The sequence below is a fragment of the Mytilus edulis genome, chromosome 7, assembly GCF_963676685.1.
Source record: "Mytilus edulis chromosome 7, xbMytEdul2.2, whole genome shotgun sequence".
Lineage (NCBI taxonomy): Eukaryota > Metazoa > Mollusca > Bivalvia > Mytilida > Mytilidae > Mytilus > Mytilus edulis.
This window is the reverse complement of record NC_092350.1, coordinates 26778742-26850830: the sequence shown is the minus strand read 5'-3', so window position 1 is coordinate 26850830 and position 72089 is coordinate 26778742. Positions and strand designations below refer to the sequence as shown.

At 32.0% G+C, this 72089-nt stretch overlaps 4 protein-coding genes across 10 annotated transcripts; 2 read left to right on the top strand and 2 right to left on the bottom strand.

The window, feature by feature from the left end:
- Positions 1-6405: 6405 nt before the first annotated feature.
- On the top strand, positions 6406-9367 carry LOC139481153 (toll-like receptor 4). Its single transcript, XM_071264289.1, has one exon. The coding sequence runs from the start codon at positions 6564-6566 to the stop codon at positions 9123-9125; it is 2562 nt and encodes an 853-aa protein (XP_071120390.1). The 5' UTR covers positions 6406-6563; the 3' UTR covers positions 9126-9367.
- A 7875-nt stretch (positions 9368-17242) lies between these two features.
- On the top strand, positions 17243-20035 carry LOC139481155 (toll-like receptor 4). Its single transcript, XM_071264299.1, has one exon. It carries the CDS (start codon positions 17362-17364, stop codon positions 19936-19938), a length of 2577 nt encoding a protein of 858 aa, XP_071120400.1. The 5' UTR covers positions 17243-17361; the 3' UTR covers positions 19939-20035.
- On the bottom strand, positions 17297-35436 carry LOC139481157 (aldehyde dehydrogenase family 3 member B2-like). Its single transcript, XM_071264304.1, has 15 exons — positions 35172-35436; positions 34350-34495; positions 33864-34007; positions 33183-33275; positions 32286-32421; positions 31606-31691; positions 30727-30890; positions 29737-29863; positions 28592-28695; positions 26693-26825; positions 25906-25976; positions 24194-24309; positions 22980-23109; positions 21686-21824; positions 17297-20521 (listed from the first exon to the last, which is right to left on the bottom strand). Exons 2-15 carry the CDS (start codon positions 34365-34367, stop codon positions 20498-20500), a joined length of 1485 nt encoding a protein of 494 aa, XP_071120405.1. The 5' UTR covers positions 34368-34495; positions 35172-35436; the 3' UTR covers positions 17297-20497.
- Positions 35437-37881: 2445 nt separating this feature from the next.
- LOC139481156 (aldehyde dehydrogenase family 3 member B1-like) lies at positions 37882-69959 on the bottom strand. Of its 7 annotated transcripts, none has more exons than XR_011654569.1 (15): positions 69806-69959; positions 64425-64568; positions 63106-63201; positions 62183-62318; positions 60104-60189; positions 58888-59051; positions 58465-58591; positions 57222-57325; positions 56276-56408; positions 50184-50254; positions 49409-49524; positions 44801-44930; positions 43688-43790; positions 39103-39182; positions 37882-39072 (listed from the first exon to the last, which is right to left on the bottom strand). XR_011654569.1 is itself a non-coding variant. In XM_071264301.1 (15 exons), exons 1-14 carry the CDS (start codon positions 69821-69823, stop codon positions 39141-39143), a joined length of 1503 nt encoding a protein of 500 aa, XP_071120402.1. In that variant the 5' UTR covers positions 69824-69959; the 3' UTR covers positions 37882-39072; positions 39103-39140. The 7 variants fall into 7 exon arrangements, 4 of the variants coding, with proteins under 4 accessions (XP_071120402.1, XP_071120401.1, XP_071120404.1 ...); XR_011654568.1 differs by lacking the exon at positions 62183-62318 and adding an exon at positions 62011-62146; XM_071264301.1 differs by lacking the exon at positions 43688-43790 and adding an exon at positions 43507-43642.
- Positions 69960-72089: the final 2130 nt, after the last annotated feature.

Here is a 72089-nt window from a genome sequence, read left to right as displayed (position 1 = left end):
CAATAATGTTTCCATGTACGGTTAATAAAGTAAAACTCTTCTATTCATTGATAAAAGATTGTAGAATAAAATGATTGAATACGTGTAGAGTGTGAACATCGAGCTTGTTTTCAGTAGCTGCAAGCCTTCTTTAAAGAATACATTTGTACAATCACTACTTCAGACCCGGCAAGAATGAACGCACAAATAATTAGATCATATTTTAAACAAATTATTGTCTCCGAATAGCTGTTACTTGGTCAATAAGTAAGATATTTAGTAATTTTGGTTTCAAATGAAAGCTTCGTACATGACATTTCTAAATAACCCTTGTTGAAATTCTAATTACTGTGTCCTTTTGGTCTATTGTGGAGAGTTGTCTAAGTGACAATCATACCACATCTCCTTTTTTTATATTTTGAATAAGAGAGAAAAGAGGGACGAAAGATACCAAAGGGACAGTCAAACTCATAAATCTAAAAAAAAAAAAACTGACAACGCCATGGCTAAAAATGAAAAAGACAAACAGAAAAACAATAGTACACATGACACAACATAGAAAACTAAAGAATAAACAACACGAACCCCACCAAAAACTAGGGGTGATCTCAGGTGCTCCGGAAGGGTAAGCAGATCCTGCTCCACATGCGGCACCCGTCGTGTTGCTTATGTGATTACAAATCCGGTAAATAGTCTAATTCGGTAGGTCAAAATATATGAAACTATAAAAGGAGGGCACATTTACTTGTTTTGTACCACCAAACTTCCGGGTACTAGGGTGCTCTTAAATTCAATTGAAGACATGTTGATTTTATTAGGACAAGTTATAATAAGATATATATATATAAAGTACTGACATGAATGACCCAACTGAAGACAAAATATCCATGTATGCTAAACTGTACAGAATTTAACATTGAAACGAAAAGAGTTTTGCAATAGTGGTTTTATTCATTGAAAGGTATGCTTATGTATTTGAGTGCCAATTGGTCGTATTTGTTTTTAGTAATCTTGTTACACTAGTTTATTATGTAACAATTTTGTTGGTTTCATTTTACGATATAACGTGGTATTTCAACCTTCTTTTTGTCATACAGCATGCATACACTTAATAGATATAGGAAGATGTGGTGTGAGTGCCAATGAGACAAACCTCTATCTAAATAACAATTTATAAAAAGGAAACCATTTAAGGTCAATGTACGGCCTTCAACACGGAGCCTTGGCTCACACCGAACAACAAGCTATAAAGGGCCCAAAATTACTAGTGTAAAACCATGCAAACGGGAAAACCAACGGTCTAATCTATATAAAATTTAAAAAAACGAGAAACGAGAAACACGTATAAATTACATAAACAAACGACAAATACTGTACATCAGATTCCTGACTTAGGACAGGTGCAAACATTTGCAGCGGGATTAAACGTTTTAATGGATCCAAACCTTCTCCCTTTTTCTGAAACAATAGCATAACATCACAACATAGAAACACACACTTTACTTAAGACTTGAACATGAAGTTTAAGTTTTTGCATTAATCCAGACTGCAAACATGAAGTCACATAGTGATTTTTTGTGGATTTTTTATTTGCAATGTGTGCTTGTTTTATTTATTGTATCACTTACCTTCCAGGGTATATATATTTTTATTCTTGAATATGTTATTTTCTTGTAACATACATCATATGCTTGTAATTGTTGATAATTTTATTTATCCTTAGCAAGAACTGAGTTTCTATAAGGATAGGCCTACACTGTTTGTTTGTCAGTCCATTCAAATAAAAGTTCGTGAACCTTTTTTAAGTCAGAAATGTTTCCTTTTTTGCTGAAATTGTAAAAATATAGATTTTTGGTTACATTCATTCTTTTTCGTTTTCATGATTTACTGGTCAATGTGTATAAATCAAGTATTGTGTTTACTATTCAACTTGTACCATTATATAATTGTAAAGTAAAAAATATTGCGTTTTGTGACTTCCTATACCTTTGGAGATCGACCTCACTTTAGGCCAAATGTCTGTCAGTTTTGTGGATTTGAAAGACAAACTAACTTTCGACTTAGGTCAAAATGATTGATAGAATTTGCTGTTTTTCAATTGAAGGATATTGATTATGCTTTATGCTTTATAAATTTCCTGTTTACAAAACTTTGAATTTTTCAAAAACTGGGGATGTCCTTGTCCCAAGCATAGATAACCTTAGCCGTATTAGGCACCACTTTTTGAATTTTTTTATCCTCAACTCTCTTCAACTTTGTACTCGATTGACTTTATAACTATGTTGATATGTGCGTCACTGATGAGTCTTTTGTAGACGAAACGCGCGTCTAGCGGACTAAATTATAATCCTGGTTCCTTTGATAACTATTTAGAGTTTCACGGATATTTTTAATTCCAGCTGGGATACAAGATTAAAAAAATCATAACACTAAGTGGAATTTCATATTACAGCAGATTATCATTTATAATATACAATAGAAACAATTTAGTCTGCGTCATATTTTGACTTACATCTAGAAATTGACAATGCGGATCGGTAAAACACTTTACGACAAAAGAGATGATTTCAGTTTTCCATTTATGAACTTTTCATTTCTATGTATCAACATTCCAGCAGCACCTGCAAACGGAGTATATATTTCAATTGATACGATATTACCGAGCTTGTATTTTCTATCATGATTTCCTTAATAGAGGGTTGCTGCACAAAGGGAAGCTATTAAACCAAGAGATCTAAATGGTGAAGTTGAAATCATCCCTTCGTAAATTTTACGGATGCCATCACGAGATGGTTGACCGTTATGGAATATCCGTATCACATATGATATTGGATATATTTATCATGTAGTAACTATAATCCCGTTCCCTATCAATCAATGTAACCTAAAGACTATTTACCGGATTTGTAATAACATGATCGACACGACGGGTGCAATATGTGGAACTAGAATTGCTTACCCTTCCGGAGCACCGGATATAATTGCCAGTTTTTTGTTGGGTTCGTGTTGCTTAGTCTTTAATTTTCTATGTTGTGTACTATTTTTTTGTCTGTTTTTTTCTTTTTTAGCCATGGCGTTCTTAGTTAATTTTCGATCTATCAGTTTGAATGTCCATCTGGTATCATCCGCCCCTCTTTTATTTACAAAATACTAAAAATGTACTTCACACAATGATACTATATCCGCGTGAGTTACTTGTACCACTTGCAAAATGTGTCTTTCATTTCATTCTGTACGCTATAGACCGCAGTTTAAACACGCATAAGAGCTATAGTTCAAGAGATTTTAAGAATTAAAAAAAACAAACAAACATTTTTGTTTATATTCACGTTTAGTATATTGCAATACCTATACATGCATTATATATCTCACAGTTCGTATGCGCTACTAGGGTTTTCTAAGACAATTTCCCTGATAGCGAGTTGTTGCTTAATTTTTTTTATAAAATTTGAATTTGACGGACAATTGTAAACTTTTGATAGGTTTCTTTTCGTTTCTTGCAATGAAGCAGGGTTTTTTTTTCTAGTTTTGAATGGGTTTTTTTTTTAAATTCTTCGCCTTTCGTTTAAATCATTGTAGACAAAGACATGAACAGTAAAAAAATCCTTATTTAATAAAAAAAATAATTTAAATTTGATGTGTACAAAATCCTAAAAAAAAAATTGACCAATACATTTGTTTGACTGTTTGATACAACCGATTTTGCACTTTATTTTTAGTGAATACACATATCAGTAACATGTCATCCAACCATACGTATCCAGGAAACGGTATGAGATAGTACATTATCCCCCAACGTTATCGAATATATCAATGAAGAGCTAACACGACAGTGCTGTTTCGCCGATAGGAAATATATCTTATCTGGTTACTCCCACTACCCACCCCCCAACCCGGAAAAAAAAGAAAAAGTTAAAAAAAATCATTCTACTTTAGACAAAGATTTTGGTAAAAATTGAAGAAGCTTGGATATCCAAATGAAGCTATGTTTACATTTTCCTTAGAACTTGGATGAATTTGGCTATTTGTAAGTCCTTTTTGGGTTCATATATAGCCCTTTAACTGTTTTGGCTGTTATATATCATTGGCTTACGAACACACGGCTTTGAGTGAGATTTATTGAGTGTTGTTTACATTTTGTTCATTACAATTATCTAAAACAATGATTTTCCCATTCTGAATAAAAGTGTAACATATGATTTTAATATTCCATGTAGCTATCATAACATATATACTGCCTGCGTTATTATATACGTTTCTGTGACGACAAGTAAACTAATAGCTTATCTTTTTTAAACAGATATACTTTAAAGCTGATTCGTTACTTTATTTGTGAATAAACAATTTCAGTATATAAAATCAATAGTAGAAAGCACAGAAACTATTATTTCAATTAGCCACTTGGAACACTAACATGTTCATAGGAAAGTGTTCTGATGACTTCAAATAATGACAGTTAATTCCTGCTATTCGACCATTAAAAAAAAATAATAATTACTATTATTTATGAGCTCGATGTTCGTGAGGTTGAATTATGGAGTGCCTTGATTGGAAGAACCATGTAAACATCCTCTTATTTAAAGGTCGTATGTTTTTGTTTAGTTAAAAAAAATATTTATATGTTGATATACAGAGAATAGATTGTACCAGTGCGTTTTTTGGTTAATTTAAAAGTATATTATACTGAACAAAATGTTCACATATCAATTAAAAAAAATGTGGTATGAATGATTATGATACAACTCTCCAACCAGGTCACAATGAATACCATGTTAATGATTATAGGTCAAAGTGCGGCATTATACACGGTGCCTCGGCTCACACCGAAAAGCGAAATATAAAGGGTCAAAAATGACTAGTGTCAAACACTTAAAACAACAAAAACCAACAGTCTAGTCTAAATAAGTTTATAGTTTATAGTTTACAGTATTAAAGAAAACTCAGCCGCAGAAGACTGGGTAACAGGAGCAACAAGAACAAAAACACATATGAATCACACCAACAAACGACAACCACTCAACAGCAGGATCCGGACTAAGGACAGGTGCACAAAATGCACCGGGTTTTAACGCTTAAACAGGCGCCAACCTTTACCCTAACCTCATACAGCAGTTAAACATTACCCCATAAAAAGACACAATATAAACATGATAAAATATTATTTTAAATGGCTTAACTCGATCAAAAAGACATTAAAACACAAACAAGTAAACATACACTGAACCAATCAGTTTTGATCTATGACACAATAGAAAAACAAAATTAAAACGTAGGTCCCTATATGATATATACATGCATGTAGACGTAATACATGTACATCAACCGTTTGTTTTCTAAATTTTAAACCTATCCAACAGTTTATCTTTTATAAAATATTCTACTAACATACACACACACACACACACATACAAATACAAACATATAGATACAAATATGTTTTGATAAACATTCTCATTTTATATGCAAATGTATGGTTACGCCTCAATCAAGTCAAGTTAAACAACTTTGAACAGATTTACGAAGACTTTGAAATTTCTTAGAGTGTTCAAAAGTAAAATAACAAAAAAATACCGAATTCAAGTCTGTAATCACATGGCTAAATCAAAATTTCAAGCACATTAAATGAATGGATAACGACGATGGATAACAAGTCTATTCCTGACTTGGTGCATAATGAGAGTTTAATGATAAAGACAAGTGAGCATTTTTCTCTATGACAATTTACTGAGGCATGGGGCCTCGTTATATTAGTTTTCTATGTATTTGAACAACTGTATCATTTGCATGTCACGCTGAAGTTGCGAGTTCGAATCTCACACGTAGCAGCTTTGTTCGACTCTTTTTTTAGTTTACTAGGTTTGTACTTTTTTAGCGGAGGTCTATGGTGGTCCTTAGGTCTCTCTAGGCACTTCGTCTTCCTACATCCACAAAGCTGACTGCCACGAAATATCTCAATAGTGCTGAAAGAGGCGTTAAACACCAATCAATCAATCAATCTAATAATAAAACAAATGACTGCTTCAAAAAATTTGATAAATGCCAAATATCATTTATCTGATTTCTTTAATGACTTTAGATTATGAATACATTTGTAAAATTATACTACTTTGCATTCAATTTATGTAGTGCTTAATTAATTAAGCTGCACAATATTATGCAACGAAATTTCCTGTACAACAAATTGACTTACAACAACATTTTCTTTTTTGTAGGAAGTAAAGAAGGAATGTGCATTTATAAAACGCAGTAAAAGCAGGAACAAATTATTATTAAAAATTTATATATGCAGTCATAAGGTTTTTGATATTTTTCTTTACGTTATTGATTGATGTTAAATCAATGACAAGGAAATAACGAAGTAAAAGTAAAAGTATTGTATCACAATCTTAATATCACGTGTAGTCATAACTCATATTCCATATTTTCAAAGAGTTGACATTTGAATACATATTTGTTTAAGAGGGAAGCATTTGAATTGGAGATTGAAGTAAAGTTCTGGTATTTCTATGTGATATTCCCGTCACTTAATCTTCACGAAAATCAACGTTGAGAAATCTAGTTAATACGATTTATATTGAATAGCCATGATACGGTTGTTATATTTACTATTTCTTACATTCGGAACACATTGTAGTTCAGTTTCAACAATTGCAATGTATACATTATTTAAACCTTGCGAGTTCTATCAGAGATGTCAGTGTGAAAGAGACCAGGGATCATCTCTTTACCTTGCAGATTGTTCAGGACTCAATATGACACAAATACTGAAGTTTCCGAATACAATTGTGAAACTTACACTGCGAATGAATAGTTTGGAGATGATTAACGATGGTATCTTTTTTGATAACAGACTTTTGCGATCGTTGGATCTTTCTTTCAATAGAATAAACACACTTTCGCCATCATCTTTTATCGGGTTAGAACAGTTAAAAGAACTCGACCTCCAATATAACAACCTGAGTGAGATTAGTTTTACACATCAATGGAGCGTCAAGTTACAAAACTTGGTCTCTCTAAATTTGAAAGGAAATTTTTATGAAGAATATCAACCAGACATACCATTTTTGGTTCGATTGGAAAATTTGAAAATGGATTTTGTGTTCAACAAAACAGCAATACTGAGTAAACAGTTTAAAAATCTCAAACACCTGAAGCTTCTGGATTTTTCTGGATTAACAGGACATTGTTCAGTGCCATTTTTAACACCACATACATTCCAAAATGTACCACACGTTCGAAATATCAGTTTAGCTAAGTGCAAATTAAGATCCTTGCAGAGAGGAGCTTTTAATATAATGAAAAATATTACCTTCCTTGATTTATCAGAAAATAAATGCCTAAAATTTCAAGTGTTAGAAAACGTAACAGCCGACCTTCAGTTTTCCGCAATCAAAATTTTAAAAGTCAACAAAATCCATAAAGTTTTCGACATGAATACATATTTGCAGACCACCCATATAATGCATTTGCATAACACATCAATCCAAGAGCTTCATATGGACAGTAACCGTCTTCAGCAAGTAGAACGTGGTGCTATGAAGTTTCTCCCCAGGACATTGATCTATTTATCAGTAAAAGACAACATGTTTTCCCTAGGACATTACATGTTCGACTTACATTGGTTGTCATTAGAAACTGTAGATGCATCCGGTATGTTTTCATTTCACACGGAAGATCAACACGCTGAAAAATGCAATTTAGATCTTGTGTGTACTTGGCACACTGATGAAAGCTATAATGTTTTTAATGATTCGAAATCTAAACAAATGTTTTTTGAACAGGATCAATTTGGTTTTATGCCCATACCCATACCTTGGAATCTTAAGACATTAATTTTAAGGTCTAGTGGATCAAAATATAACATACCGGAAATAAACTTATCAAGTAATAAGTTAGAAAGGGTTGACCTGAGTGACAATATTTTGACACGTTGGATTGGCCCCTTAAGAAATTTAAAGAATTTGAGATACCTAGATCTATCTTCAAATATGTGCTCGAACGTGTCAACATTTTTCTTCGGTCCAGACTTCAACATGTTGAAAGAGCTGTTATTAAGAAATAATCTACTAGGACTGGCTTTACCATCTGATAGTCATGGAAACACATTCCAACACTTGCTTAATTTAATGACACTTGATTTATCTCAAAACAGAATATCAAAAATACCTAAACTGATTTTTAAGTCTCAAAGAAAAATGGAATTTCTGGACCTTAGTGACAATTTTATCGAAAATATTGACTTTCAATTATCACATTTGATAAAGCTGTCATACTTAGATTTAAGAAATAACTTTATAACATTTCTCGATAGCCATACTATTGTCGAGATTAATTCTCTAGTTGACAAGGGGAACAACCTGTTTATATATATGTTTGAGAACAAACTGGTATGCACATGCAATTCCAAAAGTTTTATAGATTGGATGGGAAGTACAAGTGTACATATTGTTGATAAAAATCATTACTTCTGTCAATTATCAACAGGAAAACGTGTTCTCATGGAAAATGTTCCCGAACTCTACAAAAAATTGGAAAAAGATTGTACATCTTATGAAGTTCTTACTTATGGCCTAGTTGTAACAATTCTACTTTTTATAATAGTAATGATCATGGGTATTTGCTACCGATTTCGATGGAAGCTAAGGTATTTGTATTATATGGTGAAAATAAGATCTCGAAGTAAAATACCACAAATCGACAAAGATACAAATGAATATATGTATGACGCCTTCGTGTCTTATGCAGACGAAGATCAATCATTTGTTCACACACAGTTACTTCAAACACTGGAAAAAGACAATGATATTCGCCTATGCTTACATAAGAGAAACTTTTTACCCGGAAATGATATAGCAACTAACATTACTTCCGCTATTCACAATAGTCGAAAAACTGTTGTCATTATGACTTACCATTACCTGAAATCGTACTGGTGTATGTTTGAGTTTAATATGGCGAGAATGGAGAGTATTTACGAACGCAATAACGAAAATGTACTTTTCCTTGTGGTCTTTGAGCAAATATCTGCTTGTGATTTTCCTTTGCAAATCTTAGAGGTTGTTCAATCCCAATCGTACATAGAATTCCCAAACGACGAGCAAGGGGATGTAGTATTTTGGCAACAGCTTGTTACGGCATTAGAATAACATTGTACCGAAACATTTCAAAATATTGTAAAAAAGTGAAAAAGCGAAAGATCCTCCACCTTCTTTCGGAGAGAAACAGGTACAGAAATTATCTCACATCTAAATTCCACGCATAGACTAACGCGAACAGAGTAGAAAATGTATTTTACATTTTTTAGTGACAGCAATATTTAATTAACATTTGAACAGTTTGTTGATACTGAAAATATTTTGTAAATGATAAATAAAAACCAATCATTTGATTTGATTTGTTGTAGTTGCAAATTGTGACCGTTGGGATTAACCCTAATAGTTTTGGTTGCCAATCTTAAGACCCTTGTTAATGCAAAAAAAAACACTTGTATATATGCTCCTATTAGTTTATTTATAAGCTTCCACAGTTCTTCAGACATAGTTTTTGAAAATACTTTATTATATTTCTTGTACATGTTTAATCACTACCAACAAAAAACAATAGCGTCGTTCGGTATCAAAAGAGGGATTTGTGAAACCTGGGGCCGGTAACAAGAAGCATTATTATGTCTTACGAACGCCTAAAGGGCGTCTTTAGATTTAATTTTGTTATAATAAAACATCCATGTAAACACGCATCCCACATTGCATGATAGGACCCGACACTACAAATTTCGTGTTTCGGCAGTTAAGTTTGGGATGGTCATTTTAAGATGCATTATTATAATATAATAAAATATGAAAAGTATTCATGCTTATATTGATATATTTATATTTTAATTCTTCTTCAATATATCTAGTTATCATGACAGATCTGCCATCATCAGGGGTCCAACTGTCAATTTTATGTTAAAGTCTTTAACTTTGATGTACTAAGCATATCTGCAATAGTTGCGTATAACAAACATAAAAGTATCGGAGATATGCTTAGTAGATCAAAGCTAATAAGTGAAGACAAGGGGAACAACCTGTCTATATATATGTTTGAGAACAAACTGGTATGCAAATGAATATATGTATGACGCCTTCGTGTCTTATGCAGACGAAGATCAATCATTTGTTCACACACAGTTACTTCAAACACTGGAAAAAGAAAATGATATTCGCCTATGTTTATATAAGAGAAACTTTTTACCCGGAAATGATATAGGAACTAACATTACTTCCGCTATTCACAATAGTCGAAAAACTGTTGTCATTATGACTTACCATTACCTGAAATCGTACTAGTGTATGTTTGAGTTTAATATGGCGAGAATGGAGAGTATTTACGAACGCAATAACCATGATAACGAAAATGTACTTTTTCTTGTGGTCTTTGAGCAAATATCTGCTTGTGATTTTCCTTTGCAAATCTTAGAGGTTGTTCAATCCCAATCGTACATAGCACTTCCAAACGACGAGCAAGGGGATGTAGTATTTTGGCAACAGCTTGTTATGGCATAAGAATAACATTGTACCGAAACATTTCAAAATAATGTAAAAAAGTGAAAAAGCGTACGATCCTCCACCTTCTTTCGGAGAGAAACAGGTACAGAAAATTATCTCACATCTAAATTCCACGCATAGACTAACGCGAACAGAGTAGAAAAAGTATTTTACATTTTTTAGTGACAGCAATATTTAATTAACATTTGAACAGTTTGTTGATACTGAAAATATTTTGTAAATGATAAATAAAAACCAATCATTTGATTTGATTTGTTGTAGTTGTGAATTGTGACCGTTGGGATTAACCCTAATAGTTTTGGTTGCCAATCTTAAGACCATTGTTAATGCAAAAAAAAAAACACTTTTATATATTCTCCTATTAGTTTATTTATAAGCTTCCACAGTTCTTCAGACATAGTTCTTAAAAATACTTTATTATATTTCTTGTACAGGTTTAATCACTACCAACAAAAAACAATAGCGTCGTTCGGTATCAAAAGAGGGATTTGTGAAACCTGGGTCCGGTAACAAGAAGCATTATTATGTCTTACGAACGCCTAAAGGGCGTCTTAAGATTTAATTTTGTTATGATAAAACACCCATGCAAACACGCATCCCATATTGCATGATAGGACCCGACACTACTAATTTCGTGTTTCGGCAGTTAAGCTTGGGATGGTCATTTTAAGATGCATTATTATAATATAATAAAATATGAAAAGTATTCATGCTTATATTGATATATTTATATTTTGATTCTTCTTCAATATATCTAGTTATTATGACAGATCTGCCATCATCAGGGGTACAACTGTCAATTTTATGTTAAAGTCTTTAACTTTGATCTTCTAAGCATATCTGCAATAGTTGCGTATAACAAACATAAAAGTATCGGAGATATGCTTAGCAGATCAAAGTTAATACAGAGGACATGGTTTGTAGTAAAATATCAGTAGAATCCTAATTTTATGAAATAGAACCAATTCCTTTTCAATTTTACATGACAACCATGGATTGTTCGTGCCGTAAATTCAAGCAAGGTAATTAAATAATTAAGGAAGTATACGGTTAATTTATAGGAAAAACTTATTTTTCTAATACTACCCCATAAATAAAAAACACAGAAAAGCATAGCTCACTGACCGATAAAATTTACGTCCTGTTGATAATTATGGAGAAAGATCAATAAGGAAACGGATATTTGAACGCGTCTTCTCTTTTAAAACATTTAATCTTGTGAAACTTATTAATATCTATATCAATAGTCTCCATACATGTACTTTAAATCTACAAAAGCGTCATTTGTATGTTTCAACAATCAATACTTTTTATACTACTTTTGAAAAAATAAAACCACGAAAAATTGTTTTATATCTAAAGTCAATCAGTTTATATTTTTGATATTTTCTGATGTTTCGTATTAAAAAGGAAAATCACAAAAATACTGAACTCCGAGGAAAATTTAAAAAGGAAAATCCCTAATCAAATGGCAATATCAAAAGCTCAAAAACATTAAACGAATGGAGGACAACTCTCATATTCCTGACTTGTTACAGGCATTTTCTTATGTAGAAAATTGTGGAATAAACCTGGTTTTATAGCTAGCTTAACCACTCCCTTGTATAACAGTCGCATCAAATTTCATTAGTGTGACTACGATGTGTGAACAAAACAAACAGACAGAAAGATGAAAATGTCAAAAATAGGGATACAGAGTCAATATTGTGTTATAATCTTGTTTACTATAAAAACAAATTAATATGTAACAAAGAATCACAAAAGGGCATATAGACAAATCACATTAGCAAAATACTATTTGTAAAAGTTTGACGCCTTATTGTTCATACGTGGCACCAATTTCAAATGTGTAAAAATATTTATCAGACAATTTATGTCTTATAAAAATCTCTAGTATGTGTGTTGGTAGACTTGGTATGCTCATTGATTTTCAAATCCAAGTGACCAACACAGTAGCCTTATCATATATTATGTTTTGCTTTAAACCAATTGTTGAAAAATGTTAACAAACCATTAGGATTGACAAAAGAAGCTCCTTTTCGATTTCGTCGATTTCCAATTTTGTGATTCTAGAGTTATGACACTTAAGTCATTAAAATTTCAAATTCTTAAACACCTTCTACTACTAGTACTCTCTTTATTCTTTTTAAGCAATGGTGTTGTCATTCATGAGTTGGATGACCGTTTGGTATATTTCGCCTCTCTTTTGCTGTGATACTTTTCCCTGAGATTTAATCACAGGTCTAGAATATATCAATATTTAGCTCCCTTTCATTATTCATGGTCTTTACTTTTGCCATTCTTGATAGTCGAGCAAATGTATGCATAAAAAAGCGAAATATCACCCAATAACTCTAAGATGCTTGTACTGATTTCTTCAAATCTTTAAATGTCACAGAAAAGAGGAGAATGATACAAATATACAGACAAACTCGGATGTTGAAAACAGTCGGACAACGCAAAGGCACAAAACTAAAATAGATCAAATAGTCCAGCAGATAGGTGCAATATATGAAGGAATTGTGCACTTCGTGTTAAAAGCACCAAATTTTACTCAAACATACTTCTATCTATACTCTTCAATTTTAGATATGGAGGCAAGCTGGAAATATAGTTAACTTCCGGTAAAATCCAAAATGGCGGATGCATGTTTAAATTTCAACTTTTCTTAATTCCCTTTCAATTTTTTCAGTTTAAACTAAAAGAACTAATGTTTTACTTGATCTGAATCGTATTAGATGGGTTACAGTGTTGCTGAAGCAGCAATTTGGATGAGTTTGGTTAACTTCCGGTCAAAATTTCATGTCAAAATTCAAGAAAAATGTTGACTTTTAATTTGCAAAAAGTGAGAAGAATGGTGTAATAGAATCAGGTATTTATTTCTTTGGAGATCATAAAAATGCAATTGATATGGTGAACACTACTGTTTCATTATATATTTGAATGAAGATAGACATACACTTCGATAAATCAAGAGTCTAAATAACAATTGAAAGATGAGCTCTTACAGATTTAAACTTATTGAGGCGTCAGATAATCGAAGACCAGGTAGTTCGTCCCAAAATGTTGAAGAGGTTGACTGGACTTTAGTTCATTAATATGCTTTGGAATTTAGTGTGACATCCATTTACTCTGAATTAGTACACCATTTGTATAGGGACCAGCTGGTGACCACATCCGGTTGCAGGAATTTCTCGCTGCATAGAACACTTATTGGTGGCATTCGGCTAGTGTCTGCTCTTTGGTCAGTTTGTTGTCTCTTTGATATATTCCCTATTGCTATTCTCAATGTTAAATGTATAATTTGTCAAAATATGACAGACGAATAGCTGCAATGCCCTACCGTGACCCTCAAAGTGTATCAATATTGGTGCCGGATATGTTACTATGGCTGGAAATCTCGTTAAATACAAAGAACTTCCATGTTTACCGTCTACGACCCATCTGTATACACAATATGATGGCAGGGGTCTTCCACGTACTACGTACAAAAACAATGCCTCATGGCATAAGACCTGCCATCTAAACACAGAACTAAAGAGAACTAAAATAAGATATCAAAAGGATACAGATGATATGTAAAAAAAAGACAATCGGAGCTGGAAACCCACCCGCACAGTCAATGTGTACAAATGATTCAGTACACAACTTTATTAGAGAAGCTCAGTGCTGGGGACCTCATTGTACAAGAAACGATATATTATGTCCAATGTCTTGCTTATCTTTATTGACAGGCATCATAAGTCTCTAGTGAAGATGAGACTTAATAAGGAAGAGACGCACGAATAAGCCATGGAATCGCATTAGCTGACATCATCAGCTACAATGAAGATTCCATAACCAAAGAATATTTAGCACCAGTATTCAAGATGTCAGGTTTTTTCTAGGCGAATAAGGAATCTAGATGTTGACATTGAAGACAGAATTCATAATTCAAGATGAAAGAATAGACTTCTTACATTTTAAAATTATGGGTTGTTTGCCTGTGAGAGAGCTTTCACGTGTTTGACTTGGATGGAGATTTGTCTCAATAGCACTCACACAACTTCTTATATCTAATGCTAGCTTATTTACCTGATATTCAGGAATAAAAACAAGGGAGAGAGAATTAACTTGTTTTCAAAGATAATATAGAACCCTCGTTTCAGAAAACAGGTGATGAAGCCTTTGACTGAAACTAAATGCAGATTTATAAAGCAGTAACAATAATTCGCAGCGAAATGTTTATTGTTACATTTTGGTTTTCTAGTGAACTGTGAGGAAAATTATGTTCCAAAATCTCTTGTAGCTCTTGTTAGTATGTTGTTGTATGGACAATATATAACAACCGACTCTCATAAGCAGGAAACACTAATAATTGCTTGGATATTTATATTTAACAGCTACAAACGAATCCTTAACGTTAACTCTCCAAAGATCCGTCATCATGCATCTAAAGAAACATATGCACTTAGAAATAATGGTTCACTGTCTGACAGAACACATGAAATAAACATGTTGTTAAGTCGGATATCAGCTTGACAAGAAATGGCGAGACTTGCTAAAGAGTTTGAGAAGAGGGGCGAAAGATACCAGAGGGACAGTCATATATCGATTTCTTGATGAAGAGAACACAACTGACCATGAGCAGAAAATAAGAGCTCAAATGTCGTTTATCCATGATGTAGGTTCTGTGGTAGAAGAGATAGGAAATCAATTTCTTGAAGACAGCAACGAACTGCTTGTTCTGTATACCAATTAAAGATATAGCTCCCTCAGCAGTTGTTTATACTATTCGTCGTTCGTTGAATAGAAAAGGGACTTTCCGATTTGATTTTCCTCTGAGTTCAGTATTTTTGTGATTTTACTTTTTAGAACTATTGACAAGATGTAACTATTATAGACAATATAAAGATTGACAGTTCAAGGAGACGTTGTCAAAGGCAAACATGCTAACCACGAAACTGATAGAGCTTCTCACGTGTAGATCAAAACAAAACAGAGCTCATTCATTTTCTGTTAAATAAACAGATGGATGAACACATTTTCGAGATGAGAATCATTGCTACAGTTGTTACAGATGTATTAGTACTTGTTTCATGTGACAACGCAGCTGATATTTATGGGTTGCTTTGGCAATGGAAACCACTTCGTATACATTTCAATTCATGAGCTTGCTAACTTTTTAGAACAAGAAAAACATATGCATTGCCTGTTTTCCATGCATTCACTGTATTCGACACTGTGGCATAGATCGCTGGTTAAGGTGAGAGAAAAAAACAGGGGATACATGAATGGTATTGAATGGTGTCACAAGAGTATACACCGTTATGAGAGACCAGGGTTGCGTCCAATATCGTAGCAGCTACGTAGTGATACGTAGATGTTTGTCTACTGAACGAGTAGCTAGTCTAGCTGCTATCTTTATCTATGTTGCAGCTAGGCTAGCTACACGTTCAATAGTCATACATCTACGTAGCCCTTTGTAGCCGCTACGATATTGGACGCAACCCAGGTGAGTACTCTGAATGTCGACACCACTATTACGCAATTAATCGAATGATTCGTTATGCTGATATTTGATCGAACAATATCATAGGTCAATGATATTTAACCTTTTTTGGACAACATTGCTTTTTTTATCAAACATATGTATTTTGTCTCTAAATTATGTTTACTTGTGATATTTTTTACCGGAAGTGACAAATTTCTGAATACAATACCCCGAGGGTTTCAAAGAAATGATACATTATTTCAAACCATGAATACACAATAATATTATAGTCTACACAGCAAACTTTGGCTACCAGCTGTGAGATTTGAATAACCATTAATCAGTTATCAAATGCATTTCCGCCATTTTGATGATAAAACCGGAAGTGGATAAAATCAAGCTTGCCTCTATATCTAATTTTGTTTAGAATGGTCCAAACTATGTTTCTACCAAATTTTATGCTTTTAAAACATAGTGCACAATTGTTCACCTATATGTTGGGTAACCATTTATCAGTTATCAAATGCATGTCCGCCATTTTGATGATAAAACCGGAAGTGGATCAAATCAACCTTGCCTCCATATCTAATTTTGTTTAGAATGGTCCAAACTATGTTTCTACCAAATTTTATGCTTTTAACACAAAGTGCACAATTATTCACCTATCTGCTGGACTATTTTTCGATTTTGTCGTTTAAGCGATTACTGATTTTTTTTACAGTTTTTTTTACACCGCAGTGTTAACTAACATCTGATATTGAACTAAATATTAGTTGTGTGACAACTTCAACACACAGAGGAAGATTGTTATATTATATAATGTAAGGATAAAAAGTATCAACTTTGAACTTACAAAACAAACTTCGTTCAAATACGCTGATTTATCTATTAAAATAATAAGTTCTATTATAGAAGATAACAATAAAGGAGAAGACATATATCTTTTATTCCATAATTAAATACACTTGCATGTTTGCATTTACTCTAACTTTTAAAAAGATGACACATATGAAAAGCAAGGGAAAGCTGTACATGAAATATATACTTAGTTTTGAATGTTAGGGGACAATGCTTCATATATTTGAGATATCTATCTTCTTTAGTTTAACAAATGACAAGGAAGTTTATAAGTAAATGTTTAAGTATTGTGTTCTTACACAAAGCGTCTTTTGAAATTGTATCATAAACTTAGAAAACTTAAATAGCGACAACGTTGAATATACGCATGTTAAAGAATAAAACATTTGGGAGGTGCAGTTTTTATTTATGAAATCCAATTGTTGTTATTACCGGTTTTTCATCTACGTTCAGATGTTCAGAATGTTAAGAAGAAAAAGTAACGTCATAATTAAATAATTGAGCATGATGCAGTCGTTTTATATACTTGTTCTATCATTCGGAATACCTTGTTTGTCAACTACAACAATTAAGATTCAAAATGGCTTTACACCATGCGAGTTCTATCATGACTGTCAGTGTACAGAAGACAAGAAATCATCGCTTTATATTGCAGATTGTTCAGGGCTAAACATGACACACATACGAAGGTTTCCGGATATAATTGTGAAACTAACACTGCGAATGAATAGTTTAAACGAGGTTAAAGACGGTATATTTCTAGAAAACAGACTTCTGAGAACGTTGGATCTTTCTTTCAATAGGATAAATACACTTTCGCCATCATCCTTCATCGGATTGGAACAGTTGACAGAACTCGACCTCCAACAAAATAGTCTCAGTAGGAAAAGTTTAACATACAATGTATTTGCCATTTTTCAAAGATTGGTTTATTTGAATTTAAAAGGGAACTTGTATCAACAATTTCAACCTAATATATCCTCCTTAGTGCGTTTGAAAACGTTGAAAATGGATTTTGCATATAAAGAGACAACTATTCTAGGTAAACAGCTCAGTAATCTGAAACGGTTAATGCGTCTAGATTTATCCGGGTTTACAGGAAATTGTTCAATTATTCATTTGACACCACAGACATTTCAGTATTTACCACAAATTCGACATTTAAATTTATCTATGTGCAAAATAAAATCAGTGCAGAAAGGTACTTTTGATAAAATGAAAAATATTATCTCCCTTGATTTATCAGGAAATGCATGTTTAAAATTTCAAGTCTTAGAAAATGTAACGATCGATCTTCAGTTTTCCGCAATTAAAATTCTAAAATTAAACAAAATTCATAAGGTTTTTGATATGAACACATATTTACAAACATCTCATATCAGACATCTGAACAACACGGCTATCGAAGAATTTCATTTGGACAGCAACCGTCTGCAGCAAATAGAATCTGGTGCTCTGAAATATTTCCCCAAAACATTAAAATATGTATCAACAAGAGATAACATGTTTTCTATAGGACCGTACCTGTATGACCTGATGTCCATGTCAATAGAACTTTTTGACATTTCAGATATGTTTAAAGCTCACAAGGAAGATCGTCACCCCGAAACATGCAACATGAACTTTGTATGTACCTGGCATAGAGAGGCTCAATATAATGAAAATCAGAATATACAGATGAAAGAACTATTGTTTAAAAGCGGACAACATTACCATGATGACAATGCTGTTACCATCATACCTATACCATATAGACTAAAAACATTGCGTTTTAGATCTAGTGACTCCAAATATCAAATAGCGGCAGTAACTTTATCCAATAATAAACTAGAACGTATTGATGTGAGTAACAATATCTTATCACAATTGATTGGTCCTTTAAAAAATACTAAGAATTTGAAATACTTAAACCTATCCTCAAATGTGTGCTCCAACATTTCGACATTCTTCTTTAGTTCCGACTTTAACAAATTAGAGGAACTATTGTTGGGAAATAATTTGTTAGGTCTTGTGTTACCGTCCGACACCTTCGGACAAATATTCCAAAATTTGCTCAATTTAAAAAAACTTGATTTATCTGAAAACAGGATTTCCATTTTGCCTAATCAGATTTTCAAATCGCAGAGAAAGCTTGAAATTTTAGATCTTAGTTCTAATTTTTTAGAAAAAATCGATTTCAAATTGTCTCATTTGTCACATCTATCATACCTAAATTTAAGAAATAACCTTCTTACGTTTATCGATAGTCATACGATTCTTGGGATAAATCATATAGTTGATATGAGTAAAAATCTTTCTATAAACCTGTTAGAAAACAGACTGGTTTGCACATGTAACTCTGAGAGTTTTATAAAATGGATTGGTGGTACAAGTGTGCAACTTGTTAATAAAAATCATACCTTTTGTCAGTTATCAACTGGAAAACGTATCCTTATGGTAAACATCCCAGAAATTTACAAACGTTTAGAAAAAGATTGTACATCATATGAAGTTCTAATTTCTGTACTAGTTGTTACAATTCTTCTATTTTTCATTGTTCTTATCTTGGGTTTTAGCTACCGATTTCGATGGAAGCTAAGATACTTTTACTATATGGTGAAAATTAGATCTCGAAGTAAGATACCACAAATCGACGAAGATGAAAATGAATACATGTATGACGCTTTCGTGTCTTATGCAGATGAAGATCGATTATTTATTCATACACAGTTACTTCAAACTTTGGAAAAAGAAAATGGTATCCGTCTATGCTTACATAAAAGAAACTTTTTACCCGGAAATGACATAGCTACTAACATTACTTCCGCTATTCACAATAGTCGTAAAACTATTGTCATCATGACTTACCATTATCTAAAGTCTTACTGGTGTATGTTCGAGTTTAATATGGCGAGAATGGAGAGTATTTACGAACGCAATAACGAAAATGTACTTTTCCTTGTGGTCTTTGAACACATATCTGCTCGTGATTTTCCTTTGCATATTTTAGAAGTCGTTCAATCCCAATCGTACATAGAATTCCCAAACGAAGAGCAAGGGGATGTTGTATTTTGGCTGCAGCTTGTTACTGCACTGAAATAATTTTTGAAAATAAGTGTTTAAGAATCAATAAATGATTATGTCTTAGGTGAACCTCTGATTTAATGAACATAATTGAATAAAATATGTATGAAAACAAGTATTTGTGTCGACAGCTGCTTTATTGTTTATGTTTATGAAATTTGAAAGACAACCAAATATGCATATATTTGGGTATAAATAAAACATCAGATACATTCACACTCACATAGCTCTTTAAATTTACTTGTTAGTAAAAGCTCACCTCACATCTATGCATAAAAAAGCTCAAACTTAGTTTGAATAAAGAAAATCGCAGTATTTTAAGGTATCTAAATGCATGTTCGGCGTAATGCATTTTCATATCCCAACTATTTATATTGTACTCAAAACTGCTATATTAATTACTGGTATATACGAATATATCTAATAGACAGGTAAAAAAGCCATGAGCCTGTAGGTCGACAAATGGCGGACCCTGTGGTATGGGCTTTACTCATTGTTGAATGCCGTACGGTGACTTAAATCTTTTTGTTGTAGTGTGCACTTGAATGTTCATGTCAATTTTAGCAGGTTCCATGGTCTATTCGATGTACAAGGCAAACATCTACAATAGAAGAAAAATAGAAGAAGTAAGACATTTGTAGAATTTTTTTTTGGAAAAAATGATTTTTTCCTTTTTGTAAATACATATAAGAAGATGTGGTATGAATTTTTTATGTGTACAGGTAAATCATGTTTCTTCTGGTCGTACAGCGCTTCATGTGCATAGGTCTCATTTACTTTTGCCTTTCAGATTTTCGGGTATGAGCGTTCGTGATTAAGGTAAATCGGACGCAACGAGTTCATAGTGTTATTTACATTTACAGTATTTACCTAAAACATTTGCTATTTAAACATTTATCATTAAACAAACTTATTTTATGTTTATGCACACCTTTCGTTAGGAATACATGTATGGAAGCGTAGAGGACCTGATTATGTCTGTAAATATTTTAAGCACTGCAAATGATAAAACATACAAGAACAAACTCTGTAAATACCACTTCTAGCAAGAATATTAAGTATGTAGCAGAGTGTGATGTTGTCATTTAATCGTGCTGTCTTTTTTTGCAAAAAATAACATTTCCTTTTTTGTAAATAGATATAAGAAGATGTGGTATGAATTGTTTATGTGTACAGGTAAATCATGTCTCTTTTGATCGTACAGCGCTCCATGTGGTAATTTCTAGTATGTAGCAGAGTGTGATGTTGTCATTTAATCGTGCTGTAATAATATGGTCCCTTTTTGTTTCAGTTTCATGTACTTGTTAAACTTCAAGCGAGTTCAAAGTGTTTTAAATATATCATAATTCGCAAAGTTTTTTATCTCCATGTTGATACAATATTTCTGGGTCTGTGTTTCCTATCTTGATTTCGTTGATAAAGTATTGCTTACAAGAAAGATATTGAACCAAGGCTAGGTTAAGTTGTTATCACCCATCCAAATATATACGGACGGCTACATGATATGGTTGACCGTTATCAACTATCTGTTACACAGATTACTACTGATATTTTCTACTTCAGGCAACAATGCCGCCCTTCTGGCCTTAATTGTAACATAACTGAATGAGACTTATCACCAGTATTTCACTTGTAATTAGTAACACGACGAGTGTCACTGCTGCGACTGGAAATGCTTATTCTTTCGAAGGACCTGTGTTTACTACATGTGTTCCACAATGAAACTAAAATAAACCTAACTTTTTCAATAACTCGTCATTCATACCTGAAGAAGAAATGCCGCTACAATCATTCCTATGACAAGAACAGAGAAAGGCGACTTAAATGGTGAATGATTCAGTTTCTTCTGTGTTACCCTCTGAATAATCTGTATCTTCTTTTGTGTGTATGGAGGGTACCGTATGCTAAATGAATAAAAAAAAAGCATACATGTTTTGCCTGTGACATTTGCTGTAAAAAAATGAAAACAACACGTTAAATAATTCCCTGCGTCCGACGCGCTTTTCTGGATTTATCTTCATCAGGAACGCTCAAAGCTAATCATTTGAAATCCGAGGGATGTATAAGTTCCGAAACAGTTAAATACTATAATGTGGATTCATTATCAATCGTTGAATACATATTTTCGTGGTTTTCGAGGGAACAGGTGAACCACGAATTTAAATGTTCAACGAAGTACGAATTTTCTATCAGGTCTTATGCAGACTTTGACAAAACCACTAAATTACGTATCCAATAAAAGGCAATTTTTCATCAATCCGCGAAAATTGGTACCCATGAAAATAAACGAATCCACAGTATGACAAAGTTTTGCCTGAAGGTAACATGGGAAACATGGAGACGTTAATCTGAATACTGTAAAGAAAACGTTAACAGCTTTTATATATTACATTCTATGTATGTTTTCGACACATGAGTTCGCATGTGTCTTATGTACTTTTCACCTCTTATTTAATATTTTATGTCTTCATTAATGACAGTTGTCTTATGACTAGGTCACACATTCACGGATTTGACGTCGGATTAGATACGGTCCTGCATTATTCGTGGCAACCTGTGTTAGTCCGTAAATTTACGTATTGTAGCCGTAGTCATAGTAGTAGTAATTGTATATCCTTGACAATTTTTGAACATGTGCAAAATTTGACCACGGATAAAACAAAATCATAGTAAACCTTATTTTACCGTATAAGAACGTACAAATCCGTTTCAGTCCCTATCAGAATGGTATTTACCCGTACTTATTAGTAGGGTCGGAGAACTACGTACTAGAACGGTTACACCATGTTATTGTTGAGGATACAATACGATTTGTAACAAGTTTGTCACGGAACAGCACGATTACAAGTAAGGGTTTCATACATTGTATTGTACTTCTGATATATAACTCCTATATTTTCAATCAATATCTCATTTATAACAGTAACATATTTCGGGTAATGATAGCCACGTTGAACAAGGTTTTTTCTATGAAAATTACAGTCAGCATTTAAAAAGAATATACTTGAAACTGTGATTCATGAATAAGTACAAATGTACATTGACCTGATCAAACTTACCTCTGTAATCCTTCCAATATAAGTTCTCTCTCTAAGCAAGCTCTGTTATGACAAAAAGTGTCAAAGGTCAACTTGCCATGATAAGCTCCCACACCACTGTTCCCAACACCTCCAAATGGCAAGGTCATTACTAAAACATACAGTATACACCGTTCATTTAATATATTTGAAAATTTAATATATTTGAAAATAATCAAGTAAAAAAATTCCAGGTCAATTTATATTGTGTACTCTTACTTGTCTGTTTGTCTTTTTATTTTATTAGCCATGGCGTTGTCAGTTTATTTTCTATCTATGAGTTTGACTGTCCCTTTGGTACCTTTCGCCCCTCATAGATATATATCAAATGTGACAAACCGAAATGAAGTACATGTTGTTTTCAGGGGATAGTATATAGTCCAATTGTAAGTATAAAAAGATATGTTTAAAGCAATGTTCACGATTTTGGATATAGTGTGATTCTATAATTGGTTTCAAATATAGCATCGTGTATTTACTAGTTTCACGTCGACCCACTATTCTTGAGCACAATGATTAAAGATCTTAGATATTTTCAGTTACTGTAAGATAAATTGCATACATTAATTGAAAATCGTGATGAATAAAGGCAACAGTAGTATACCGCTGTTCAAAATTCATAAATCGATAGAGAAAAACAAATCCGGGTTACAAACTAAAACTGAGGGAAACGCATCAAATATAAGAGAACTACGACACAACAGAAACATAACATTAAAATGTAACACACAAGAAACGAACTATAATATAACAATGGCCATTTTCGAGACTTGGTACAGGTCATTTTAAGAATAAAATGGTGGGTTGAACCTGGTTTTGTGGCATGCCAAACCTTCCGATTTAATGGCAATGTTAATTATAACATTAAAATGAAAACATTACATGACAGGACTACAATACAAATAAATAGTGGAAAATATAGGACAGAGAAACATACGAAGAATAGCCAACAAAAGGTACCAGGTTAAAATTTGATGAATTTTTTCCCCTAGAAAATACCTTATATACTTTCTATACCTCGATTTTTGAGTTACAACAACACAATTAGATATATTCCAACGGGTACGGTAGGTTTGACATACCAAATTGATTAAAAACGATTCAGTGCACGACAGTGAGACGAATTTTATTTGAAAGATTTGGAAATAGATCCAATCGATATCTAAACGCACAAAAAAAATATTCAACATACTAACCTCCAGCATGTAGCATTGTATCATTAATTACTAGACCTCCACTACTCGTAGAATTTCTAAACTTGTCTTTCACTTTTTTATCATTTGAAAAGATATACATAGCCAGAGGTTTTTCCCTGTGAAAATATGCTCAGATATTCAAATCTAAAATAACAAGAAAATACCAAACTCCGAGGAAAATTCAAAACGGAAAGTTCCTTATAAAATTGCAAAATCAAAAGCTCCAATACATCAAACGAATGGAAAACAATAGTCATATTCCTGACCTAATACAGAAATTTCCTTATGTAGAACATAGGGAATTAAACCTGGTTTTATAGCTTACTTAACCTCTCACAAATAATATTGGATATTTTGAGTACTTGATATTGAAATCACTTCTAATTTCTCAAATTTATTCAAATCAAAAATATTTGGTATCTCATTTAACAGTGTATCTTCACTCAATCTTGACACTTTGTCTTGTCAATTGTTACTTTGTAGATCTGCTTTTCATTGAATAGTTACCACTGACATTTTTTTATACCACACTTGTATTAATTATTGAAGTCGTTCTGATATCCAGTTATTTACGGAAATAATCCACTGGTCGTTGCTACTCGAAAATATTGGGCAGCAAGATCAAAGGAAAAATATACGAATTACCGATAAAAAACGTTATCAGTACCTTATAATGATACACTTTGTGATGATTGAACTGATAAATTTGTTGTTTTGGCTGTTTATTGTTGTGTCCTCCTTTTTCGGACAAGGTGCTATCTTTTAAATGGAACTAACGGTAAATGATAACCCACTTTGTATCTTTTTTCTTTCTTTTATCCTTTTTTCTTTTGTTAGTCACATTTCATGTCTCTTCTATATTATCTGTCTTTAATATTACAATCAAGCCATATATTTCAATACTTATCAATGATTTTAAAAGTCTTAATCCAACAGAACAAAAAAGGAACCAACAAATTTATAAACCATGCAATTCAAACAAAGTCGTTGTTGGAAAACTAAATTGGATTTGATGACCAATTTCAATGATACATTTATAGGAACATATTTTTTGTTAATTTAACAACGCTGTAAATTAAGTACTTCATAACACACACTTGAATTATAGATTTATTTACGAATTAACGTCTAATATTGGCGTCATAAAAACTAAAGTGGTGAGCTAATGTTTATTGTCGATTGTTAACATATAGATAGAAGTCGAAAGGGAAGGTAATTCGATTTTGACAATTAACTCTTTTGCCAAACCTATGTTATTGTGCTATCGGTAAAAATGGTTTCCCACATTTCATCAATTAATGAATGTCGCCTCGTTACTGGTACAGTAAGCGTTTAACCCGCTCAAAAAATGAACAAAAACCCCCCAAAAAATTGTGTCGTCATTTTGATTTTTCACATTCTATTTACTATTATAAACACTGATCTTCCATTTGTAGAAATACCTCGCTTTCCGATGAAAGCTATAATTTTCTTAAAACACCTTTTGTGATTATATGCTTGCTTTGAATTATCTATTCTTTTAATACAAGAATTTTGTCAATGTTTTGATTATAATTCTGACTTTCGATTCCGAATTATCCTGTCATTGCAGACGTTTATTTCCTCTTCTATGCTATAAATATTTATGTTTTTACTGTGTGAATGTATGTTTTCTGAAGAGACTTCTAAATCACAATATATAATACCAAAAGAATGGAAATCAATCAACTAACCCATTTACAATATATTCGATAGCTTCATCCTCGTTGTTCACTTGTATTATTGGGAGGACAGGTCCAAACATCTGTTTTAAAAACATATTTAGTTGCATTTAAACTTGTGTATATTGTTTTTGAATAAGACAAGAGGAAGATGCAACAGAAATATTCACAGTAAATATATAGACCTTTTTATTGGCTTTAGGATTTCTGTAATGTTCGGTAATTTCATATCAGTACGATACGATACATAGTTTTGATTCCTAAATATATTAGAAATCAATGTTTATATTGAATTATAACAACATTATTTGTCAAAGACAATAACAATTACATTGTAAAACCAAGGAGTAAACCAAGACTCACAAAACCAAAGGACATTTACACCAACAGTTATAAATAATAAATAAGAAACAACGCGAACTCCACTAAAAACCGGGAGTGAAAGTCGTGTTATTTCTTTGTACATTTCGGTAATGATGGTAGGTTATTATGACTGAGGAAGAATATTAGATATTATTTCTGACACACTTTTGTCATAATGGCCAATCAACTCATGATGGCGATCGTAAAATTTCTTGAATGATGACCTTACTTTGATTGATTCATAGCTCTGTCTTAGCAACTTTTGAGAAAGCAGTATTCCTCGTTCAACATGTCCATCTGATGGTGCAACATTGGTGCGTTAATATCATTCATATAGTTAGTTCGAAAGCGTGTAAAAAAAAGTTTCTTATTTCTATTTCGAATTGCTTGTTTCATTTCTGACATGCAGAATCATCAGACATTTAACTCATATCACCTCTTCCAGCATAGCAGGATCTGTAAACTTGACATCTTTTAAAACTGTTGGTGACACGTAATTGTCCTTTTCATTTGTTATCCCACCAATGGCTATGTTGTCTTTACTGCTGTCAATAATCTGTTTCACTCGTCTGAAATGTAAACATTCGAACTGATATAAACAAAATATGTATGTTAATGAAAACAATTCTAGTGTTGCTTTTTATAATTTGGTACAAGAAACTGTCGGAATGTTTTGTAATTTACAACAAAATATAGTATACTTTATTTGAAATTTCCGCTTGGTGAAACCAGACCTATATTGAGCTTGATTTTGCAAATATACTTACTAAAGAAAAAAGGGTGACAAAATATGAGACTACGTGCTTAGTTTGATGTCATATTATATTAAGCTTATTAATCTGCGTGCATATTCATAAAGGAATAGTGCCTGTATAAAGTAGTCATTAGTACAAACATGTAAATGATTCGTATGATTTTTTTATACCAAATTCTAAACTAAAAGGTAAAATCACAAAAATACTGAACTTAGAGGAAAATCAATTCGGAAAGTCCATAATCACATGGCAAAAGCAAATAACAAAACGCATCAAAAACGAATAGACAAGAACTGTCATATTCCTGACTTGGTACAGGCATTTTCAAATGTGGAAAATGGTGGATCAAACCTGGTTTTATAGCGCTAACCCTCTCACTTTGATGACAGTCTCATCAACTTCCGTTATATTTACATTGCTGCGTTAACTAAACAGACACAATAAATAAAATAGTCAAAATATGGGTAAATCAGTCATCATTTTTAAATTTTAAATGGAAAAATTTAACAGAACACAAAAACATCTATCTACAAACACATTCATTGATTTGTGTGTCTGACGTCAGAAAAAAATTTACGTCACATAGATTTGTCGTTCAATGTGCATACAAACAATTTTAAAATTTACATAGGCAATGTTAGCATACAGGGTTAAAAAATCAAAAGTGTGTTAGAATAAAATTCAAAAATAGACCGAGAATTAAAATAGTCCAAAACTTATATATAGAATTTATAAGAATCCACAAATAGTTAATTTCACTACGCGATTGAATGATTTTGACGTTTGTGGTTCAACGTATTTAGTAATTCATAATAGAAATATATCATTAAGACAAAAAATAGAACAATATCATACTGACGGGATCTTTTAAAGTACAGTCACGTTATGAGAACCAAAGAAATACAAAAATTCGCATATACAAAACACACCACCAACAAATGAAAGACAATACAAACACATTGACGAGATGTATAAGTACCGAGCCACGTCAAACGGATATCACATAAAACCATTCAACAGTAAAAGTAAAAGTAAAATTAATAATAAAACAAAGACAAATGAAAGAACTATAAAACACGTTGTTAAGATGAAAAACAACATCAGTACGCAGAATCTATGCATCAAGACCATCGTGTATTATTTGTGAAGTTGATACGGAATATTTATCAACAAGGTCTTGGTACCTTCCGATGAACTTCTTTAAAAAAAAGGACGAGACGTTCTTTGACATACCCCTAGTTCATCAACTTTCTACTCAGACACTGATGACGTTTTACAAAGTCTGAGTAGGAGCTGCAAGCTCTTGAATATCGAATAAGTTGGGAAATATATATCCCATATGCAGGTGAAGTTGGTAAATTTATAATTTCAAAATGAAAATCGTCTCGTTTGTCATAGATTCTGGTACTGAGATGACTGTGTAAATCAAATTCGAGATATAAGTCTAAAATATGTGCAATTATATATTGAAAATGATTTCCCTTTTGTTTGCTGTTTTATTAATTCATAATTACTAGTAACGTGGTAAATTTCATGTTAAAAAGATAATGTCCTTAAAATTGCATAAAAATCATAATTACTGGAAATGTCTTTCATTCCCTAATCTGCCATAACTGTCTGAGCTTGACGGGTCATCTTGGTAAAACTCATTTATTGTTACCTTCATTGCTTCTATCAACTTATCCTGTAAGTGTAAAGAAAGAAGGATGTAAATAAAGAGCACTTTACTGTTGTATACCATCTGTTTTACTCTTTAATGTTTCTATTTTCACAGAAGTCTATCGAACAGGATAGAGCTGTACAAATTTGAAAGCATATTTCTAAAGTAATTATTCATTTATTGTTTCATATAATTTAGTCATAAACCTTAACCAGAACTGAATTTGTCATGTTAAAGGTCGTTAATATAATATAAAACAAGTGAAACTGCGAGCTACTGCTCACTGATGATACCCCCGCCGCAAGTGGATAATATTAGTAGTGTAAAAATATGCAAGTGTTCGGTAAACAGGAAGTTGTCGAGAGATGAATCTGAAAACGCATCACACGGTATAGCTGACTTATATAAATCCTGAAACCAAATTTCAGAAATCCTTGTATTGTAGTTCCCGAGAAAAATGTGACGAAAATGTTCAACTTGGCTATCATGTGTAAAATCATACAAGTATTCGGTAAACAGGAAGTTGTCAAGTGCTCAATCTGAAACGCATCACACGGTATAGCTGACTTAGATAAACCCTGAAACTAAACTTAAGAAATCTTTGTATTGTAGTTCCTGAGACAAAATGCGACGAAAAATATTCATGGGACGGACGGACTGACGGAAGGACAGACAGAGGTAAAACAGTATACCCCCCTTTTTTTAAAGCGGGGATATAAAAAAGTATGCATATGATTTGGTCATTAATTATTTCGAAAATAAAAATTGAGGCATTTGTTTAAAGAATGCAATGCTCGTTAAAAATATATAAAAAAAAATCCGAGTATCAACAAGTCTGAGTGCTCCACAATAACTTTAAGTAACAATTACGATTATACAGATTTATGATAGACCTTCACTTGGTGTCGACAAGCATATTCATAAAAAAAAAACTTTTGTCTATTTTCAGATGTCAATTACCAACCACCATCCGTAAAATTATAAATAATCAGTTCCAGTCCAAGTAAAGTTAAGTTTGAAATAGCATGTAACTTGCATATTGTACCTATAAACAACACTTCTTACCTGAATGTCTTTCGTACACATGACATAATCAGGTGCTATACATGTCTGCCCTGCGTTTATAGTCTTTCCCCATAAAATCCTGTTAGCTACAGCTCTAAGGTCACAGTTTTTGTCCACATATACTGGACTTTAAAACAAGGAAAATAGTGTTATTAAACATACTGTATAAAGTATTATATATTGTAGTGGAAAACCAATTTATGTCTAAAAGTTAAAGATAGTTAAACAAGTAAATTTCAGTGCCGCCATACTGCCTTTATATACAATATACATGTATCTATTATTTCATTGTGTGTTTTAAATGTATTTAATGATTTTTGTTCTCTTGTCTCCTTCGTGTATGATTATCCTTATAATTCAGATGCTCATTATGTTCCTTTTGTGTATTTTTTCACGATTGTCAGATGTTTCAAAAACGAGTTTCAGACATTACTGTGTACCTTATTCTAAATATCATATCAATTATAAACACATTTCATTCGTTTCTGTACAAAAGCATAATCTTACTACTGTAAGTTAATGCATCATAGAATTATTTGGAAGACTTTTATAAGAATTTTATTAAACAAGTAAGACAAAAACAACATTTTTGGTTGAACTTTTATGTTGGATTAACTATGCGTTGTTATCTGTTGGTGCTTATTAATTGTACCTGGATTAAGGTCTGTTCTATTATGATAGAGAGTTAACTATTTCTAGAGCTTCGGTCAGTTTAAGTATACGATTTTACTTGTATCCATATACTATGCATTCATCAGCATTCAGACATATTGGGACATATTAACGTATCAGGGACTTTTCAATCTGCTTTCTTGAATTTTTTCATAATAAAGTTTATTTAACATTTTTAATATGTAACATAAGTGTCCTTAAGATTTGATTTTATCGAATGTTGTTAGAATTATGAAATCAACAGTATATTTGGAATTTTTGTAATTTTCAAACAATGTATTGAAGTAAAAAACCATTATAAGCTAGGAAGAAAAATACTTTTTGCCTCCAAGTTCTAATGTGACTGGAGTAAGGTATTGACTTGCAGCTGTCATGACCATCTTTCCTATAGACGTATTTCCTGTATAGAAGATGTAATCATATCTTTCCTTCAGTAAATCTGTTGTTTCTCCAGTACCTCCATTAACAACTTTTACACAATCCTGTGAAATTGATTAAAAAAGGAGAAGGTATTATAAAACCACAACACCTTTTCCAATCCACTATTATTAATGTATAATCACAAGACGGGACTCATTGAGGAACTTTTCAGGAGTTACAGATCGATTGTTAAAGTCATCCCCTGTTTTTTCGAAGGCATGTAATGTTTTGTTGAATGTTGATTGTCTATTCATCCTGTTTACCATTGCTATGACGATGGCTGTTTTTGTCGGCTTATGTTTGTTTATTGCTTTCCTTGTATCAGTTGATTGTCAAGTTGACATGGGGGTATTGGGGAGTCCAATTATATCGTTCAAACCCACATTACGTTTATGTGCAAGTACTAGTAAATGTCAGAAACCTAAAACATTGTTTATGAATATACATATGGCTCTGCAATGACATTTGAATTTGATACAATTACATTTACATTAAGGTTTCTTATTTTTCTGTACCTGTGCGTTTCGACAATAAAATTCAGTGAAGCTCGAGGTCAAAAAGGAGTAAAAGGTAGAAAAGTGAAAAATGAAAAAGTTTGATGCATGTGTGTGAAATGATGAATAAAGGTTTATTCGTATTTTCTGCGAATTTATTGAATTTTCAAAAAGGAGAAGTTATTAACTATTGTATAGGTTCACATGCAACAATTACTATTTTGCGGGTCGCACTTTCCACCAGTGAAATAATTCAATGCATTCTAATAAACGGTCAACTTACATTGTCCAAGTATTTTGGAACTATATGTTCTAACAGTTTTGATGTACTCCAAGAAATTCTAGAGGTCTTCAGCAAAACACAATTTCCTTGAACAATGAAGAATTAGAATTAAAAGAATATATCACAACAACCAGAAAGCACAAGACAAAATACTCACTACTTTTATTTTAAAGACAAACGTCATCTCCATTGTTATAGTATTTACTGACTTCTTACATGCAATGATAACTCATTGAAATGAATATTTTGTCTCAATTTACCATTCTGAATTATGTCTCACGTTTTCTTGTTAAATTTGTTAAATTATCCATAAATATTCAAATATAACTCGACATGTTTTACTGAAGTATATTAGTAAAACGTAATCTTCTTCTTGTTTCATTTTAGTAAAATCTGTATATTTACCACATTAATATTTTCAATCTTCAAAGCATAGTAAGAACATACTTACATTAGAAGCTAAAAGCTACAAATTGATTCATTTTGTTAACTAGCTTAATCGATCATAATATGTCTGCCATAGCTGTGAGGCATGCATACCGTCTAAATATGCTTTAATTGATTCGCATTTCTAAGAAAGAACTGCAACAGATGAAACGTGTCTGATTGAAGTGATTTCAATTTAATATTTTAGAAGTGAGAACATTATTAGATATTAATGAATGAATTGATTACCATACCTGCAGCAAAGGCACCAAACATTGGCATAAGTGTAAGCATAATTGGAAAATTCCAGGTTCCTATAATCAAAACTACGCCATATGGTTGTTTTTGTATGAGAGCTTTGTCCATTAAATTAACCAGTGGTTTCCGTACCTTTAGAATTAAAAATGTAAAATTAATATGTAATCTAATTGGTTGTACAATTAATCATAGACCTAATATTTACTACTCAACACGGATTCATTATGCGTTTGGAAACTTAAAGTTATATTAACTGACCTAAACGGGTATACTCTTGGCGTTGTATAACAGCTTTTAGTAGTATTTTTTTTATCATAATCTCGACTATAATTGTTCTGGGGATTAAATAACACTGTGCAAACGATAGCCAGATTAAAACAAGGAGAATATGTAGCTGAAGCTTACATTGATAATTCTGATATAATATTAGACTGGTATCTTTAATAATCAATTTTAAATTGTAACATTACATGCCCGCCGAATCTGCATGGATAAGAAGATTAATATAAATGTATTACATTACAATACTAATTTTATTCCCCCAAGGGTATCATCAGCCCTGTAGTCAGCACTTCTGTGTTGACATACATTATCATTGATAAGGTTATAATAATAAATCAACTGTTTACAAAACTTGGAACTATTGAAATGCAAAGGCTTTCCTACATCAGGATTAGATTACCTTTGTGGTTTGTGAAAACTTTTAGGAATGTTTGGTTCTCAATGCTTTTCAACTTCGTCTTTTATTTGGACTTTTTCACTTTTTTTATTCGAGCGTCACTGATGAGTCTTTTCCAGAATAAACACGTGCGTCTGCAGGCGCAAATATAAAATTTCAATCCTGGTATGTATAATGAGTTTATTTGCATAGTAAATGCATGCAATAATGATACCTTTTGTGGTTTCATCCATTCTTTTAAATTGTTCATCGTGTCAATCAAGTCATTTCTACACTGATCAATTTCAAAAAAGGCTTCGAAAGGAGGCTGCAAAATAAATCGGAATATCATTTCACACAAAGTATAATTCTGAAAACTAATTCGATTTAGAACGAATCGGTGATAGAATACTTGTTAATTTCGTCCAGAAAAAAGTGTATCAAAAATGTCCAAAATTTTACGACAAAAAGTATATCACAGGATATTAAACTACCACTAAAACTTTTTAGCCAAATACAAAGGATCAAAATTGTATTTGATATTTATTGTTACGTTTTCGGTTATTATTCATAGTGATGTACTACACGTAGTGCTCGTATGCATACACATTAATAACAGTTAATCTATTTCAATTACTATATAGTTTCTTATCATATTATGTATTGTTGTTGTACATCGAATGTCCAATATTTGCCCTTTATTTTATATGTAAGAAGTGTTGCCATCAGTTTAGCCACTGTTTAATAAAATTATGCTAAATTAAAAACAAAAAATTGATAAAATCCATTATGTCCAGTTGCATTGTAGGGAATATATGGATAAGTTGAGTTTTTGAACGATTTCTGCACCACTATTATTGAGATACCTATACCTATATTGTCTTTATGGCTTATCTAAAAATATATATTATCGTACCTTGTGCAAATCTTGTTTCAAAGATTTCATTATTTCTTCTTTGTTTTCGTCTAACAATTTTAGGACACCCCCTAACTGTTGTCTTCTCCATTCATATGATACAGTTTTACCCGTTCTGAAGGCATCTTTTAATCCCTTTACAATCTACAATTTATTGATATCATTATCAGGTTTAATGACCTGTTCTTTGTTCCATATATATTTTTTAGAATAATTTTAGTACAAATTATAGTAATGGTGCCAATTGTTCTGCACAATATGTAGATTTCGTACATCTGACTGGTATGACGTTCAAGTAAGAAGTAGTAAATTAAATGCATTTAGAAGAAGAAGCAAAGTTAAACAGATAAAAAACTTAAACTGCCATATACTAATTAATGAAAGTCTCCGTGTAAAAAATAAAAGGTGTCCGTGTAACACCCGTTAATGAACTGTACTTCTAATGTTCTGATGTTATTCTTTAAATGTAAATTAAATGTATATTACCTCTGTGCAATTAGCCATTGGTTAGATATCAAAGAAGTATCTACAGGAATCCAAGCAACAGCAAACCAAACTTGACTATTGCTGTAACTTGGTATATTTGGTTGATACTAGCCCTTTCTAAACATGTGTCTTACTTTAGCATCTATCTTATAAAAAGCAAATAGATTTTTTATGTGTGTCTCGAATTATTGCGACCACACATATAAAACATTGTAAAAATAAAAGCGTTGTAAGTGATTAGAAACAGAAGGCAGAAATACTTTGTGGTGTCTTGATCAAGACTTTAAATCTTAAATAAGTCAGTCGAAGTAATTATTATCGAAATAAAGTGACAAAGTTGTAAATAGATGAAATGACATTTTCCGTCCAATATCGCGGTTGATTTAAACCCTTTCCCATGAACTCGATCATACCAGCATATAGTTAGCAATAACACTTCTACTTTGTTAATGCATATGTATTTAATACGTTCTTATATATGCAAGCGCAAAACTGCGGGATGCTTACTGGTGAATAATTCCACATAAGGTTATACCAGTCTTATTTTTACTGGTAAATCATGAAATATGTGTGTAATCAATGTAAAAATGTTGGATTATTACAAACCCCACTATTGAAAATGAAATTCTACACATTTTTTCATAATTTCATATGGTAACGTTTTATAAAACATCAATTTCATAAAGCAGTGAGTATTCGTTTCCAAATTAGTCTTTGTTTACTCTTTGCTCATACATACACATAAAACTATACAATTTTCCAGATTAATATAAATGTCATGTATATAATATAAAATACACTAACAAATGCATTTTAACTTACTCAAATGATTCTGTTCAAAATGTGATGGTCTTGTTCGTTGGAAAAAAATTGTCCAATGGAACTTATATTCTTCTTCCTCGTTTACCCGTGTTCAACAGTATGCTTCATATAAAACGGTAGTGTATAATCCATAAAAATGAAATTTGAATGATCAACAATTTGCTTGTAGTCTAAATAGAAAAATATGGTCCGTTGGTCTTTGACTATTGAAACGATAAGAACTTGTAGAATACATATGCTTACATCACAACCGCTTCAAATGATGAATTGAATTTTTTATCAAGAGACCACAAACATTTCATGCATGCTTTAGACTCACTGAACATCACTAAAATCTCAATGATATGGATCTGAAAAAGTTTTACAGCTAAGATTTCTCAAAATTTCTCGATTACAGATGACAAATATCATTTGATACCAGCATTCCGGTTTTGTGTGTCGACATTCCAAACTCGTATTTAGATAAGCAATTTGCAATCAATTTTAACATTTTTGAAACAACAGGTTTTTAAGAGCATGCATATGGTGGCTACTGTACATCCTGACAGTCGCTATTTCTGTAGTTTCTGCCTTACTGTCAAAGTTTAAAAGATAAACAGTAAAACTTAAATAAGTAAAAGTCTTCTTTTAAGGTCAATAACCTAGCTCCAAATGATTTCCGTATTGTTTTATATCTGTATTTATATATTTACTTTCTTTCTATCAAAGTGTCTGCAACAAAACAATACAAAACTAAAAATCGTCTTCTAGAAGCAGTTACTCCTGCTAGTTTTACTGATGAGTTTTATCACTTAAAAAACCAAGGAATTGTTTATTATTAAATAAATTCCATGGAAAACCTTTTCTGCATCCACTATAGTTTCGATCTTTCAAATGTACAAAAATAAATGTATTATTTTTCAAGAGAAAAAACTCTTATCGTGTGTCAATTGATGATATATTTGTCAATCAGTTTATTTATGGAACTTTTTTAGTGAAAGGTTTAGCTTCTCAATTCATCGTTTAATGACAATTACTCGTGTATTTTGTGACATTTTGTAGAGTAGAATATGCTTACTTTTCCGGAACACATGCACCAACCCCAGTTTTTGGTGGGGTTCGTGTTGCTTACTCTTTAGTTTTCTATGTTGTGCCTTGTGTTTTATAATTTGTTTGTTTGTCTTTTTTTTGTTATCCTTGGCGTTGTCAGGTTATCGATCTGAGTTTGAATGTTCCTCTGGTATCTTTCGCCCCTCTTTGACAATTTCGTCCTGCTCAATGTTTTGGAAGATTTTATTGTATAAGTAATTGTTACTGTATAAAATTCTCTTGGACTACCAAAGTTTCATGATAATAACCACACACTGGGAAACTTGATTCAACGGACATTTAAGGGACTATAATTCAAAACTAGTTGTATGACTTTTCTGTAACTTCTTTCTTATTATGTCTGTTTGTTTTGTTCACACATTGTTGTCAATATAATAGAATTTTATACAACTGTCATACCACTGAGAGGTTCAGCTAGCTATAAAACCATGCAGTTTTAATCCACCATTCTCTACAGAAAATGCCCCATGTACCACGTCAGAAATATAACAGTTGTTATCCATTCGTTTGATGTGGTTTGGATTTTGATTTTTCCATTTGATAAGGGACTCTCTGCTTTGAATTTTCCTTTGAGTTCGGTATTTTTTGTTATTTTACTTATTGAGTTTAAGTTGACAGACAACAGACACAAAGTCATAAGAAAAGCTCACCTGCTCTTATGCCAGGTGAATTAAAAAACGGAGATGTAGTATGTTAGCTGTTGGGATTAACTATCAATCAAATGGTGTACATGTAACAATTGTATACCACTGTACAACCTTCAACAATTAATCTATGATTAATTAATTACATCCCCACAAAAGTTATAAATGGATGAAACAGAGACATGGTATTATGTATCATTAAAAGATGCATACCACCCATAACAAAATACAGGGAGAGTAATAAAACAGCAAATCTAATTTTTTTTAAATTTTCCTTTCAATGATATGCAGAAAGGTTTATAGTGTGTGTGTGTGTGTGCTTTTATAATTAAAATTGGAACCTTTTTGGCCCTAAATATAGTATGTTCACCTTAAATAAAGATTATTCAGAGTTCAACCGTATATCAGGTTAATCAAAACACTTATAGATGGCTTTTGCTGCCTTTTCCAATTAGCAGACAGCATTTCAGAGTAAATGTAAAGACTGGGAAGTACACCTTGACCTATGCAAAGATCTGACTTCTAAACTGAGTTAAACTGTGCATTCTGCTGTGTGTTTGTATATTCCACATTGGTTAGAGGTATAGCATGAGGATTGAGATCTCATAAATCATATTAAGCCCAGCCATATTGTTGTGCTGACAAAAGTTAGCTAAGTTTAACCTTTGTAAGTCTTGTGTTGGTTTTTTTTCATGTTGAGTGTGGCCTCCATTTCATTGAACTAGTATACATTATTGTTTAGAGGCAAGCTGAAGCTGCCTCTGGGGGTAGGAAATTTTCTCTCTGTGTTGAAGACCCATTGGTGGCCTTGGGCTGTTTTCTGCTCTTTCATCGGGTTGTGTCTCTTTGACACATTCCCCTTTTCCAATCACTTTTCTATTACCAATTAATCCAATTAACATGGGAAGTAAATATCTCTTAGATATTGATATGAACTAGAAATGCAATATTTGAAGGAATTGAATAAAATAAAGAAATTTTAGTGCAAAATATTTCTTTATTACTTAAACATTCTCATATAAAAAATTATACAAAAAATGTCATGTACATGTATCAAAACTCTCATTCTTAATGATATAATTACAATTGCATGATGTACTTCAGAATTATTTGTCTGATTGTCTGATTATCAGTCAGTTTAAAATAAGAAGCGGTTTATATATGTCTGTTCAGTTTGAGTTCTTAATCAATGAAGACTTTCCATTCATTGTCAATATGAGGAACAGCAATTAACACTTGTTATTTTTATACTAGCAATTACTTCACAGAATAACATAAAAACTTAGTCATATATTCACCAAAAAATATCACTTATTCTCAATTAATATATATTAGTCTACAGATAAAAATAAAATACCATATATAATAAAACAACAAGAAAAATTGATTCAACCTTTTAGTAAATAAGTTCTTACTGTTTTGGGAATGTAGGAATGTACATAAAAGTACACAATCTAAACATCTAAAGTATGATTTTTCTTAGCTGTAGAGACATACCTTGTATACAAAACAATTTGCAGTCAGTTTATTTTGTAATGAATTATTTCAATGATAACATAAAAAGAGTATACTTGCAACAGTGAAAGTATTAACAAAAAACAGCAATACTATGACTTGTTACTGACGACTTGTCCTTAACCTTATAAAAATTTTATATGCTTTTTTACCATGTAAAATCATAATCAATAATACTTTTGAATAATTAATAAAGTGTAAAATAAAATATCAACTTATTAAATATTAATACTTATGGCACTACTTTAGTTTTAAAGCTATTTAAGACAACCAACAATTTACTTTGTACTATTAAGATAGACTAATATTCTCAATACAAAAGGTCATGGAAAAAATAAAATATGTCTGTTTCTCCTTTCACAGTACCTGAATTTCAATAGAAGTTAAGTATGATTTTTTCTGGATACCAGATAAACTCATACTCTTACTCGAAGAATTTATTTTAATGTCACTGCATGCGTCTGTAAAAGTGGAAACAATCACTTTTACATAATTGAATTTTAACTTAACTTATCATTATTTACAACCATACCTAGAACAAAAATTGTAATAACGATATACACTTACTTATAAGTCTAACAATTATTTTCATAATAACATTTTGATGACTGACTTTCATAAAGATATATGCTTTACTTCAATCAAACAAATATATGTCCCTGTAAATATCACATGACAAATATGTCCCTGTAAATATCACATGACACTTATTTGTCTTTTGTTATTCATTGAAGAATGGCAATTTATTGTGAAGTCCAAATACCTGAAAATAAAACAAGTTTATAGAGAGATCATTTGAAAACTAAAACTTCTTCATATACATTTCAATAAATGTGCAATGTAACTAATTCAACAAAGTCATAGAAAATTAATTTGATAAACTTTTCTGACCATTAAAAAAAGAGCTTAAATATGAAATATCTTTTAATCTTGTTATAGAAATTTAGCTTTTCATCCTGAAACCAGATCTAGACATGCAAAAAACTTCACAATCAAATGCTGTAAATGGAAACTAAATTAATGAAATACAATGTGAAATAGTAAATCCTTCTGTTAAAAATATAGTTGTGAGAACTATCTTAGCTTGTCTTATTTTTGGAATAAATCTAAATTCAAAATAAAATTTCACAAATAACATAAACCCTGTACTAATGTTGGTATTGAATGTAACAATGTGTTATCTTTATTCAAAAAATTACCATGCTCTGAAAATTTTTATTCCAAGCATACTGGATTGAAATATCCCAGCTAATCATAAAATTTGATTGGTTCCTTGACATGGGATATATGAGCCCATATCCCCTGGGAAGAAAGGAATAAACTAATACTTATATAATATATTGTTATTTCCACTTCACCAAAGATATGATATAAGGGGATATAAAACACTAACATGGAATATAAGCCCAGTTCCCAGGTAAAGACCAAGAAAATCACATATAAATAAATGGGTTTTTCTACCGAGATTAAAGCTTAAGTCAAACCAAGTCTACAACCTTATGTTTAACTTACTAAGACTTAAGGTAAGGTTTGCATAAAACCTGGATTTTTTTCTCAGTGGTATTATATCAATATGATACATCATTTTGTTCAGGAAGGACTACCCAATCATTTAAAGAAAAAAAATCGAAAATCGCCCGTCCCGTTTTTTCTGGTGAAAAGCTCAAAATTCCGATTTTTTACGATTTTTAGGAAAAATTCTATCTAAAATCTTCTGAAATAATAATGTATGCGAGTGACTATTAAAAAATAAAACTAAATAAAACATGCCTAAATAATTGTGGTCCATTCATTAATAATAAATTTTAATTAAAGATATCATTGAAAAATTCTTAAAAACAAGAATTTTGTATTTTTGGGTTTAAAAAATCCCGTTGCCATGGCAACAAAAAGCCAAAAATATCCCTTTTCCGGGTCCACCGTTTTTGTAAAAAACTGCGATCTTAAGGAATTAACTATTTTCATTATAATGAGGTAATAAAATTGGTATGTCCCCGAACTCGTTTTTACGGAAATGGCCGTTATATGTGTATATCTTGTTATTTCTGTAAAACACAATCACAAATTTTTTTTGTTGCTCTGCAAAGAACAAAGTGATCTTTAATAACATCTTTTTAAAAAGAATCATTTTGTCTTGTAACACTTTGGGGTTGACCATAATCAATGAGAGAAAACAGTGATTAACTTAGAAATGACATCAAAAGAAGGATAAACAACTTATTTCAAATAGTTTGGGGGTGGGGGATACAAGTTGCTGCAAGTTTTGTTAATTTGACATCGATTTTATATATATCCATATCGGTTAATCAATGTTCCCAAATTAAGTTACGAGGAGTCAGTGAACTAACTTTGTGAATTAAGTTATTTTTTTTATCCTACATTAAACTTTTGATGTGGTCTCTTACTTTTTATACCCACAACTATCAGTCGAAAGGGGAGGTGTCATACTTGTGCATTACTTCATGTACAAGACTCTGATTTTGAAGGAAACACTTAATATATACTTTCCGTACTTCCGTTAGTTTTCTCGTTTGAATTGTTTTACATTGTCTTATCGGGGCTATTTATAGCTACTGTGCGGTATGAGCTTTGCTCATTGTTGAAGGCCGTACGGTTACCTATAGTTGTTTATGTCTCATTGACAATCATACCACATCTTCTTTGTTATATTCAAACAGTAGTATTTTAAATCTTAGAAAAGCATTGCCATTAAAGTAATGAAAATTGCTTCATTGCACAATGTTTGGTAAATTGTTTGTTTGCAGCAATTGGATGAAACGTTAGAGCTTGGAATAAATGGATAATGTGTCCATGGGACACTGATGATGCCCCCTCTTACATAAACATGAAACATAAAGCATTCCGTATAAATTTTATACCATTTGGTAAAAGCAAACTAAAGTTGGAGAACAGAAACGAAAAACTCAGAAAACAACCTCATGAAGTAACTCCGAGCGTCGTCACTACTTTATTATGATCTCTTATATACGGAGAAAGACTAAAAAACTAACAATTTCCCGAATTTTATAGTGAGTCCGTGCATGTGTAGACACATATTACTATCCTTGTTTTAGATAAATTGATTCAAAGTTGACTGATATGCATAGAAGTTTTTTTTATTAGAGTTTGTAAAATGTCCAGTGGCAAATACTTCAGGCATGTTCAGGACGACACAATACAATAGTTGTGTCTTAATGCATCCATAAAAAAATATTATTAGAACACTCTGTCAGTTGTAAAAGTCATTGATAAAAATAAAATACATTTCGAATGATGTAAACGTGTGGGTTGTGTGCGTATTTGAGGAAAAGACCAAGTTCAACATTCTGTCATTCGTAAAAATTATGCAATAAAAATATCTGAAAATTTATATATTAATCCTCTATAAGTAAAACACATGGCGCATTATGTAAATTTATTAACTAAATTGACTAAAAGTGTCATAAAAATGTGCCATTTTTCATTCAAGCCTGCGTTTCTATAATTTGTATTCATGCTATATAAAAATCGGAAACGGTGTGCATCAGACTTACAAATTCAATAAAAAGACAGCTTAACAGTCAGTGAAAAAGTTATCGGGGTTCTTGAAGCAGAATAAACAACACTTCTATCTTGTGAAAGGACAAGACGGGGACAAGCCATAAAAACACAATATATTAAACCGATTTCTATTGAAATCATCTTTCCATACATTAGGGTTTTTTTTGGTTTTATGACGGGAGACAAGAGAAAGGGGATGGGAGAATGGAGAAGGGTATCCCTTGTCCGACCATTCATAAATCTAGAACTGTAAAGGTGACGACATCAAAATTCAAATCTATTCTGTGGTTTTTGTGGCAAAAAGCATTGTGCATAAGTTTTATATATCAGTTGGTTGAGGAAGACTTAAGTTAGAGTATGGAAACCAATTTTGTAAAAACGGACGTAAACTATGATACATGTACGTACATTCGGATCAACGTACAAACAGACAAGGATATAACTTAATGACCCTTTGCTACGGCGGGGGCATAAAAATGTACATTTATGAAATAAAATAAAACTCCGCGAAACTTCATGAATTGTTTTTGCACAAAGACCGTTATGGCTGAACGTGACGTCATATAAATGAAAACTAACAAACTGACGGTCATAACGTTACTTGTATGATTCAAATTTTGATAAAATTTCATCAAAACGACAATTTTGAGGTAGGTGTTGTTTTATTTTCGATAATATTGTAGTTATAAAACATTGGTTAATCAAAGCAATTCAAAATGGCGGGTCCCTCCTTTTTTCAATTATTTGAATTCGAGTTATCTCCCTGTGTACGCAAACCTTACCTTAAGATGTGGTTACACCTAGGTTTCACTCTAATGTTAAAATAGCTCTGATAATTAATAATGTTTGCAACTTATTTTTGACTTTTCCCTTTTTTTCTGGATTTTTTCTAGGGAATGCATTAAAAAGTTTTGCCAATCCATCTATGTATTGTGCATGCCTTAAAGCTATACATAGCACAAAAACTTTGGACAAAATTTTCATTTTTAAATGCATTACATATTTTGAACAGTTTTACTCTTCCCATACGCTTGATTATGCATCAAAAATGTCTTCAAGAAATCATTTTACAGACCTACCTTTATGTTTTGTAATTTTGAGATAATCAATATTGTACAATTTTTTCCCTTGAAAATGATATAAGTGGTTTACCAAATAAGTAGACACCTAAGAGTCTGGTATTGTTAGTTTTGTTTGTAGGTTTGGCCTTGGATTGGAAGTTATCTTATAGCAATTTGGTGCATTTTTTCTAATAGGGCTAATTTTGCCTAATATAAAACGCATCTACCGTGAATAAAGCTATAGCTAAAATTTCATAAAATAACTTATTTTGAATTTCAGCATCAAACATCCTTAATATTTTAAATTGTAACAATTAAGGATAGAGAGGAATTTGCAAGCATCAATATCATATATTAAACTTCAACATATATTCCAATTTTCCCCAAGCTTCTGCTTTACATTGAAGCATATCATGACACAAGCTATATTTATTAACCCTGCCCACATCTAAATAAGGCTCATGCAATTAAATCTCTTTTTTTTACCTTGATTACATAGGCAGCAATTGTTCCAATCACAAAGAATGGCACATAGGACATAAGTGATCTTCCCTTCAGCTTCTTTGTTGTAGCCCATCTAATGTTTCCCATTTTCCTCTGTGTATATGGAGGGTATCGAATACTAAATAAAGGACAATACAACAGCTCTAAATGATGCAATATTTACCTAGAAGCCCAGAAAGGAAAAGAATCCTCCTTTCTTGGGATTTTTCTTTGACAGCCAGCCAATGACATTAAGGTTTTTATCTGTGTAAGGTGGGTATCTAATACTGAAAGCAAATCAACAATACAGGCTAGCTCAAAGTTCAGATAGTGCTGTGTGAATGTGATTTAGAAATATTGTGTGTGTGCATACCAAATCAGTCCTCTACATTTAAATTTTTATATAATTTAATACATTTCTTTTATGAAACAGTTTCAAAAATGCATTTTCTACATAAGGAAATGTCTGGACAAAGTCAGGAATATGACAGTTGTAATTCAATTGTTTGGTGTGCTTGAGATTTTGATTTTTCCATTTAATAAGGGACTTTCTGTTTTAGATTTTCCTTGTAGTTCAGTATTTTGTTATTTTAAATTTTCTAAATGTTCTCTCTCCCAAGGATTGCTATCTATGCAATGTATAACACATCACATTCTGATTTTTAAATAATTTGGACAATATGGGGGTAAAATAATATACTGTGTCCTTGTCCAAAACACTGAATAGGTTATAGTTCATTTAAGGTCAACTTTGTTATTCTCTGCTGTATGGTAATCTATATTTAAGTTGTTTTCCCATCAAAGTATGTAAGAATGCCACTGAAGTTGTTTGAAAGCTAGTTCACATAGCACTTTTAAGAAACTCTGTATCGTTTTAGAAGTTTGTTAGAGTCTGTTTTCTGAATATATTAAATATTATCTTCTGTAACACCAGAAGAATCCATTCCCTTAATAATTTTGCTGTCTCAACGCAGGTGAAAGCTTTGTGATCAAGAACTTATCTGATTTGTCAGAAAACATCTAACATATTAGGCTATTAAAAAATCCAATGATAATTTTAGACAACAACTCTCATTGCTATGAAGTGGTAACTTATCACAAATTCCCATGAAAAGGTAAAGCTTACAGAAATGATAACAAATCACATAAAACTTTTCAGAAAATAAAGCTACCTAATACACACAATTTATAAAAAAAAAAACATATTTTTTTCATAAATGTAACAGTTTTAAATTTTGTATTTATGGTACGGTATAAATTGAGTTGTTGAAACTCTACTTATGTTATATTTACTTACCTTTGTAAACTTTCCATTTTAAGTTCTCTTTCCAAACAAGCTCTATTATGACTGAATGTGTCAAAGGTCAACTTGCCATGATAAGCTCCCATACCACTGTTCCCAACACCTCCAAAGGGCAAGGTCATTACTAAAATATGAAGATGACTCAATCAAAATATTCCTAGAATGTTTTATAATTTCAATTGTCATACGGTTATCCATTTTTAATATTTTCTAGTAAATAATTAGTTTCACAAATATTTACATTTGCCAACTTGTATTTATCCTTCAGTTTTAAGTTTCTATTACAAAATGTGAAGTTTATTTATACTTTTAAACAAGAAGACCTCATTTTGTGTGTCGCTTCTCTTCCTCCCACAATAAATTAATTATCATGCCTCTGTGTCCTATAGGTACCATGCATAGTCCTATTTGTCGTTCATTCTTATGACTATTCAGTTTGGGTTATTTTGGGAGAAAAACGAAAATTTAGGCATCCTAATATTGCTTCAGTCATCAAACTGATTTTCATGTCACACATGACTTCCAGTTTTAACATTGAGAACTAATTGTATGATAGATAACAAAAATGAAAAATAAACAAGCCAATCAGAGTGTTGTCTTTATCATGGTTTTTATAACGTAAGAACCACTACTATTACACTTCGGTTTTAACTTACACATTATTTTCATAAGTTCTCGGACGGGGAAAGGACAATTATGTTTGCGTATATCTACATGTATTGTATTATACTATGATTAAAATACTACTATAATATATATAGACACTCTATACAAAAAAGGACAATTATGTTTGCGTATATCTACATGTATTGTATTATACTATGATTAAAATACTACTATAATATATATAGACACTCTATACAATATAGCAGTGAGTTTCTGTCATCAAATCGACTTTTAAGTCAGTGACATGACTACCTGTTTTACCATTGATAACAAATCGTATGATAGATAAAAAAAAAAAAGGATAAATAAATAAGCCAATCAGAGCGTTGTCCATATCGTGGTTTTTAGATCGTAAGGACCACTACTATTATACCTCCGTTTTAACTTGCACACAATTTTCATAAGTACTCAGACGGTGACAAGACAATTGTTTTCACATTTATCTGCATTATCCCCATGTATACTACGATTTATATACTATTATAATATACAGAGACGCTCTAAATTTAAATCTGGAATTTAACAGAAAAAAAAGGACTTTGGAAACAAGGAAAGGACTAAAACTGTTACCAAGTATACATACCAATGAATTTTGATACCTTTTTTGAAATTCTCCAGATATGAAATGTTTTAATCAAAATCTTCAAACACAAAATCTCACAAACTCTAATGCCCTCGATTTGGAAGGTGTGTTCTAATGATTAATGAATCATCAATGCTACCAACTTGGTCTTCTATAACGAAACTGTGTGAATATAGCCTCAATATACCTTTGTAAGCAATTAAAGGTACAGATCAAAATTAATTTTCTGAAAAATTTACAATAATCCTGGTTCACATATAAGAAGGTATGCGCTTTCAATAGGTGTGTAATCTTTCTGTAAAATTTCAATGAAATGGGTGGAGGTAATTAAACAACTTTGGTACCACTGTTCATCACCTCTTAGATGTAAGCCATCATCCCACAACTGGCTCAACATCACCATATCATTTGTATGAATCGGCCAGAAATGAGTAATTGAGTGTTGTTTGGTAACTAAACATCCAAAGGATTAAGGTGGTACCTAACACTACAGGGAGATAACTCTGTAAAAATCAGCTAAATATTTAAATCACATTGTTTGGTTAAGGAAATATTAAGATTCTCAATGATCAAAACAAGTGAAACTGCGTGCTACTGCACACTGATGATACCCCCGCCGCAAGTGGATAATATTAATAGTGTTCGGTAAACAGGAAGTTGTCGAGTGATGAATCTGAAAACGCATCACACGGTATAGCTGACTTATATAAATCCTGAAACCAAATTTCAGAAATCCTTGTATTGTAGTTCCTGAGAAAAATGTGAGGAAAAATTTCAACTTGGCTATCATGTGTAAAATCATACAAGTGTTCGGTAAACAGGAAGTTGTCAAGTGATGAATCTGAAAACGCATCACACGGTATGGCTGACATATATAAATGTTGATACCAAATTACAGAAAGGGTGGATGTGTAGTTCCTGAGAAAAATGTGACGAAAGTTTCATGGGACGGACTGACTGACGGACAGACAGAGGTAAAACAGTATACTCCCCCTTTTTTAAAGCGGGGGTACAATAATTAGTATTTGTCAAACTGCTATATACATGATATATCAAATGAAATTTTTCCAAGAAAGTGTGTGGTTCAAGGATTTTGATTTTTTTTATAATTTTCAAAGGGTCAAAGTACATAGTTGGTCAAAATTTTATGAAAGATAAACAAGCCAAATTTCATTTATTCAAGGTGTTTGGTACCACCTTAATTGATGTTTTTTTAGTCTAAAATACCAAATAAAATTGAGAATGGAAATGGGGAATGTGTCAAAGAGACAACAACCCGACCAAATAAAAAACAACAACAGCAGAGGGTCACCAACAGGTCTTCAATGTAGCGAGAAATTCCCGCACCCGGAGGCGTCCTTCAGCTGGCCCCTAAACAAATATATACTAGTCCAGTGATAATGAACGCCATACTAATTTCCAAATTGTACACAAGAAACTAAAATTAAAATAATACAAGACTAACAAAGGCCAGAGGCTCCTGACTTGGGACAGGCGCAAAAATGCGGCGGGGTTAAACATGTTTGTGAGATCTCAACCCTCCCCCTATACCTCTAACCAATGTAGTAAAGTAAACGCATAACAATACGCACATTAAAATTCAGTTCAAGAGAAATCCGAGTCTGATGTCAGAAGATGTAACCAAAGAAAATAAACAAAATGACAATAATACATAAATAACAACAGACTACTAGCAGTTAACTGACATGCCAGCTCCAGACTTCAATTAAACTGACTGAAAGATTATGATTTCATCATATGAACATCAGGCACAATCCTTCCCGTTAGGGGTTTAGTATCATACCATCATAACATATATGAGAAGAACATAACCCGTGTCATGCCAACAACTGTATTTTAGAATAAATGTGTTTAGTTCCGATGCAAAGACCTTATCAGTGACTCAATATTAACGCCAAAATATGCAATCTTTAATGACTTGACAACAGTATCGTAATTATATCCCTTCTTAATAAGTCTATTCAAAGGTTTTGTAAGTTTCTGAGGTGAATACTGACACCTTTGTGCTTTATAAAGAATATTACCATAAAAAATTGGATGTGAAATACCTGAACGTATTAGAAGTCTGCATGTTGAGCTATATTTACGAATGATGTCTTTATACCGATGATAAAATTTAGTAAATGTTTTGACTAGTTTGTGATATCGAAAACCCTGGTGTAATAATTTTTCAGTAATACATAAATTTTTCTCGTTAAAATCCAAAACATTGTTACATACACGAGCGAATCGTACAAGTTGAGATATATAAACACCGTAAGATGGTGACAAGGGAACGTCACCATCTAAAAACGGATAATTAACGATAGGAAATGAAAAATCATCCCTTTTATCATAAATTTTAGTATTCAGCTTTCCATTAGTGATATAGATATCAAGATCAAGAAAAGGGCAGTGGTCATTGTTAGTATTAGCTTTATTTAAAGTAAGTTCAACAGGATAAATTTCATTAATATACATACTGAAGTCGTCATTATTGAGAGCCAAAATATCATCCAAATATCTAAAAGTATTATTAAATTTGTTTATCAGATGTTGTTTCGATGGGTCTTTGCTTATTTTTGTCATAAATTGTAACTCATAACAATACAAAAACAGGTCCGCAATAAGTGGTGCACAGTTAGTCCCCATTGGAATTCCGATAATCTGACGATATACGGAATCTCCAAAGCGAACAAAAATGTTATCTAGTAAAAATTCAAGGGCATATATAGTATCAAAGCATGTCCAATTAACATAGTTTTTTTGTTTATTGCTACTAAAAAATGACCTAAAAGAGTTTGAACATATATATTCACATTCTGATTTTTTGAATGCCCATTTAATTAGGTGTGTGAATTTTTTCTTAATGAGAATGTGAGGCAATGTGGTATACAGGGTAGAAAAATCAAAACTTTGAACAGATTCAAAATCACCAATATAAGCATGCAATTTATCAAGTACTTCCAACGAGTTCTTGACACTCCAAAAGTAATTTATTCCACTATTTTCGAAGGCCTTATTTGAACAATTTATTATCAGGTTTTTAATTGTACCAAGTGTGCTGGTAAGAAGAATAGACAATTTAGTAGTTGAACAATGGCTTGAAGACGAAATAAATCTATATTTGTAAGGGGTTTTGTGTAGCTTCGGAAGCCAATACATAGTTGGGACTTTCATTGTATTTGGCTCTGCTTGTAAAGCGGTGGCTAACAGTTCATATTCAAAATGACTTTTTTCAAAATATGCAAGATGGAGGATGACAGATGTTTATGATAACAATGTGCTCGTTACTTATCTTACCCAATCTTAATTCAACATTATTTGTTATAAATACAACAAATATTACTGACCTCCTGCATGCATCATGGTATCATTAATAACCAAACCACCACTACTTGTAGAGTTTCTAAACTTGTCTTTCACTGTGTTATCATTTGTAAAGACATACATAGCCAGAGGTTTCTCACTGTAAAAATATCAAAGATACAGTACAACAAGGGGAGATAATACACAACATTAATTCATAGCAAAAACATGGTATACAAATCTACTGGTATGTAAGTAGGCACATATAATACACAATATGTTATGTGTTAAATTACCCCTAAAAGTTGGAATAGATCTTCCCTCTCTTTTCACTATATGATATACTTATAGATCATCTTTGTTCATCTCAATAGTCGGTATAGTGAGTAAGAAAATCAATTGAGTTGAGATGACCAATGATTATCTTTTTATTAATATTTTACCTATGACAACATTGTTAATTTCATTGACAATGGCACATGCTCCTTTGTTTCTAGCAATAATTTTTCATATCACTCTACTGTGCTTAGAAAGGAAATATCAGTCAGTTAGATCAAAAGACAATTTTATGAATGAGTAATATAAGTTTTTCTCAATGTTTAAAGCTGGATGGTCATGTTAAATTGCTTACATCCTTGTCATTTGTAAGGGTTGGCAGTTAGTTCAAATGTCTCATTGGAAATTATACTACATTTCAATTCATTACAAATTGCACAATTTTTGTGGGAAATGAGTTACTGGTTAAAATTAAGTTGCAATTGTAAAAATGTTTAAATTGGAATATGTACAATACAATTAGTTTGACTGTATGATACTAACCCACTGACAATGTGTTCAATAGCATCATCTTCATTACCTACTGGTATAATAGGTAGAACAGGTCCAAATATCTGAAAACAAATAAATGACGTTAACTCATGGAAAAAAGTTATGATCAAGATTTAACATATACAAGTGTATTTTTTTTTCTCCAGATCTTAGGCCAGGATTTTTTATTTTGTTGGTTTACGGATCCGCCGACCCGATTTTGGTAAAAAAAATAAAATCGCAGTTTCGTGTTTTTTATTTCCGCCGACCCTATAAAATGCGGTAGCCATGAAATAAAAATTTTAAAAAATATCGGCTTTATTAAATTTTACCTTCGAACTGTGCTATTTTCAACACCGATCGTTTTGTTTTGTTCTAAATAGATACAATCTAAATCTAGCCAATCGCTGTTGAGATTAAAAGTGTATTTTTCGAAAATAGTTTTACGAAACGAAACTTATGTTAATTGTCTGTTACAGTAAGATCGTTTTAATTTTTTTGTCATCATTCCGTAAGATATATAGTTTTACACATTTCATTACGCAGTTGTTTACAATGTATGTCATCGTCATAGACGAAACGGATCCTTCTAAACGAGAAAGACAACTAGTTAAGGTAACGGAAGACGACCAGACTATCGGAGACTTCCTTTCAAATTTGATAAATGAAAAATGCTCATCCATTTGGATATCGAAAGAAGGACTACCGGCCAAAAAAGATGGAACCGATATTACCGATTCCAATACCCCAATGACAGTTATAGTTGATTTATTTAAATGCAATTATTTGCATGTGATGAAAGACACAGATACCCAAAAGTCAACATCATGTCCAGAAAAAACAAATGCTTTTCAAATTATGATGACTGCCCGTAGGAGATATGACAAATTTCCAGAAGAAAGGTAAAAGGTCGTACATGAAATGTACATGTTATATGTTTGGAAATAAATATTGAAACTGTGTTATTTTTTACGGTCATTGATAAAAGATTTACATGTTTAAATGTAGACCTGCATGAAATAAAATGTAGTCTGATTATAGGAATAATTGATATTTAGAAGGCTGGACATATAAACCAACCATCAACAAATTATAATATTATGTATGATGGAAAATGGGGGTATACGTCAATAAAACAGCAACCCAACAACAAAAATTATACAATTTAAAGTTGGCCAATTATGAAATAATGAAAGCAAGTGTTTGATTATTTTTATTATATCAAGCTCAGATCTTTTAGCTAGTCTATGAAAATTAAGAATTTATCAAGGAATAAGTAAGTGCCTGGTCCAAGCTCAGTGGTTGATTTTCGTACTCACTTGATTTTTTTGTTTGTTAAATGTTTCTGTCTGTCAAACATATGTTTTTCTTACAGCTAATTTCCTACTGCATGTAAAGCAAAACTTTGGTTGGCTTGCTTGCTTTGTTTGTATAATTGTTTATACAAGCTTTGTAAATAAGATTCACATCTTTAAGCAATATATATATAGGCATAGTTAAACCTGTATATATATCATATTTGAATTTAATTGGGTGTTATCCCAATGATTTTCAATATACAAATAAAGCAAGCAAGCTAACCAAAGTTTCATTCTACATGCATTAGGAAATAAGCTTTAAATTGTTTCACAAGTTGCTATATTTGATCTTTTTAGCCTCGATATTTTCAATGTGTTATAAATTTTAACCATTGTTGAAGAATGTACTGTGACATATATTCCTTTGTTCTTTGAGCAATAGTACCATTGCTACACCCACATTTTGTAATTTTTATATTGCCATTGTCCACTTGTATTTAAGTGATTTATTAAGCTATTAATTTATAGAGGTCATTTGTTTGTTTCATTTTTGGATATTAACACCCCATTCTGCATGTCTTCCTGTATATAAAATTCATTTCAGTGACAACTTCCAGACTCTGTGGAGCATCAAGGATTTATATATTATTTTAAATAAACACACAAAGTACACGTAGGTCGACATTTTCTTCTTACAGGAAGCCAGTCAATGCAAAGGACAGACTTTACAATGATGTTCTAAAGTTGATGTTTGAGAAGAAGTATGGATTTACACCTGTACAAGTAGAAACAGTTGGAAAAAGAGTTGTTTCTACACTCACTGATACCCTATGGTATATTGATCCCTTCCATGACAAACTGTTAGGTAGAGGCATACACATCCCAAAAATATTCAGTGATCTGATAGGATACTATGAATGGAGATCACAGAAGAAGAAGACACCTGTTATGAAGTCCGCATGTCTTAAAGAACACATTGATATAATGTCAGATGTTCTTATGTATCCATGGTTTCTAAACAGTCAGATGTCTGAGTTAAAAAAGAGCTGGACAGAAATGATAGAATCTTTGATGAAGTACTACAGATTTTTAGAGGATCAGAAGCAAAGAACAGCTTCACATCATCAATCAGAGACCACAGTCAGATCCCTTACAGATAAAAGTGCCATCCGTACTATATACAGCAGTCCTAATTATCAGTCAAAAGATCAGTATAAGAAAGTGGAAGAAAAACTGAAAGAGATAGAAGTCTATGAACCAGTTAGTATGTTTGATTTAGAGCCAGAAGACAGGTATGATAGAAGGAAGTGGCTAACAGACATGAAGTTGACCTTTCCTGTTTCAATTTACACCTATCAACATGGAAACTATATGGGTAATCTGAATTTTCTTTGGCGGATACCCAAAGATGAAAATCTTAGAAATGATATGAAACAGTTATCTGCAGTTGAAAAACTCAGAAAAGAAATTCCTATTTATTCTTCAAGACAGGTAAGGAAAACATTTATTGACAGGTACACCAGAACAGGACTTAAACCAGCTGTTTTACGGGAGATGTACAGATTCTTGACAAATGATGACACAGCCCCAGAATCTTCCTTACAAGAGAATGTCGACATCAGAGTCATAGAAAGTATAATGGATGCTGACGATCCAGACCTTCTATATGATCTAAGAAAAAATAATGGTAATCCAAAATGTGAAGATTTGGAGCTGTTTTGGAAAGAGCTGGAATCCTTTCTGAATGAAAGGACAGTTGTACATGAAAGACGCGGAGCTGACCATGAGTACATGCCTTGTGCTATATCACTATCAAATTTACGTAACCAGATAGCATCACGCTTGACAAACGAAGCCCACATTCCAAGTTTGTCTACAATAAGGTACAATTTTTGGCCACCAAGTCCAACTCACAACAATGCAGCAAATTATACTGGGAGGTTTAAAGTCAAATTTGCAGTACAACAAAGACTTTTGCATGGCCAACATGAAGACAAACGCTTTGCAGCACATCAGTACAGTTTATTTAAAGAAATGGTTGTTAGATGGAAAACACATGCAAGATTTATTTCCTTAGATGATAAGGCCATTGTCCCAGTTGGAGAACCTTCTCAGCCATTATCTACTGGAGTGAGACCTCACAACAGATCTTTGACACTTGGGGTAGGATCATTAGTTGCACTCGATCATGATTTTCATGTGTGTGGAATTGTTCCATCTGTGCTTTTTTCTGTTGATATTCCTGATAACAGAAGGGACAGTTTCTACGAGGGGCAAGTATTTGTAACTTTAAAAGATAAATTCTTTCAGCCTTCAACAGCTATACGTCATGCTGTTGAATCAGTTGACATACTTCATACTCTGACAGGGGACCTTAATCTTGATGTACCATTACTCTTTATGTACACAGATGGCGGTCCAGATCACAGGTCTACATTTTGGTCAGTGCAATTAGCCTGTATATTGATATTTATTTCTTTAGACTTGGACATGCTGGTCACAGCACGAACAGCACCAATGGCTAGCTATGCCAATCCAGCAGAGAGAATGATGAGTTTGCTGAATCTCGCTTTGCAAAATGTAGCCCTGGAGAGACCAGACATAATAGAAGACTATGAAAGAAAGATGAAGAGAAACGGCTCAATGACCAAAGTTAGGAACATAGGCGAGAAAGAACCAGATTTCAAAACTGCACTATTACAGTCAACAAAACATGTTATATCAAAACTTGATGACAGATTCAGTAGACTGAAGTGGAAGGACAGGAATGTAAACATGCACGAAAGTGCAAATATTGATGATAAAGAAGACATTGGTCATTTGCTGAGTATTCTTGACCACCTGGATGAAGGCCTCTCAATTGAAAAACTGAAGACGAAAAAGGATATAGAAAAGTTTAGATGTCTGAAGAATTTTATAGATTTGCACACCAGAGAAAGACAATACACATACCAAATAAAGAAGTGTGGAAACTGTGCCTATTGCACAATAAATCCCCCTCGTCTATCCCAAGAGTTGTTTGATAATCTACACTGGCTGCCAGATCCTGTCCCAGTTCAGAAAGATAGTGATGAATACAAGTCTTTTGATGATGTCTATGGAGAAGAAACAGATGATTCTGGAAGACCCAGCTTAGTCAGCAAAAACGTCCCTACATCAGCAGATCTTGGTCACAAAGGAAGTTTTGTAGCAGCAAGAGCAAGATCATTTATTATTTGCAGAGAATGTGGGAAGAGGAGAGTAGTGTACTCTGGCAAGCGTCTAACTATAGACCAGATGAGATTAATAGAGCGGGTACAAGAAGAGTTCATATTTACTTGTGGGGCCCCATTATTTCCAGATGGAGTCATGAAAGAGACTGTTTATGTCAGAGAAGGTCAATCGTGTAACAGTGAAATGGAAACTACCTATTATTCAGATGTAAGTGGATTGAATACACCAGTTTGTTTCTTCTGTGGTGATACTGAGGTGATCACAAACCAAGAAATACAGAACCTTAAACAAGAATATGGAATCGTTCAACCTATATGCGACACATGCTTCCAGAGTGGAAAGAGACCAGCAGTGAGGAATGCACTAAAAACAAACAAGAAAAAGAGATAAACAAACAATTTTATTTCAAAAACAGTCTTTTAAAATACACAAGAAGTGTAAAAACATTGACATTGCATTAATAAAGATGTTGACACTGCATTAAAAAGACATTTACATTTGACAATATTAAAATATTGTTTTGAAACATTGTTTGATTTTTTTTGGGGTATCCCATGATAGTGGTATACAGAAATCATTTAAGGAGGCTTGAGGGTATAAAAATTTCAGAAAAAAAATAAACATTTGTTTTTCATTACAAATTTTATTTATTACCATTTGTAGTTGTTACTTTATCATATGGTACCAAAAAAAATCAAAAAAATTAATTCGTGTTGGCCCCAGATGACTTTTAAAATGTAAACATCATCTGAAAAGTTCCAAATTATCTCCCTTTGGTGGAAAAATGACATTTTTTGGCTTTAAAATTGAAATATCTCTTTTAACTCATCGGTGACCTATATTTTTTAATATAATTTCGATATATGCTTTCCTTAAACTAAATTATTGTAAAATTTGAGCAATTTCTGTAATAAATTTCTTTTTTTATTTCGATATTACCTTTATTTCTCCTATTAGTTCAACAGGAAAAAAACACTTTTACAAAGATGTATGCTTCTTTCGAAGGCAGATTGTGAGCGCAAATGAACGGTGACCCCATTTTTTTATTTTATTTTTCTCTTAACTATAAGATAAAGTTCATTTATAGAAAAATATTGAGAAATCCTATATAAATGATTTAGACCTGCGAACCCCCTTAATAATTATATCAAAAGGGTACTATAAACAATTTAGTCATTTACCTTAAAAATCAGTAAGTTTTGGGACTTTTTTTTTTTTTCCGACCGACCGACCCGACCTTTTCAGATGAAAAATCCGTAAACCAACAAATTAAAAAACCATGGCCTTAGATGAATAATACATTCTACAAGGTAGGGATCATGATTTTCAATCATCTATAAGTGAACTATGACAGTACATATATGTCATATGTCATTTGGTCTCTAGTGGGTATCTGTCACTCATTTGCAATCATACCACATCTCATCTTTATATAAGTGTGGGTCCCAGGCCCTTAAAGGACCTTAAACCCAGGATGGTATAATATTTTAGTGTGGTTTTATTGGTCTCAGTATGGTGGTACAATTTTGGTCAGCAGTGCTGAACTTTTTGGTTTAAAAATCCTTGTATATTAAATCATATTCTTTTAAATACCTCTTCATTCATGGCAGCATCTGTAAATTTGATATCTTTCAATATTGTTGGAGAGATATAATTATCCTTCTCATTTGTATCCCCACCAATAGCAATACTATCTTGGTTGCTGTCAATCATCTTTTTCACTCGTCTAAAAAAAAATCAACAAATCTAATTCTATTTTAAATATTTGAATAAAATTACAGATGTACTATAGGTGCCAAAGCTGAGTTAGGATGTTTTTGAATTTGTAGTAGAAGAAAATCATGATTTGTGTCAATACGGTTTTTTTATTTGATTTTAGTAGAGAAAATTATGAAGCCTGCTGACAATTTATGTAATATGTTGAAAAAACAAAAATATACCAAAATTTCTATAAATTGCTGTGGTAGCCTAGCTAACCCAAAGGCCTTATATCCAACAAAAACTGCATGGTCCAAGACAAATAAATACCAAACTGTTCCTTAAAATTTCAGAGAACAAAGTCTTTAAAGGTATTGTGACCTTGACCTTATAACAATAATAGGTATTGTTATTCCCAAGTGATATTTTCAAGCCATTTTTATGAAGATTAAACAATTGATTCAAAAATATTTTATCTGGATAACAAAATTTTGGTTTATCAATTATCTCTGTGACTTTGACCAAGTGATCTGAATATCAAAAGGGGTATCCTCCTAGCATTATAAACATAGAAAACATGTTTTATCCAAAAATTATTTAATTATCTAATAATATTTATTACCTGTTCAAAACTGAATCATTTATAATCCACAAAAATAGAGAATGCAAGCCACTTTGAAAATGAACAATTCTCTGGTTTAACAGGATGACAGGCCCGTTGCACATGTGCAATCAAAGTGTTTTTACATCATTAACTAAGCTGTCAAAATATGTTTAAATGAATAGAAAATTACAAATCTATAGAATAATTTCATTACAATGGGCTGTAAGTTATACTTACTGGAAATGTCTAGAATTGACCATTCTGCCGTAACTTTCTGACTTTGATGGATCATCAGGGAAAAATTCACCTAATGTTGTTTTCATGCTCTGAATTAATTGTTCCTACAAAATCAAATATATATATATATATATAGATTATTACATTGATACAAGTGGAGTATCGGATTTATCCAATCGAGATAGTTTAATTATCAATTCTAAAGTCTGAGCCTCGGCGAGGACTTTAAAATTTATAATTTAACTATCAAGATTGGATAAATCTGATAATCCACGTGTTACTATGTAATAATCTGTTTCTCTAATGATTAAAAGATAAAGTTTCTTCTTTTCTAAACCAAAATCCTCTTTGAGTGCCTTCCACTTTCAAGAAGTTGTCAATTTCATTAACACCAGGGCTGCGTTCAATATCGTAGCAGCTACGTAGATTTTGACTATTGAACGTGTAGCTATAGACTAGTTGTTACATAGCTATTGATAGCAGCTACCTAGCCGCTACGTAGCTGCTACGATATTGAACTCAACCCTGTTAGAACATTTTGATCAATTCAGGGAGCTGAGAAAGGTTATGACCCTTTGACTCAGCCAATCATCTTCCGAGATCACCGGCGACTACACGTTGATTAAATTTTTTTATACAATTGTTTTGGAAAGGGATATATTTCCATAGAATTAGAGAAATATATATATACACCATTCATACTTTTATACTTTTATACACTTATTTATCTGAAGAAATAAATGCACTTTCTTTTTAAAGTGGATCATACATTAATATTGATTCCTATGTATTTTTTAATTTAAAATGTATGGAAAATCTGATCAGTTTCAGTTCAAAGAACTATGAATATGATACGTCTGAGGAATTTTTTGAATGGGTCTGTTAAAATATTATTTGAATGTATAGTTTGATTGGAGAAAAACATCTTTCCCCTTTCAGTTAAGGAAGTTTGCTTGTCATGTTTTGGAATCGCTGTCCCATTTTCAGAATCCTCTGGTTTTATCCATTTGAATGCCTTTAAAAAAAATTGCCCATTGACCCCCATTTTTCTTTTTATAAATGTTTTACATGTATAATTATAAGCCATCTGTAAAAGTCTAATAAAATTTTAATAATTTTTAATAGTTTTTGAGAACTTAAACTTGTCATTGATAAAGCTATGAAAAGTCAACAGAAAACATTTTCCGGCCAAAATGTCAATGGCTAATATCTCGTGTATGACCCATAAGTTATCTACCCTTACCTGAACATCCTTTGTACACATGACATAATCAGGAGCTATACATGTCTGTCCAGCATTACATGTCTTCCCCCACATAAGTCTGTTGGCTACTGCCTTCAAATCACAATTTTTATCTACATACACTGGACTGAAGAAAAAGAAAAAACATTATTCTTTTATACAGGGAAAGTCTTTGAAGAGATGTTTTTTATTTAGAGTGCAGAAACGGAAAATGATTATAGTTATTTTATCAAATATTTCTGTTTATGGTTTTCAGTCCAAGAATACTGAATTTTCTTAGAATACTTTATACAGTTAATGCTTTATTTTGTCATCTTTTTTTGCACATTGTATGAGTCTGATGAGTTAAGCCCTTTACAACTGATTTTTAAAGTTAATTCTTATGTTGTACATGTACAGTAATACCACTTTACATAAATCTACCTTTTGCCTCCAAGTTCTAATGTGACTGGAGTTAGATATTCACTTGCAGCTTTCATAACAATTTTTCCTACAAATGTGTTTCCTGTGTAGAAGACGTAGTCATATCTCTCCTTTAGTAAAGCTGTTGTTTCTGCCACTCCTCCATTTACAACTTTAACACAGTCCTGTTGAACAAAAAACTAAGAGTTTAGTTATGCACTTATTATTATTGAGAGTTTTCAAGCAAACAATAAAAAAAAATTCAAAAGCAGAAGTAAGTTAAAGCTAAAACAAATTTTTTCACAAGAGTTGTCTTTCTTTGCACCATATACACATGTACTATGATTACAGTTGCCAAAATTGCCCAAATCACATTTTTTTCACATTCAATTTAATTTATTTTTTTTATTATTTATCAAACCAGATAAATGTGATCAATGTCTTAATCTATGCAGACTTCTAGTTTTAGATGAACTTTTTAATCTATTGTAAATGTTTACTTTCAAATGGTTTCCACTTTAAAAATATTAAAGAACCTAAGTGAGCACACTCACATACCTCACGTCCCCACATTGTCATTGGAGAAATTAAATAAGTGTAAGAAAAAAAAATTGTATAAGAAACAATATTGAATAATAATTTCCTGTCAATATGCACATCTACATAGTATGTCCTTATTACATGTATCTACAAAATTTCATGAAATTCTGTTGTGTGGTTTCAGAAGAGTTGACAAATTGTTGCAGAAGTACATTGAAGCAAATAAGTTCAATGGGGCATAACTCCTAGAAAAAAAATTGAATCGTAATTTCCTGTCGATATGCACAACTACATAATATGTACTTTTCATCTAAAAATGTTTCATGAAACTCTGTTGTGTGGTTTGAGAGGAGTTGCGATGACAAGAAACAGGACTGACGGACGGACTGACGGACGGACTGACAGACGGACGGGTCAAAAACATTATACCCTCCGCAACTTCGTTGCATGGGGTATAATAATAACGTCATCACCTTCTGGCATAGTAAGTCTATAACTGAATTTGGCTTTTCCTGATGGGTCCCATTTGGTCATGTAAATTCTAACATATTCTTATACATACTTACTCTGTATGCAAACTTGGTCAAAACCAAATTAAATGTTCAAGGATATACAAGTTTTTATCAATCCATGAAAATTTGTACCCACAAAAATAAATGAATTCACAGTATCTTATATACATCTTAATACGACTTACATTGTCCAAATATTTTGGAATCAATTTCTCCAGCAATTGTGCTGTGTTCCATGATACTTCTGAGGGCTTCAATAAAACACAATTACCTAAAAGAAAAGCAAGCATTACAACTACACAACAGCCATGGAGGATTTAGACAGGTTCATCCATCCACAGTGAGAGTCACAGAAAAGGCAAAACATCAAAAAGGTCCCATAAGCACACACAATATCTTTTTCTTTCATCATAAGATGTAGAACAGAACATACAATACCTTTGATAATAGGTAAGGCTTCTGTATTAATTATTTTTAAATGCTGAAAATTCAGAAATTATTGAATGCATTTATTATTGCAATATTTTTTCTAAAGGATGGACAAAAATAGGAAAGTAAATTAGTAAAATCTCCATGCATTTATCATGTTTATATGTATCTGACATCGGAATGTGATTTCTAGTTATTGCGATACCCACTCAGTGACACTGTTTGCATTAATAAAACTCTTGCAATAATTTCTGAATTTACATTAATATATTGCTTAGTGTGAGGTGGTTGTCTAATATTGGTAGATGGAGATCACAGCAAACACCTGACCTGCAGAAGTTTTGTTCCAAGATAGTCACTTTTACCATGTCCAATTTCATTTTAAGACACCATTGAAAACCTTTAAAATCTATGCAGTATTGGGAATTTGAGATCAGTATGGACTGTATAAAAACATCAAAATATGAATGATGTCACCTTACAGGTTGTTTTCATTGGGGTGAAGAAATCAAACTAGGAATGTCAGCCTGGTTGGCTTTTTTTATGTGGTAATCTTTTTAAAACTTTTAAACATTTCCCCAAAAAAATAGCTTTATTTCCCATGTGCAAAACAAATCTAAGCATTTCCATAGAAAAGCATCCATGTGATAAACCTTTTTCAATATCCACATTGAAACAACAACTACCAAGGAACTCTCCTTAAGTGTAAGTTTCAAGGAAATCTACTTATAAATTTAGTGTGCAATATATATCTGTGAGGGAAATCTTAAGGTTTAATATACATGATATAGTCCTGTTACTGTGAAATAACTCAATTAAAAAAAATTAGATAGAAAGGGAACTTTTATTCCACCAATCCTAATATTGCTTTAAAATATCATGACAATTGATTAAATAAAACTTATTTGAGCTACAGCACACGGGTTGACAGACTGATATACCATAATATGTGCTGTTTAAAAAAGGCCAATCAAAATCATTTAATGTGCTGATGGAACTAAATACTATCATTTTTATTTCATTTTTGGTGGTGGTTAATAACCTAGGAGCTATTTATTCGTTCTTTGTACTTGTTGTAAAATTATGATATCTTATAAAATTTGAAATAATGTTGCTGAAGAAATCCATACAAGTGTATTGCAACTTGGAAAAATGAAGGCAAAATTAGGGAAAACAACCCTTTACATCTGCTCATAATGCAAGTGTCTGCAGTTTTTTTTAGGAAAGAAGGAAATATTGATCATAGACTTCATCTACCAGCAGATTTACTAAACTGAAGTATAAGTATAAATCAAAATTTGTTCTTACTAGCCAAGTTAACTGTTTAATTGATAAAGTTTTGAAACCACTAGTACTCATTTGGAAATACAAGCTACTTTTAACATTTTTGTTCAATATATAAATAAATTACAACACATTTTAATAGATAATCCAATATGTTGTATTGTTCCTGTTACATATACAGAGGCAGGAATGGATTGTGCACTAAAAAGGTGTGTTTGGAATATGCAAGGCATTTAAAAAAAAAATTAATGCAAGCTGCAAAAATGTGAGAAAGAACATTGTGCATATTTCACTGCACTATTGAAGAGATAAGCTGGTTATGTAACAGGAACAACAAAATATTTTGGATTGTCCATAAACTTGAAAGATTTGACTATACCTGCTGCTAGAGCCCCAAATAATGGCATAATAGTAAGCTGTATGGGATAATTCCATGCCCCTATCACAAGGGCAACACCGTAGGGTTCTTTCTTTATATAAGCTGTGTCCATCAAATTCATTAGTGACTTTTTAACCTACAAAACCATCTTAAATGGTATTAAAATTAGTACCTGCTGCAATAGCACCAACCATTGGCATGATGGTTAGTTGTATAGGGTAATTCCATGCACCAATCACCATAGCTACACCAAATGGCTCTTTCTGTATATAACAAGTATCCATAAAGTTTGCTAAACTCTTCTTTACCTAAAATTGTTTGCCCAAATAACATAGATCTTTTAATTTCAAGTGTACACAATTGCAATGTACTTTTAAAACTCTCCAAAGGACAGTGAGTCCTAACACCATAATAATTTCATACAATTATGGTATAAGATCCAGAATGAAAAGACACTGCATTCTTCGTTGTTACAGAGTTAGTGCATTTAAATTTAAGATAAAGGATAAAGGAATTGTCATAACAAATCTTTGATGCCAACCTTCCCCCTGGGCAATCCATTGTCACGCATTGACATTTTAAAACTGTACACATTTTCCTTTTAAGTCCGAGGCCATTAATGCTCTCTACAATTACTTAACTAAATAACTTATACTTTTCATTTAATATCAACAAATAAACAAAATGCTGTCTCAAGTTTGGTTTAAATTGGTATAGTAGTTTCAGAGTAAGCAAAGATCTTTGAAAAAGTTTTACAGTACAATTGAAGACAACAGACACCCAAGAGATGACAACAACTCAATAGGCATTAAAGGCCAAGTTATCTAAAAATTAGCTTAACACTTTAAAGACAACACATTTTTGAAGACAAACTAATAAGGGACAGATTGATGCTGCAACACTTTGATTTTAATAAAATTAAATCTACAATTCAGTATTATTATCTTTTAAAAAAAGCTTTTCTATATTAAACACAAGTAACATGAGTTAGTACCATTAGTACATCTCAATCTCATTAAAAATATACTGGGAAATTACCAAAATACTGGAATTTCAACAGTACTGATATCTGCTTCCTTCTACATGTATATATACCTTTTCTGGTTTCATCCATTCCTTTAAGTTGTTCATTGTTTCAATCAAATCATTTCTACAAAAGTCAATCTCAAACACAACAGCTTCAAGTTTGGGCTACAAAAGACAACAGTGAACAGCTATTTACAGGTACTATTTCTATTTACATCTTATATAACAGTCCAAAACTGAAAACCAACTTATAGTTGAGAGTACTGAATTTCATGTTCAGAATTTAAAATATGACAAATTCATACCATTCAAAATATAATAAATTATTAAGTTTTATCTTTTCATGACTATCATGACTATACATGTACGTATATTTCACATCATTTTTTAACAGCCAAATTACACAAAGACAATGAAAAAGTGGGTTTTACGATACTAAAATTGAGTTATAGGTTTATGCCGTAAACATTTGATATGATTTTCAAACTATTCATGATGACTTAAAGTAACTCATAGTATGAGAAATACAGTTTACTATTAAGATAAGAAAGGGATTATTTCATTCAATAGAAACTTTCCTTGCAGACTTATCAAACAAATGTTTACACATTTAAATAATCCTTGCAAGAAATCAATTGCAAAATCCAGGTAGACAAACATTTTTCATTTTTTTACATAAATAAGGCCGTTAGTTTTCTCGTTTGAATTGTTTTACATTGTCTTATCGGGGCCTTTTATAGCTGACTATGCAGTATGCAGTTATGGGTTTTGCATTGTTGAAGGCAGTACGGTGACCTATAGTTGTTAATGTCTGTGTTATTTTGGTCTTTTGTAAATAGTTGTCTCATTGGCAATCATACCACATCTTCTTTTTTATATTGTTCTCCATGAATTTTTTTTTTTTAAAACTAGAGAATCAAAATTGAGATCTTTAATTGCTGTAAGTTCATTAAATGTGTTGATAATATGAAATGTATCATAGATTGCAAATGGTACAACATATTATTTTTAATTTCTGTGTATATAATAGACTGTATGAGGGAGAATTAGAAAACTTATTTTACAAGTAATTTTCTTAAATCTTGTGTTACTCCTTTTGTGGTTTATCATTCTTGTGGTAGCCTTAGCTTCTTGTCATAAGGAGAAAATTTATGTATACTAGTTCTCTGCTTAGCATGCAAATCTTTGGAGAAAGAGCAAAGATGGCGCAGAACAAGGTGACCATGTCTTCCTGTGGACCACCATTACCTTGTAATCTAGCAAGTTAAAACATTTGTTTTAGCATGTAGGTCAACATGGTCATGTACAAAGATGATTTCATAACCATATCATATAAAAAGTCACTTGTTCTTGTCAAAATGAAATGGTACAATGCAAGTTATATTAACCTTGTGTAAATCTTTCTTTAAGGCATCTGTAATTTCCTCTCTATTTTCATCCATCAGTTTGAGAACTCCCTCTAATTGTTGTCTTCTCCATTCGTATGATTTAGTTTTCCCACTTCTGAAGGCAGTTTTCATTCCATTCACAAGCTACAAACACAGAATAAAGAGAACTATCAAGAACTTTGTCACATAAATGAGAGTGTTCTCTGAGACTCAGTCTCAGTAACAAAATATCATACCCTTTTTAGAAGCTGAAGGAAATATTAGAACTATCCATGCACATAATGCAGCCATTTTATACTGGTACTTGTGTAAAGCAAAATATTATCCTATGAAATATTGTATCATGAAATTTTGTCCCTATCTTAGTATGAAAAATTGTCAAGGGAGAGAAGGAAAAATTTCCATATTTTGTCCATATAAATGGCCCACATGGCCCAAAAACACAGTTATTCCATAGTGAATTTCTTTAGACAATAAATTCAAATTAAAAAAATTGCATCTGCTCTATCTCAAAAAGATTTTTACAGTGTACAAAATGGTGTAGTGTACTACTAGTGGGACAAATAATATAAAAATTACAGAAACTTCTACCAGCTCTAACTCAAAATATTGACAATTCTGTGTTAATTAAGGTCTAAAATTCAGTTTGACAGCTTTAGACGTTATAAAATTTGACCTTTTTGAACTGGACCAAATCACTCCTTAACATAAAGATTCAGCACCCAAATTTTTTTAACATGTAATTTCATCCCCCTACTTAATATTTCATGCATTAAATATCAATTAAATATCAAGAAATAAATTGGGAAAGTGTATCAAATTAAAAATTTTAGTTATACACTGTTCACACTAGGGACTATACTGGTAGACAACGAAAACCAAAGGACAATAACTGTGTCCTTGGACTATGTACAGATAATATTTCTTGTTAACATGGTCATGATGCTTAATAATGGGAAAATAAATCTATCAAAATTTCATTACAACTTACAAGTGTCTCAAAAACTTATGTTCCAAGAAAACATTGAGCAATGAACAATGAAAATGAAAGGGTAAGGTCAAATAAAACTTGTGAGACTGACTGTCACTGACATGTACATGTACATCATCATGACCATAAAATATTTCCATACAACAAATATAGCTCACTTTTTGCATATCAATGCATATAGTTTAAGAAAAGAAGAAAAAACCACAAAAACTTAACTTTGACCACTGAACAATGGAAATGATTTCAAGGTCAGATGACATCTGGCAGTTGGACATGAACACCTCACAATCATTCCATGCACCAAAAATAGTAGACTAAATAGTATATGAGATATGGACTTGACCACGAAAACTTAACCTTGTTCACTTATTCATGAAATGAGGGAGCTGACAAAATTTCATGGACAACATGGACAAGACACCATTGGACACTATTTCATGTACATGTACAACATGTACAATGATGTACAATGTATTTCATGATGATTTTTATTATATAAATTTTGTCTGGTAGACAATATTTCATGGGAGACCTCTCTAGGAATACTAGTGGAAGCACACTTATTTCAGCAAACAATTTGTATCAATGATCCTGTACCAATCACAGGTATCTGGATCCCAGACTGAACAATTATCTGCAAACTTGTATAACTGTTAACTGAAAACTACAATGATAAGTACAAAATGTAATATGGAATATGCATCATTAGCCTTCAGCATTGTTCAGAAACCAATCAGGTGGTAGGTGGATCCTGCCACAATCAGCATGATCATGATCAGGGAACCATATGGTAAAATTGGAGTTCATTAGATCGATGGCACCGCTTTGTTGATAAAAACAAATGTCTTGTGTTTTTGACCTATACTTGTTACTAAGAACAAAAAATGAAGAAACGGGTCTAAAATCAGAAATGATGTGTCGTACAAATCTGAAATTGGTTATAAATTTGATAACAAAGTTTATATCAAAGTGTTAGAGGCGATCAAATTGATGACTTAATGAATCAAATTGTTACATATACAACTATAAGATACAAAATATTATTTTGATATCATTTTGGACAAGTTGTTCACATTTCAAAATGAGGCACTTTGTAAGCCTTGTATGATCTTGTATACATTCAAGAATATAAAATAACCTTTAAGTATTACAACTAACCCCATGACAGTCATGTGACTGAATGACCTTCAAGTTAACTTTGCATGCAAAAAGACCTCTGCCATATTTTTAGAAAATTTGTTTATTTTAGATTGATTTTTTCAGAATTAGTGAAAGGGTACAAAAATGTGATATCAAATAAAAAAAAACATAAATACTTAATTATAATAACTTTATTTGGAAAATCTTCACCACATGTGGTATCATTTGCTATTGTTACTAGGTAAAGTAGCCGAATATGACATCATGCGCAGGATACGGGAAGTGAAAGAAGAATTAGGTCGAAAACATAAGATGGTCTAAAAACACAGTATGAGATGATATGAGCTAAGAAATATATACAGTATCATTATCGCACCGTTGTGATTGGTTAGTAAATTTCATAGGGGTTCATGACATGTTAATGGTGACGTCATCTATTAATGTTGTTGTGTGTCATTGTTTTATTTTTCAACAAAACGCAGCAGAAAAAGTCCAGCGTGCCAGGGCTTTCCCTTGAAGTTGTAGTAGTAGGCTAAATCACAATTACATGTATAGGTGGCTGAAACATGCGTTTAAAAAGGATATTAAAATTACAAAAGAGGGCTGCTAGATTAATACTAGAGACAGACCCATTTGCTCCTTCTGCACCCTTATTCAAACACTTAAACTGGATGACAGTTGAACATGTTGAACAGAGAATAAAATATCATAAGTTAGTGATGACATTTAAGTGCATTAAAATTGATGCCCCATCATATCTTACTAACAAGTTTCATTATGTTTTAGACAGAAATCCATACACCTTGAAATATGCTGTTCAAGGAAACCTCATACTCCCTAAACCAAAAACAGAATTGTTCAAAAATTCTTTTGTGTATTCTTGACCATTCTTGTGGAATAATTTGCCAATACGTATACTGTTTAAGAAATATTACAAATGTTAATTCTTTCAAATACAAAATAACAGATCATTTATTGAAATCAACCTAGCTGCATCAATAATATTAAAAACTGATCATGTTATCTTTCTATGTATAATGTTTTTACAGGTATAAAACATTATACATAGAAAGAAATCAAAGGCTTTGTAAGAAATGTACTCTAAATCTGGTTGAAGATGAACAACATTTTATAACTTGTTGTCCAGCATACAAAAGTGATAGGGAGATATTTTTCAAGGAGATAAACTGTATTTGTCCTAATTTTATACATCTTTCAAATGAGGCAAAATTTGTTTGGTTATTTACTAATGAAAATTTGTCTGTACTTAAATATTTAGGGAGCTATATTATTACATGTCTAGATGTTAGACGAAATGTTAATTAATGTATGCAATACCAATGATAATTGTAATGATTTTTTGGTTCTGATCCTGCCTGGAACTAAATGTATTTGATTTTATAAAATGAAGATAATCACACCTGTCTGAACTTTTTTTTTTAATGTTTCATTTTATTATATAAAAATGTTTTTCTGTTACAAATCATGATGTATTGTTCTATGTGTACATGTTATGCTGCCAATCAAGGGCCCTTGATTGTAATAATAAAATATTCTTATTCTTATTCTGTTATCATGTTTATTTTTTTCATCACATTTTATCAAGTTGTATTGAACATTATCATGATTATCATGATTATTATCATACTTACTTATTATACTAATGTATGCAATGTATAATAGTTTGCATTTCGTTTGATTTCTCATGATGAGGGCCTCAGGGAAGATTAGTTACATGATATAGCTAACTGTGTAACCCTCTTAAAATAAAGTATTGTTGTTGTTGTTGTTCGGCGAAGCCTGATGCCCACCAAGCTGTAAGCTTGGTGCTTTACGACAGGGGGTCTGGGGGCTGCTCAAGGCCTCCAGAAGCTCTGGCATAAATAGAGCAAAATCCTGCATTCTTGCAGTCTCCTAGCACCTAATTTCAATTTTCAAATGACCATTTTTTTATGTAAGAAATTAAATTAAAGAAGAAAAAAAAATCTCAAAGGAATTTCATTTTTTTTTTATGTAATGGTTTATTTTTTATTCTCTTTTCCTTATACTGAAAATTCATTTGCTTTTATAAGAGTTTTATTTATATAACAATCCGATTCTTGTTAGAAATCTTGATAGATTTATTTTAACTACGTACATTTGTAAACAATTACCCCTCTTTTTCTCCAAAGACTGTTACGCGTATTTAAATCATACAATTATTTCTCAAGCATTGACAATAAATTGATTTATCCACTGATTATCTCTTTTTTGGTCGGATACATAAATCATTTGGAAATGTTATTTATTTTTGGTTGGGTCAACAATATTCTACTTTCTGTAAATTTTTTACCTTGATTCTCTGAACACAACGTGGACTTTGAAAAATCAACTTCAAAAGATACTGGTTTTAAGATTTTGAACAACTGTGAACATGATCTGCTACACTTTCTTTAATTTGACTGATATTATTCCATAACATAAAATTGTCATCCTATCTGATGGTCTTCACGTTCTAAAAGCCAAAAACAACAAGTTAATGACCATCGGAACGTCTCCATTGTTATCGTTCAATGACCACCGGAACGTCTGTCTTGTTATCTTTGAAAAGAAACGATGCATTCCGACTTCAAATAGACAACAAATCAGTGACCTGAATTCATGTGAATTATATTTAGCACAGATAAACACTGACTTTTCATCCTTGTTTATCGTGACCGCGACTTTGCGACAATCAATACGTCTCTCGGCTGCCTGGAAACATTTGAAAAAGATATTTTTTTCTTTTTTAATTTATATTTTTGTCGGTGAAGTAGCCGGCCCTTGAAGCCACCGTAAACGGCGGAAATCTGCCGTCTACCGACTACTTTGAAAAGCCCTGGCATGCGATAAATTCGTTAAAAGGTTAACTACTGACCCCCTACAGATCCATAGAGGGTGAATTAAATCCTCTATGGATCTGTAGAGCGTCAGTAGCGAACCATATAACTTAAGGACAATGCCGTGGGTATGGGCCCACCTAAAATGTCATTATTCAATCTTTATTTAATATCAATGTGCAATTGATAAATTAGTTAATATCATTCTGAACTGTGAAACAAACCTTAGTTCTACATAATGAACTGTGAAAAAAACGAAGTACTACATTCTGACCGGATGATATCTCGGCTGAAGCTCATACAAAAACATTTAGTTGTTCTGTTTTCCAACTAAATTTGCTGTCAATTCCTGTACTTTGAATATTTCTACTTTACACTGTTTGATAACATACCTCTGTGAAACTGGCCATTGTTTTTAGATGATGTAAATCTGCAGCCTCAACAGTTTGTTTGCGATGAAAAAGTGAACTTCAACCTTGCTCAATGTTAAAAAGTTTCTAACTACCTAGTGAGAAATCAAGTATTTTATAAACGTCTATCTAACAAGGACAGAATGTAGCTGACTACCAAAACAACTTCATTTGTTTAAACAACGACGTACGAATTAAATTCAATGACATAGAAAACTAAAAACAGTGAAACATTTAAGAAAAATCTCTCAAATATTATTGGAATAAGAGTTTTGGAAAATTAAGAAAATAAGTTTTATTTTTTTTTTTTTTTTTGTGGAGAAAAAATGTATATCTTATCAATAGTTGATTGATAGTTTTACCGAATTTCGATTTGACCTAGTACCAATTTCAAGTTTTCATCACTGCACCACAACGGCCAAGAAATTCACCATACTTCTTAATTATTACTTAAAAACATGGACCACTAAAAAAATGCATCATTTGGTCGTCTATTAAAACATAGCAGTGGTAAAATAAAACGATGTCTTATATTTCCAGTGAGATTCTACAAGAAACAAAATGGCTAAGAAATCATAACAAGAGTCAACTATAAATGTCAGTGCCGTACGGCCTTCAACAATGAACAAACCCCGTTCCGCATAAACCGCCATAAAATACCTTGTTTTGTAGTTTTGTATTCAAACAAAGAATCTATAAGAATTATAAACGTTGTTCAGTCCGACAAAAATGTATTTCATTGGATAGGGACCTCTTATAGTTAGTTTGCAACTATGATACATGATATACGGCGGGATACCCCTTTTCCTTATTGTCCGTCACAGAATTTTCAAACGGTTTGTCAATTGGTAGGATAAAATTCAACAGAGAAACATTATTTTCTAATTTTAAATTTTCAAATGCCAACAAAAATATTGATGTCATCTTAAATAGGCAATATCCTTTGTCATAAATCAATTCATTCGAAATGTTCATCCTACTTTCAAGATCAGTCTGTTACCAGCATATCTTATACCGCCGAATCAATACCCATTACAACTTTAAGTCTAAACCTCTTGATTCACTTAATTGAGCTTAGTTCACCATTATTATGCATCGTCCTGTTGATCACAGTATTAATGGTGACATACACATTGATAACAACACTACTCTGGAAATGTGACAATCAAAAGACCAAAACAACGTGATCCTAAATCCATAATTTCGATTGACAGCTTTAGATACCAATGCATTCAGTTGAGTATTACGTTCAAAATCATCACGGTAAACGTAACTTTGTTTAACAATAAAAGAAATTGCTGTATGCTTCTCAGAGCAGTACACGAACTAGCAAAGCCAGACTGCAGAGTATCTGTTAAACTGCGCCGTCCTCGATGGATGGTGTTAATGTGGATAATAATACAATCCAAAAATATGCTAGACTACATACAAACTACGTTGCTTTCCTCATGCAACAATATTATAAAAATAATATATTTCACAACTCTACCTTTTACACTTGTAATTTTCATTCTGGACGTAAAAAGAGTCAAAAAATTAGTTCAACCTTGTTTCATTAAAAAAAATGGCTAACATGAATACTAATATCTTGTTTCTGATGGAATTAATCGTACCATGTGAAACTCCGCTCTGATTTTCAGATAAAAGGGTACAAAGTACTCTGATCCTGTTTATTACACTTTGAGCAAGGAAGTGTTGTCGACAAATAATCGGCATTTTAATGGGAACAAACAATGCTTTCATTCTTGTCAACTTGTTTCCTTCTTCATATGAAGCAGATTTTATGCAGAAGCTTCTTGGGGAAAATAAAAAGAAGTTAGCATTATCCTTTAACTTTCCATTCCGCAATATGGACGATGTCCGCAAACAAAACAATTTAACGGTGGGAGCTTCTGTTCAAAATAACGTTGACACCGTTATTGTTTATCCAATACAATATATATATATATACGAAGACAATGTTGTGTAGAAGTTATGGTTCTATACACTCAGTTGACATTTTATTTTAGCAACACACAAGTTCATGTTTTCTTTCAGTAAGCCATGGCCCATTGCCTGCTATGTCTTTAAACTAAATCCGTCTGAGGTATACTGATTGATATTTAAGTCTGGTAAAACATTACTGATTCATTAATTGTCATTCGGGTTTGTAAAAGCTTTAAGTAACTGTACGTCTAGATCGGTACATTGTGTCCTTTGTCTATTTTATCTCCATGTCAGTTGTTCTTGTACTTAGTATACCGATCGATCAGTTATTTGTATCAAA

Excerpts from the sequence above, each read along its gene's own strand:
- LOC139481156 (XM_071264301.1), bottom strand. Across the intron at positions 43,643-44,800 it reads AAAATGGAAAGTTTACAAAG|TATTCGATACCCTCCATATA; the intron begins GTAAGTAAATAT and ends TCCTTTATTTAG. Across the intron at positions 39,183-43,506 it reads TTGCTGCCTATGTAATCAAG|GTATTTGGACTTCACAATAA; the intron begins GTAAAAAAAAGA and ends TTTTATTTTCAG.
- LOC139481155 (XM_071264299.1), top strand. The coding sequence starts at position 17,362 with ATGATGCAGTCGTTTTATATACTTGTTCTATCATTCGGAATACCTTGT.
- LOC139481153 (XM_071264289.1), top strand. The coding sequence starts at position 6,564 with ATGATACGGTTGTTATATTTACTATTTCTTACATTCGGAACACATTGT.
- LOC139481157 (XM_071264304.1), bottom strand. Across the intron at positions 31,692-32,285 it reads GTTTGGTGCCTTTGCTGCAG|GAAATTGTGTTTTGCTGAAG; the intron begins GTATGGTAATCA and ends TCATTGTTCAAG. Across the intron at positions 26,826-28,591 it reads GGGAATGAAAGACATTTCCA|ACGAGTGAAACAGATTATTG; the intron begins GTAATTATGATT and ends TTTACATTTCAG.